At 32.1% G+C, this 60,659-nt stretch overlaps 1 protein-coding gene across 1 annotated transcript; it reads right to left on the reverse strand.

Moving 5' to 3' along the window:
* Window positions 1-11,930: 11,930 nt before the first annotated feature.
* Window positions 11,931-44,733, reverse strand: MS3_00004410 (uncharacterized protein). The gene is made up of 3 exons (XM_051212325.1): window positions 43,099-44,733; window positions 21,059-21,267; window positions 11,931-12,078 (listed from the first exon to the last, which is right to left on the reverse strand). The coding sequence occupies exon 1, from the start codon at window positions 44,663-44,665 to the stop codon at window positions 43,472-43,474; it is 1,194 nt and encodes a 397-aa protein (XP_051072495.1). The 5' UTR covers window positions 44,666-44,733; the 3' UTR covers window positions 11,931-12,078; window positions 21,059-21,267; window positions 43,099-43,471.
* Between the last annotated feature and the right edge of the window lie 15,926 nt (window positions 44,734-60,659).

The raw sequence follows: 60,659 nt of genomic DNA on the forward strand, positions 1-60,659 counted from the left end.
CGGACAGTCCATTCTATTCATTCTACTTGAGTCACATTTTGACCTTGTTATTTATTCGCTTATCAATCTTGACTGTTTTTATATGAGCGCGTAGGTGTGTGTACATTTCCTATCCCATTACTCATCACATGTCTGTAACTTACTTTTATGTAACTATAAATATTGATTAACGCTCGGTTAAATGGGAGTTGGCTTACGCGCCATCTCCACTCTGCGTCGTTTCTCTTCTCTCTATTCCATTCGCTTTATATACGAAATATGTGTATTCACAAGTCCGTTCTCGTTATTCGACTAATTTAATTCCGTTATTGACTAACGCGATTTAAGTTGCTGATTATATACAAGGATAGGCGACATATATACTTCAACAGCAATCATCATTACGATCACCTTGGAGTCAGATCTCGGGCCATTAAAGTAGAGAGCCCTTTCAACAACATCCTTTGGTCTAAATGACGACAAATAAAACGGCTCACTTAAAAGCACTTCTAGACATTTTTTTTACATGACACAATATTTACCACAATGAATAATTTCAACTTTATCTAATAACTATCATTATCAATTATACCATTATTGACTAATCATAATAATCTATATCAAGTGTAAAGTAAGGATATTTGAAATCCCTTAATAGTAATATTTTCAATGAATGACCGTTTCATTATTTATTTCATAGGTCATTTAATTCCCTCAGTAAATTTGATTCATATTTTCAACATAGTTACTAATGTTAAATAGTTATATTGACCTTAAAAAAAAAAACTATACCTAAAGTGTATATTTTATAACAAAGAAACGATCGTGTTTATGTCATAATTATTCTCTTTATTTTTTTATTTTTTTAAAACAAATAAAGTTTTCATGTTTCACTATGAGGGACAAACGGAAATCAATCTAGGCAACTATATTTTCATTTATTCATTCATAATAGTCAATAATTGAATTGATATTTTAATTCTTTTTTTTTTGTTTTGTTTTACTAAGTCATATAATGTTAGGAATCTGTTTAACTAAAAATGATTATTCTATATGTATTGGGTATTGTTATCCTATAAAATGAATATAAATATTCTTTTAAAATGAATGATTTATAATAGTAGTAGTGTTAAAATTGAAAATTGAATAATTATGTAGATCAGTTCATTGGTTTGTGTTGTTATTTCAAACGGACATGATAATGTTAATATAATAATAAAAAAAATTTTTTTGTTATTTAAAAATGTGGAACATTTAATTTGAACATTGAAAATGAGAATTAAATGATGAATTTATATGTTACAAATGTTAAATTTTTGCTTGTTTGGTTTTGAGGTCTGTAAACTTGTAACGATAATTATAAATTAATATAGATAGTAAGCAGATTTATAGAATGATTAACTAGTGATTACAAGAGGTGGAGTTTTTAAATCATTACTGTTGCATTTTCTTCTTCTTCTTCTTCTTCTTCTTCTTCTTGTCTTTCTCCTCGTGATCGACTGGACCATGGAGATTTCAACATCTGAGGGGAAGCATGGTATACAGTGGACAGTTAGGATGCAGATGGACGATCTACACTTCACACATGATCTGGATCTTCTATCGCACACACAACAACAAAACGCAGGAGAAAACGATCAGTGTAGTAGTAGTAGTCTCAGAAGCAGTAGGTCTCAACATACACAAAGGAATAAGCAAGATTATCCCATAAAACACAGCATGCAACAATCGAATCACAATTGACGGAGAAGATTTGGAAGATGTGAAATCATTTACATATGTGAGCAGCATGATTGATGAACATGGTGGATCTGATACAGATGTGAATGCGCGGATCGGCAAAGCAAGAGCAGCATATTTACAACTGAGGAACATCTGGAACTCAAAGCAATTGTATATCAAACAACACCAAAATCAGGATTCTCAATACAAATGTCAAAGCAGTTCTACTGTCTACTGGGGTGAAAACCTACAGCACTACGAAAGCCATCATCCAGAAGATACAAGTGTTTGTTAACAGTTGTCTACGCAAAATACTTCGGATCGGTTGGCCGGACACTATTAGCAACAACCTATTGTGGGAGAGAACAAACCAGATTCCAGTGGAGGAAAAAATCAGGAAGAAGCTATGGAAGTGGATAGGACACATATTGAGGAAAGCACCGAACTGTGTCACCAGACCAGCGCTCACATGGAATCCTGAAGGCCAAATGAAAAGAGGAAGATCAAAGAACACATTACGCCGAGCAATGGAGATAGACATGAGCGGTATGAACAAAAATTGTATGGAACTGGAAAGGAAGGCTCGGGACAGTGTGGGTTTGAGAATGCTGGTCGGTGGCCTATGCTCCATTGCGAGTAACAGGCGTAAGTAAGTAAACTAAGTTACATTTTCTTCAAGGACAGAAATTTTTTACTCTTCCTTTTAGTTATGTTTAATTTATCCGAAGTCTCTGAAACACTTCCAGTGAGAAGCACCATGATAATTACTTTTATATAGTTGTTGAAAATAAGTTTTTCCTAAAGGTGAATTATGTAAAGAGTGATGTAAACTTGAAAAATTTCTCACATGAAATATTCTTGATTACTTACTTACGCCTATCACCTAACGTGGAGGAGCATAGGCTACCCCAAGCATTATACATCCAACTCTGTCATGGACAATCCTTTCCAGTTCTTTCCAGTTGTTATTCATCCTTTTTATGTTTGCTTTCAATTACCGACGAAGTGTGTTTTTCGGCCTTCCTCTTTTCCGTCACCCTTCACGATTCCTAGTCAGGGATTACCTCGTGATACAGTTTGATGGTTTTCGTAATGTATGTTTTATCCAACAACTCCATCGTCCTTTCTTTATTTCCTCTTCAGGTGAAAGCTGGTTTGTTTTGATTTAGACCATTCCATACCTAACAACGTGGTTTTATGGTAATTTTCCATAATTTATAAATGATTATCATTCCCAGATAATAAAACTTAACCAACGGCTGATGTTATATACATTTTGCACAAGTACGCTCCAGCTTGGTTAAATATCTCTACAACTTATTATTATAATAATTCTATGAACACATAAATATTGATAAAAAAAGGACACCAAATATATATGCGGCACACAAGTCAGTTGACTTATGTGTTAATTGTGATACTGCCTGGTTGCTCAAACCGAAGCATGTGGTTTCTTTAGAGAGCCACACCCGGAGCATTCGACCTAAAGGTCTGATCCCCAAGTCAGTGGAGCAACGTCAGGAGATGCAGTCCCACGGTAGCGGGTGACCAACAATTAATTCATACACCATTGGTTTAGAATCAGGTTTTTTAGCCCCCCCACCCTAGATGAATCCTACATATCCATCAATACGGTTAAAGAGCCGGACATCGCTCCTCGTCCTCTCAATTTAGTAGACAGCACCGCCGCCGTGAGAATTACTAGGACATCCCTGGCAGTGGCTGTATACATGTGACCATGTGTGAGGCTTTTGAGAGGGAACGCGGACTCTTTCCACCCTTGGCCATACCAGGGCATTTCGGGGCAGTGTCTCTACAACAGTGATCAACGAATCTGCACTACTGATATGAGTGAAGACACGAAACTGGTGAAACGCTGGTATAAAACGGTTGCCTGCTTAATTTTATAACTAGGTGCAAAGGTCAATTAACACCAAAACCTCTTCTTAATTCCCCTGCGAAGAAGTGTTTATTTGCTTATCATTTAGAGATGAATCAAACAGCATGATTTTAAGATAGAGGCTAGAAGCAACTATTGAGAACACATATCATGTTTCTTTGCTAATCGTGATTAAAAAAACTATGTTCGTGGTTCCATATAGGCCAATCCACATGTTGTGTGGACATATACATAGACAGGTTTAATAGAATAATCCAATCAAGGATTATGGAATATGTGCCTAGATGGATTTAGAATCAGTTTGTGTAAAACGTCCAGATAAACGTGTAAGTTTAAAAAAGATGTTAAAAGATAGAGATGAAGGATTCGTTTATGACTTATGTCCTCGAAGTGCAAAGATAGAGATATATTGAAACGAACATCAAATTGACATTGGTACAGAAGCAATATGCAGCAACCTTGAATTCGCCCTAGTGATGTTTAAGCTATTTAATGACCAAGTTCATTACGATAATTTCATATTCTTTCAATATTATTTCAATTTTTACTCTCTTGTATTTACAGTTACCACTTTATGTTTATTCGAAATTTCATTTAATTGACCTTTATTAATCTTCATATAAAATACCTCGACAAGTGCATGTATAGTGTATGCTACTGATGTTGACAGATATAAGTGGTATGTAGTTGCAATAGGAATTGAAAAACCTGGTAGTAGAATATTGCAATGAAGAGAACAGGAAGAAAATCTGAGAGCAATCAAAATAACAACAGAACTAGACAAATAATGGAGCGTGTTAAGGACAGCGCAAAGAATATGTGCAAATGATGTATTTACTGTGCGATTTTCATATTCCGTTTGGTTATCCCCACCAAGTCTTCATTCCCCACATATGTGTGACCAGATTGTTCGAAATTTGTAGCACGAATAAATCTCATTCACTAACCAAACTACACGATGACCAAAATAACCATTAACGGCTGGTTTCAATATAAAATTCTTCGGTATTGAAATGGTAAATGATAGTGTATTTCAAACATGTTAATCTCGTAGCAGTAACCAAAGATGGCACTACAAAGTTAACGAAGTCTAAAAAGTCAAAAATCCTGTTGGCAATCAGTTGTTTATAGGGTTCGCACTGAAGTGAGACCCCTAAGCTTGTCGCTTCTACTTTATATTGAGTCGAATATTCACATTTCAAAGACAATCTAAAGTATATTTCTGATAATTTCTGAGTTACTGTTTCCCCATTCGATTACTACTAATTTCCTTTATTTTTTATGTTTAGATCAAATAACCTTTGTTTAGAAACTAGAATGTGAAGCTTCGTTCACCTCAAAACTACACAAGAAAAATACTAATTTAATTATTGTATTTTTAGTTCTAGCCTAAATATGTGTTTAGCAGTTAATATAGTTGTAACACACAATATGCTGTGTTCTAGTTTGTAATTAATGTTGAAGACGTTCTTGATTATCGATAATATTTCTGTCTGTTTGAGATTACTAACTCAGTTAATCAATATATCATTATCATTGCTGATGAGAACGTACATAATGATCAAAGATAGATAATAAGATATCCATGTGTATTACTTAGTATAGAGATAAGAAAAACAGAGTTTATCCTAATTGAATCTAAATATTTTCTATAACATAATTAATATATCCAGTACTTTACTATAAAACTAATGAAAATAACTTTTCTAGTTTCATTAATGTATAAATACAATGTAAATCATTGACACCACATACTTTGAATGTAAAAAAAACCCTCATTATATCATTTTAGATATTATTTCAACTTTATTACTTATCATCTATGTTATTATATCATCATTTTATATTTCATAATGGTAGTTTAATATATTCATCATATTTAAACAAGCAAAAAACCTATGAATAAGGTATCCGTTTCGAAATTCATTCGTTTTATTTATAAGTGTGTTATACCATATGATACAATATTCAACGAGTAATTTTCAACAGGTTCAATTGTATATTTATCATTCATTGTGTACATTGTATATGTATATACATATAGGAGTACTTTCATACTATCATTAACTAATCACTAAGTGTCGATTTGCGATAGTTTTTTTCTTATATTTCTACCTTAATGTAATTTGCGTCACGATAATCGTGAAATGAACATTTATTTTTTTGTATTTTGTATTTTTTTATTATTTTATTTTTTTTTGCAGAATGTTTCTATTTTTAAAATTATTCTCTGAATTGATAATTTATCTCTAGTTGGTTAACGAAAATAAGTTATTATCAATATAGTACAATCTGAAATGTAATCCATGGTGTAATACTCCCATGAGGTCAACGCCATATATCTTTGTATATATAAGGTAGCAACAAAGGTTGGGATATATATATATATATATAACAATGAATATTTACCTAATATATCCCATAGAAATAAATGAATAGTTTTGTAGAGAAAAAAGTGTATATATATATATATATATTCACTTGTATATGTAGGTATATGTAACAAGTTTATAAAACTATCTAAAGTTGATTAATGTTAAATTATATAAAAAAAACGTTACAGTTAAGAATAAATAACTAAAAAATATCAGGTAGAATAAAAGTGATAACTGGGATGAATGAAAAAAAGTATAATTTTTGAATATATATATATTTTTCAATATTATTCATTTACTTTAATTTGGTTATATGGTATTTCTTGAAACCAGATGACTCAGTAACTAAGTGGATAATGTGATGACGTTTAAAGTGAATGATACTGGGTTCGAGTCACAGAGTGAACATCAAATCTGAGATGCAGGTACATCCAGCTGACGAGTCCGAAATAGGATGAAACGTGCATTCTAGATTTCACTGCTAGTCATTATCCATCTTTGCTTATAACACTGTATTTGAAAACAAAAAAATACAGAAAATGTATGCTTGTATATTATTGTCATGTAGTTACTTTCTTTTATGTCCCGATAAGCATAATGAATGGTAACTTTTTGAATCCATATTGGACCAATAATATGCGTAGATTTTTATCATAATTATCATAAGTGTTAAATAACTAAACTATACATATTCATGTCCTTCTTATTATGAACTTTATTTTGACCTATGAACTATTATTATACGACTTACCATTCTTGAATTATTCCCTGTCTGTTATTCACCACCTCCCTCATTCACAGCCACATTTGGCTAAATATTGTACAAATGTTGCTACATATTTTATGGTACGTTGTGGTCTGTCTGATTGATATATAAACCGAGTATGTTTGAAATAAATGATTCATATTGAGGAAGCTGAGATTGGTGTTCTGGACTTAACTAGCTGGTCTAGACAGGAAGTGAGACCAATCGGGACTCTAGAGTGCTCGTACGGGTTTATTGAGTCATTGGTCCGACCGATAATTCACAGTTCTCTAATTGGCGTTATCATTACGTTATACATTAGCAGGACACTCAGGCCATAAGTTGCAACACTTTCACAGAGAACAACTTTCTACATGAGTAATTAAATGATCTTTTTTTGGTTTAGTACGACTACAAACTCTTATACGTATGTAAATTGTTTTGTTTTTCCATTTTAGTTAGATAATATGCTAAATATGAATTTAATCGATGCTTTAATTTTGCTCAAGTGTTTAGTAAAATGAATATAAATTATCAGGTATAATACAACGGCTCGAGTGTAGTGCTGATTTACATTGATTTATAACCAATATCATATTTGTTCAGTCTTTAGAACGAATCAATTACTGTCAATCAAGTTACAATGTGGCCACTAGTCCGAGTGATCGGATATTGTATACACCGCGATTTTGTATTGTGTGTTTGGATGAAGTTAATAAGTAGTTTATCATACGGCACATCATATGGTTCACAGGTGAGAGTGATAAGGTAAGTTAACGGGCAGTCACGACTCACTGGATTGTCTGGGACAAACATTTATTTCATATGTCACAGTTTTATAAGATACGTTCCATATTACTTGAAAAGTGAGTACGTTCTAATGCTAGTCGAAACTGTTACATCAGTAATGCCCATATAACATGTAAAATAGGCAATTAAGCACGACTCAGAGTTAGTATCTTTATCATGTGCAGTTGGGAAATTGAATTTACCAACCAGTTAGTCAGTTATACGCAACGTAGAACTTAGCATATATGTCTATTTGTTCAGTTTACCATATCATATAGGGATAGCGGGATAAATCTATCATAGAATATCTCAGAGTAGTAGATATATTAACGGTATGAAGAATAGTAGAAAGTGTTAAACTTAGAAGAGATGATTCAGAGAAAAAGTGTGGGTTCTTAGAATGGAAAAACTAAGATAGCTTAGAAATTATGGATTTAATTGGAGGCCAATAACGAATGCATCTACGGCATTAAAAACGATTACGAGCAGAGATTTCACAATTCTTCCCACACAAATAAATGATCGGAATTCTGTTAAATATCCTATTACTTTGATGACAATCAATAAGCTGAGAGGCTGAAAGCAATCTATCAGTTTAAATCGATTCAGGTAGAATAAAATTAGTATCCACTGATCATTAGTCATTTATTCCGTGTTTTTTTTATAGCATCAGCAAATCAATAGCTTTGTCAGTTTAGGATATCTGGTACCACAGATAAAACTTTTCATTTTAGATATGCCAGTTACAGGTACCAGACATAAGACAATGTACACAGTTCTGTTAATTTACTGTGTATTCTAATATCGATTCAAAGCCTAACTTTACTCATAATTGTCATCTGTGCTAACCAGCAAACACATGACCAACATAAATCCATCTCTTCAACCACCTGAATTTGAGTATATCACAGAAAAGTGAATTTGATTTAAGCTAAATTTGATCTATACTCACTGTCCAAACTTCAAAATCATATTTTTAGTGAAAAACTGCAAGTCATGTTTAAATGGCAGCTATTCGATGATTCAATGGTGTAAAATGTTTTCAGATCAAACGATGTTACGCTATAATTTACTAGACTGTCTAAATTAAATATGCTATTTATTTAGTGTGACCGCAGATTTTTTATTGACATTCAAATTTTAGGCAACATTTGTTTGTGCACACAATGCAATCAAGTACTCAACTGATAAAAATATGAATGACTTATGATACTGGCGTTTTTTCAATCATCCAGAATATTTAATCACATTTTACGACGGAGTAGATAAGCGACTTAAGACCTCTATATCTGAAGGGGAAGATAAGAATACAAAGGACAGCTTGCATGTAACTAGACGATTTGGACATCTTACATCACCTAACCATCCTAACCCATACAAGCAAACAAATACGCGTCAAATCAAGAGGGCCTAGTCGAACAACACCACTTGAATCACTAAACCTCAACATACACATCAGAAATACCAACATACTCAAATACAACACACACAACATCAACATAACCACACACGATGGAGAAACTATGAACGAGGTGGAATCCTTCATCTATCTGAACAGCAGCATCATCAATGAACAAGGAGGATCTGATGAAGGCTGAAAAAACAGGGATAGAATTCACATAGTTGAACAACATATGGAACTCAAAACAACAGTCTGCATGTCAACGTACAAAATTCACAATCTTCAATACGAATCTCAAAACAGTTCCACTGTACGGAGATGGAACGTTGACAACTACCACAACCATCATCGAAACATTCAAGTGTTTCTAAACAATTGTCTACACAAGATGCTCATTGTCCATTGACCGAATACCATCAGCAACAACATACTGTAAGAATGAGCAAATCGACTTTTGATTGAACAGGAAATTAATGAAAGGCGATGGAGTTGGTGAATAGGACATACATTGCGGAAACTATCAAACTGTATCACGAGTTATATTCTAATTTTGAATCGTGAAGGGAAACGGAAAAGTGGGAGACCAAAGTACAGATATGAAAAGGATGAATAACAACTGAAAAGAACTCGAAAATATCGTCTACATTAGAGTTGGATGGGTAATACTGTTGAGTAGCCTATGCTTCTTCACGAGGGATATGTAAGTAAGTAAGTAAGGTAAATGACTTAATAGACTGGTTGTGTCTGTTCAGTGTAGATGTTTTATTTTATGATACTATCAATTTGAATTCATACAGTGAATGGTTGAATAATTAAGACCATTTTAATTTATCCCGATCTAACTATTAATTAGTATAAATGAATCGTATAAAATCAGTATATTCAAATATCATTTTGATTTATTTTTTATTGTATAATTAATTCACAACCGTCGTTTTTTTGTTGTTTTAATGCATTCTTTGTTCTATTTACGTTTTTCAGTACCCGGAACGAGTTTTCCGTAGTTGTAACAGTTTTTTTATATTTTATTTTCTCGAATAATTTCAAAATTAATTTTACTTAAACATTTTTTTCTCTTTATAGAATAAATTATTTTTACGTCTTTTATTCATATTCTTATTATATAATTTCTGAACTAAGGGTTAGAAGCAATCAGATAAGGATTTTGTAATGGTTATTGTAATGAAGATGATAAGTGGCTAGTCTCGTTTTTTGAAATATGTGTATCCTGTGCAAGATAGCTTGATATAGTCATTTTGATGAGTTTTTTTGTAAAACAGATGAACTTTGGCTAGTATTAAAACTCAAAGTACATCTTTTGTCCTAATTGGGAATATTCAACTACATCATCCTATGTTGATGTTTACAATACGGCTGAAAAACCTAGTTCTTTTAAATATTCACTTTATTGTTCACTAAACTATTGAGTCCATGAAGTCACTCATAACTATTCTATTTATATCACTGTCAGAAAGGGTTTTTATTATCATACTGGTGAGAAACTTAGCTGAATTTTGATCGGTCTATGTTGGAATATGTACATCTTGTGGAATTAGTAAAATTTTTATTAGCTGAATCATTGATCTAAAAAGTACTGGATTCACGTCCAGGTAGAAATATCAATAGTGAAATGTAATTACATTCAGTTGATGAGCCCTAAATAGGATGAAACGTGAAACATGAATCCCATTGTTACCCCTATCGAAATTTATTCAATCAGATAGTAAATTTTAATGTTTTTATTTTATGATAAAGTTTTATTATGAATTTATAAAAAAGTAACTGTATAACCATAAAAATGAATTTAGTTACCTAAATAAAACTATTTGTATTTATTAATTTAGTTGATATAATGGGAAAAGAAAGATTTATCGATAATAAACAATAATATGCCAAGTCTGAGTATCATTTCTAGCTTTGTAAACTTTAATGTTAATAATAATGATGATGATGTAAATCTGAATTGTTCTTCTTCCTCTCTCTTTCATTCCCATTAGCTTCTTAGTACTTAATTACTTACCTACGCATGTTACTCCTCGTGAAAGGGCATAGGACGTCCACCAATACTCGCCATCCAAAGCTGTCCTGAAGAATCCTTTCTAGCTCTTTCCACTCGTTATTCATCCTTTTCATATCTGCTTCTATTTCTCGACGTAGTATGTTCTTAGCACATGCATCGTGATACAGTTTGATGATTTGCGTAATGTATGTTCTATCCACTAACTCCATTGTCTTTTCCAACTTTTCTCTTGAACTGGAAGTTTGTTTGTTCTCTCTTACAGAAAGCTGTTACTGATGGTATCTGGTCAATGGATTTTGAGTATCTATTTTTAAATACTTGTACCTTCTTGATGATGGTTGTAGTAGTTCTCCAATTACTTAATTAGTTAACCTTTATTCATTTTTAATGAAATAATAGTCTTGCCATGTTAATTTGCTCATTTATTCCTTATCTTCTTTTAGATGCTGAAGTAAAAAAAATTATTTTATACTATTTTAATACGCGAATTGATTCATTTTTCTGGAATTTCATTGTTTATACATAACCTTTCCCAATAATTCTGATATCGTTATTACTTTCACTAGATTTAGATTTATCTTGATAACTGTATGTTGTTGTATTAATATGGTCCGGCAACCTGAACTAATGAATATACAACTAGATTCTACCTTTACTCTATGAATGAGTAATTGATTAAACAATTCAAAGTGTATTAGGCAATACATATTAATTTTCTAATCAGTTTAGGTTGTGTTTTTTTCACTGTATCATTCTTGTTTTATTTATCGAAATTGAAGAAGCGTAGACTATGATGAATTATATCATTCAATGTTTGAACTTATTGTACGACCCACATTTGTAACTGTTGATCATATCGTCATTCTCTATAGTTTTATATGCTGTTTCAAAACATAATTAAGTAATTAATAAATGATATGTTTTGCAATTCAATACATTCTTTCTAAAGTTAAATATAAATGATAATTAATGGATAGATATTATCATTGTATTGATTTGGTTCAGCAAAATCGAATGATTAGTATGTGAACTATTCAATTCTTCGTTATTGTCAATGATACATTAAAATGGCTTTACAACATTGTTTACTGGATTTATTGAATTAATTTTGTTTGATGTTTGCCCAGTTCGTTCATAGCTGTATAACTAAATGAATCAAAAATAAACCATTTCCATAAGCCTGAAAATGTCAATCGTTGTTTTTTAATGTTCAATAATATACTGGGGTATGATTCGGAGAAGTATTTTAAAACAAAATAATAGAACTAATTAATATACATAATGATTAATGATGATAAACTGAGACTAACTAGTTTTTATCAAATTACTTATCAAGAGAAGTAATAACTTTGAAATGTATCGCATGAGATTACCTACAATGATAATTAATTATATTACAAATGTCATCAAGGTAGAAAATTTCTCACTTTTTTGGTTAGTTTAACATCGGTTATTACGTATAATAGCAATTATACACATTTAGGTTATTTAAATGTGTTTTACGCCATCACGATTAATCATTGTCATATGATTTTGATTATATGTATGAATGTTTTGATAAAAATTATTTTAAGTGGATTGGTTTTATTGTTTTGGAGAATTCTTTGATTTTGATAATGGGACCTTGAATTGAAATCTCATTAATCTTGTATTAAAAATAAACATAATTTTGATAGATCTCTAGCTGCTGTGCTTAACTACTTAATTACGATTGTTACCCTTCGTGAAAAAGCATAGGCTACACAACAGAATTACCCCTCCAATTCTGTCTTGGACAGTACTTTCCAGTTGCTATTCATCCTCTTGACGTCTGTTTACAATCCTCGACGCAGTGTATTCATTGCTCTTCTACTTTTCCATCTCCCTTCATGATTCGAAATTAGAATATAACTCGTGATACAGTTTGATAGTCTCCGTAATGTATGTCCTATTCACCAACTCCATCGCCTTTCATTAATTTCCTGTTCAATCAAAAGTCGATTTGCTCATTCTTACAGTATGTTGTTGCTGATGGTATTCGGTCAATGGACAATGAGCATCTTGTGTATACAATTGTTTAGAAACACTTGAATGTTTCGATGATGGTTGTTCAACTATAGGAATTCTATCCTTGTTTTCTCAATCTTCACCTTTACGTCTTCATCAGATCCTCCTTGTTCGTGGATGATGATGCTGCTGTTCAGATAGATGAAGGAATCCACCTCGTTCATAGTTTCTCCATCGTGTGTGGTTATGTTGATGTTGTGTGTGTTGTATTTGAGTATGTTGGTATTTCTGTTGTGTATGTTGAGGCTTAGTGATTCAAGTGGTGTTGTTCGACTAGGTCTCTTTATTTGACGAGTATTTGTTTGCTTGTATGGGTTAGGATGGTTAGGTGATCTAAGATGTTCAAGCCGTCTATTCGCATAACATTTTTCCCACATCACATAAATCAACAAACCAGGATTCAACCTCCTATTTATCACATATCGATCATACAGAAATGTGGGTTGGAGACACTTGAAATATAATAAACCTCTCAAAGGAAAAATACTATCGCTTCAAATATCAACCAAAATAAAGCTCTATCTCATCAAGAATTTAAAAAAAACATTTCAAACATGAATGGTATTGGATGAATGATTGTGAACAGAATACTTTTGATAATTCCATCTCTTTTGTTAAACTATTTTGGATCATCGTTACACATTTTGTCAGTCCTCCATTCCAACAATCATATTGAATACTTGTCGTACAACACATGGCTACACATACATGCTAACTCACAGTAATATTTCTTCGTCCGTATATGTTTATTACCATTGATCGTTTGAAATGCTCTTTTCCACAATTCATTTCACTTCATTATTTTTAGCTAACTATGGATAGTTATAAAACAGATAATTAAAATTACCTAAGTTTTAAGAGAAAATATATTCTGATGACATGTTTGAATAGAAAGTTATTTTTGGTAGTATTGGATTTTCCTACCTTCTTCGTTTAACTGTAGAGCTTTCATTGTCATACTGGAAAACATTTTCAGTGCCTATTTGATGTCGAACATATAGAACAATACAAATTGATTTTGTAAAAATTTATATGAATCACTATTCGTCTTAAAAGTGTCAATTATAAATAATGAGCTTTTATTGTAGACCTTATTGTTGAAATGCAACATTATCATTGCGAGAATAAATAATTACAACATTTATTCAAGATACTCTTCTGTATGTGTGAAATTCTCATCTAATATATTAAACATGAAATAAAAATATTGATGATCCATATTTCATTTGTTTCTTCCTGTACTATATCCTTATTGCAATCTTTCTTTTATATATTACCACCTCTGCATTAACTATGTTTATGAATTCGGTGTCCATCTTGTTGTGCTAATGAGGTATGACAACTTGGACCGATGCATATATGTGCCTGTTCCTACGTTGTAGCTGACTGACTGACTGATATCATGATGAGAAATTGAACCATTTTGTCTTGAATATGAACTAGTTAGTTATCTGATTACTTTTACATATGATTAATTATTCATTTTTAGACAGACAATATTGAACTATGCAATGAATAAAATCCATGCATATACAATATTTCTTTTATTAAATGTAACTATAAATTCATCAAATTGATAAATATCTGTCATTTCGTTTTCAGTTTGAACTAGTTGCTATGGGTTAGCGATTATTGTAAGTTCGTTAGAAGAAAAAAACTCATTTAAACAGTTGACGACCACCTTATTTAATCTATGATTTGTGAATTTTTCATTTTAAAAGCATATTGATTCAGTCCACTATATATATAAGCATATGTTAACTTAGTTCGTAGATACAATTTACTTGTACAGTTGTATATATAAATTTTGACAATGAGAAAATTTTAAGGAGTCTACAAATCGAATTTATTATCACTATACGTTGTTATTATCCATTTTTGTAACGAATAATTGAAAAAAAAATTTATGACATAACATTACAACTTATTGAACAATTTAAATGATGATTAATGAATATTCTACACAAACAAGAATATATTACAATCAGCTGTTTTAAGTGATATTATGGTTTCACTGATTGAAATCATGAGTCAATTGAAGATAGACCACCATGAAAAACCTGGAAGTACTGGATGGCCGTTTTGTCCTAGTGGTCTAGTTGGTTAAGCGTCTGGCGCGGGACTGATAGTTCCTGGGTCCTAATTTCGTGGGGTGCAGGATCGTGGATGCGCACTGCTGAGGAGTCCCATACTAGGACGAAACGGCCGTCCAGTGTTTCCAGGTTTTCCATGATGGTCTAACTTCAATTGACTCATGATTTCAATCTGTGAAATTTCTAAAATCTCCACAAAATCCATTCTGATAATAATCAACTGATCACTAGTGACTGACTTCAGGAGATACTCCTGGAGTTCTAGTGAGAAGCCGTTACCAGTGGAGTTCTGCCGGGTCTGTTGTGAGAAATCAACCCACTGAAGACAATGGTGTACGGTGGTGCAATTTCGTGGACGAACCAGCCGTCCAGTGCTTCCAGGTTTTTCATGGTGGTCTAGTTTCAATTGACTCATGATTTCAATCAGTGAAATTTCTAAAATTTCCACAAAACCCGTTCTGATAATATTATAGTTTTAAATCTGTTTTATTTGTTGAATAATAATAATAAAGCTTAATATTTACTAACCAGCGATTTTATCCTTTCCTATCAGATTCTTAATTTTCTTACCGATTATTCTTTTCTGTGAGAAATTGTCATTAAAATACAAACTGAAGTTGATTTTTGTCTATTTTTATAGTAACTAAATTGAATTTTACAAAAACTTATATGTGATTACAGTGTGAAAATTCAAATATCATTTTTTCTTATTACTATCAATAACTAATAGTTTTATATATCTTTAATTGTCTACGCAAGATACTCAAAATCCATTGGCCAGATACCATCAGTAATAGCCTTCTGTGAGAGAGAACAAACCTACTTCCAGTTGAAGAGGAAATTTGGAAAAGACGATGGAGTTAGTGGATAGGACATACATTACGCAAATCATCAAACTGTATCACGATGCATATGCTAACTTGTAATGGTGAAGAGAAGTGGGAATGAGGAAGATCGAAGATCACATTACGTCGAGAAATAGAAGCAGATATGAAGAGGATGAATAACAAGTGGAAAGAGCTAGAAAGGATTCTTCAGGACAGGGTTGGATGGCGAGTGTTGGTGAGCGGCCTATGCTCTTTCACGAGGTGTAACATGCGTAAGTAAGTAAGTAACCAACTGAATCGCAAACAATTACAATATTTTTCATTACTTATAATTGAATATACACTGTTTGTATTCATATAAAAAATTAACAGTTATAGTTGGGAAAATAGACAGTTAGTTTTTTCTTTAATTTATATCAATTTTATTGTTTTAATTAATTCATTCATACTTTATTTCACCTACGGGTATAATTTTTATTCTTAGAAAATTCCACAAAACGATTTCATCAAAGTTTTAGCATTAGATATAAAGGTATATAAAAGATGAAATTCAGTCTTTTTTAAAAACTGTTTGGTTCTAGAATTTAAATGAACATAATTATCGAAAAGGATATGAAGAAGTAATGAGTTCAGCAACAACAGCAACAACAACAACAACAATAAAAAGGATAATAAAACACCTTTCTGCCTAATATTAATGAGGGTAGCAATAAATTTTTTTCTTAAAAGTGATGAAAAACAATTGTGCAAAAGAAAGAGAATACAATTTGATTAATGATAACTGAACAAAGATTGGCCACATTAATTTCTGACTGTATCTAATTGGTAAATGTTTTTGTAAAAAGGGTATTAGTTACTTTCTGTTTAGACTATGTTTAACATTTAGCTTAACCAAATACGAGTATTTAAACTTGTGTTTGTTATAGGATAATCTTGTTTTCAATGGTTAAGATCATGAGTCAGTTGAAGCTAGACCATCATGGAAAACCTGGAAGCACTGGACTGTCTAGCTTCAACTGACCCATGATCTTAACCATTAAAATTACTATAATATCCACAAAACCCATCTGATATTAATCTTGTTTTGTTCAGGAAATTAATTTCATTTCCATTCAGTATATATATACATATATATATTAGTTAAAATTACAAGTGCTTACTTCCTGTTCTTACAAAACTTAACAGCTTATTACAATTCCTTGAAATAAAGTACACTTCCATGTGACCTATATATCAAGTAAAAAGTTAATTTTATGTCAAATTGACGTCATAATTAACATAAGCATTTGGCATATTTATTTAACAAATGTCAAAATAATTTAATTAAAACGGAAAAAATATTGGCACAATTATGATAGATTTTTGAGTAATTTGTATTATATACAGTTTAGGGAATTTCAGCCTTTTCATAATTGTTCTCGGTAGTGTTAAAAGAAAATTAATTAAGTCTACTCATATATTTAAAAAACAACTCCACCAAGAACCCCTCTGGGAGCTTACTCTCACCTTTCTTCTTTCCCCGGGTGATCGACTGGATCATGAAGACATCAACATCTGAGGGAAAGCATGAGATACAGTAGACAGTTAGGATGCAGATGGACGATCTACACTTCACACATGATCTGGATCTTCTATCGCACGCAACAAGAAAATGCAGAAGAAGACGATCAGTGTAGTAGTAGTAGTCTCAGAAGCAGTAGGTCTCAACATACACAAAGGAATAAGCAAGATTATCCCATAAAACACAGCATGCAACAATCGAATCACAATTGACGGAGAAGATTTGGAAGATGTGAAATCATTTACATATGTGAGCAGCATGATTGATGAACATGGTGGATCTGATACAGATGTGAATGCGCGGATCGGCAAAGCAAGAGCAGCATATTTACAACTGAGGAACATCTGGAACTCAAAGCAATTGTATATCAAACAACACCAAAATCAGGATTCTCAATACAAATGTCAAAGCAGTTCTACTGTCTACTGGGGTGAAAACCTACAGCACTACGAAAGCCATCATCCAGAAGATACAAGTGTTTGTTAACAGTTGTGTACGCAAAATACTTCGGATCTGTTGGCCGAACACTATTAGTAACAACCTATTGTGGGAGAGAACAAACCAGATTCCAGTGGAGGAAGAAATTAAGAAGAAGAGTCGGAAGTGGATAGGACACATATTGAGGAAAGCACCGAACTGTGTCACAAGACCAGCGTCCACATGGAGTCCAGAAGTCCAAATGAGAAGAGGAAGATCAAAGAACACATTACGTCGAGTAATGGACATGGACATGAGAGGTATGAACAAAAATTGTATGGAACTGGAAAGGAAGGCTCGGGACAGTGTGGGTTTGAGAATGCTGGTCGGTGGCCTATGCTCCATTGAGATTAACAGACGTAGGTAACTAAGTAAGTAATATATTTCGCAAAATTATTAAATGTAATTGATACTTTTTGAAAATACATAGACAAATGTACATTAATGATCAATATCTTTTGTAATTCATCCGAATAAATGTACTAGATGTTTCAATTAATTGTTTACAATCTTCTATGTACAAATATTTGAAGAATAACAGTGTTTGTAATGAATGAAACTATTGTTTAATGTTTTATTGAATAAAAAAGTCTAATTTGTTCCAATGTAAAACACTATCATTATACACATTGATTATGTTTAAATAGGTCCTAGTGATAATATGATAATTTACGAAGACTTTCTAAAAATTCAATACATAGTTCAGTTCTTTCATGGTTGATTATATATCTACTAGTCATTGGTAAGGGATCACTTTGAATGGATCCAAGTTGTTGAACAAAAATTCTTGATATAATAGTCTATTTCATTTAGTATTGCTGAGTTTATTGCAAATCTTACATACTATTTCCATAATCATCAGATAATTGAGGTTTAATAGTATTAGAAGAGGTTTTGTGGAGATTGTAGTAATTTCACTAGTCAAAATCATGAGTCAATTGAAGCTAGACCACCATGGAAAACCCGGAAGCACTAGACGGTCGTTTCGTTTTACTGTGGGAATCCTCAGCAGTGCACATCCACGACCCTGCCTCGCGGGACTCCAACCCAGCACCTGTCAGTCTCGCAGGCGAGCGCTTAGCCACTAGACCACTGAGATGGTATCAGACGGTGTTAATGTCTAACTTCAACTAATACACGAAATTAAGCGACATATCCACTATTGTCATCAGGGAGTTCCTATCTCACAACTAACCCGGTTGAACTCCACTGCTTCTAACTATAACTCCAGAATATACATCTTGAAGCCAGTCTCTAGTGAGCATATTTTGACTGGTATCAAAACGGTTTTTGTGGATATTATAGTAATTTCAATAGTTGAAATCGTGATTCAATTGTAGCTAGACCACAATGGAATACCTGGAAGAACTGGGTCGTGAGTACATACTGCTGAGGAGTCCCACAATAGGACGAAACGGACATCCAGTGCTTCCAGGTTTTTCATGATGGTCTAGCCTCAATTGACTCATGATTTCAACTATTGAAATCTAATAGTATTACTGAATAACTATCATTTATTATTTAACTAAGTCGGTCTTATTAAAACAAAACTATTCGCCAATAACAAATTCGTATGTAAATAAATATGCAGAAAACAAGTAGACGTTGAAATTTCTAATGATAGCTTTAAATAATTACTTTTAAAATGTACAATACATGTTTCTATTCAACTATGTTTATTATAGATTAGTTAATAGAATAAATATTGGGTCACCTTTCGTTTATCAGAAAATAGACCTCTCAAGGAGGTTGTCGAGAAACTCAATTTACTTTCTTATTATATATATATAATCATTGATCAGAATAACAATGAGCGAGAACTCTAACTTAATTGACCTATGTTTACTCGGAAGTCAGTGTCACTTCTTAAAACAGTTAGGACAATAAGACAGCTTTTCCACATCACATTAAACTGGTCAATAAGTAGAAGTACGTATTGAAAAAGCTCTTGTATGTGTCGGCATATTCAATTTTATTGGCACCCCTAATCACTACAAAATAAATTTGATTAAATGTTTCTCAAATAGATCAAAAATGATCTGCTATGATGATATCAAGAAGAAGGATATCAAGTTTTTCTATAATAGGTGGTCGGAATTAGGATACCCTCAAAGCTTTCTTTGGAGTTACTTAAAAATGAATGACGCTCACTTTTTCTAGGCTCATAATCCAGTAAAGATATAGCAATAGACGTCTCACGTAGTAAAATAATTAGTGTTGTTAGGAGGAAATTATATGAAACTAACCAATGTTTGTCATTAACTAATCGATCAATAGATTTGTAAATGCATCTGACTAAAGTTACTTGAGTGTTGTTTAATTTCGTATATTTTTTGAGCTTATTTCGCTTTGCAATTCAAGTCGTTAAACAATTGGACATAAACAGTCGAATATGAAGTATATTTAGTTACAAAATCTAAGGGATATTATTAAGCAACAATCCCACAGAGAAGGAATCTAGTTAATGTACCGTACAGTATATGGATTTGTCGGAAAAACCGACAAACGTGGGAATTACTTGCTTAGTTTATAACATCAAATGAACAATAAGTAAGACAGACAAAAAAATAAACAGGCGTATATGCAATGAATTATTAATTGGTTATAAGAACATAAGAACAATATGATTAACGGAATTAACAATTAAATGTTTAACATTCAAGAGACACTTGAGCGTTTTACTTCTTCAGACAGTAACAACTCTAGTAGTTGAAAGGACTCTATACCTTATTTAGACAAAATATAAGTAATCGCTTTTGGCAAGTATTTATTTAATTTGTTTTTGTCACCCTTATAACCATTAGTACACCCGTTATCTAACTATAAATTTATACGTTTTATTTATGATTATACATGCAATTCTTGTCGCTGTTACGGTTAGGCTATCTCAGAAATATAGAAATATTATTGTACAATACAGTAAAGCCTGTGGTGGATCCCAGCAAAAGAGCTTATTCAAAATATAACAATACGCAAGGTTATCAATAATATATCAGAACGAGTTATCATCACAACCCAATGTGTCTGTCCATAAGTAAAGCAAATGGTAACAAATTACAGTTACAATATAAATGGTATATTAAACAACAAGATAATAACAGTTATTATGAAACGAATGTTACTTGTAAGCTGATCTCTGAGATAACAACCACAAATGAGTTCACTTGATTTATGAAGATTCCTCTGCACGTGGTGACACCAACAGCGTAATGAGAAAGATTGAATCCAATAGTATTATTTAATAATGATCCAGGCCGAAGTTCCAACGTAGTGTGGGAAGGCCCAAAGGGACGTTATAACACTGTTGTCATCGTCATTCAAAGGCCGTGGCCTATAAATCAGAAGAACAGACGGAGGAAATAGTGTTTATATTTCAACCAACGCGGTAGTATAACAGTATATGTATGTAATCAAACAATAATAATCGTTTCTTTTTACCATTAATACAGAAAAACAATAAATATTGGATATAAATGTGGTTACATATATAAAGTGTGACAAATTAGAGAAAAAATGTGGTTTCTATTTTGTAGTTAGAATAATCACTGAATATACATTTCACCATAAGCCTAACGATACTGTGTTTATTTATCTTGCCATATACAACATTAGCCCTTATCCATTTGATTTGCCTTTATGTACAGTATAAACTTTAAAAATTAAGAAATTTAGTTTGTTCTTTCCAATTATGCCGATAAAACAATTTGACAAAAAAAATTCTTTTATGTCAACAGATGGTTTTCAAAGTAATTCATCTATTATTCTATAAACAAATTGTATTTAAACAGTGAAATTGGTTAAACAGGTACAACATTAAGCAAGAAAATAAGAAATCAATCTATTGTTTAATATTTTTTGAATACAGCGTTTTAGAAATCAAATTAGTAGTATATAATAATAATAATCTTGTATACGTTCACATTCAAACTTACTTATTAACTTACTTCTGTTAACCCTCACGGAAGTGCATAGGCCTCTCATCAACACTCTCCATCCAAGTTTGTCCTGGGCAATCTTTTTCAGCTCTTTCTAATTGTTATTCATTCTTTTCAAACAGTATAACTTATTACAAATTATTAATGATAAATGGAATTTATAGAAATCACTTACAATCATAAAGTGAATGTAGAAATTTAGAGGTTCTAAAATTATTATTGAAAGATATCAAATTGTTCATTGTATGAACTATTCACGCAACATTAATTCATGCTGACGTGACATGTCATAATGATAAAAATAATGAAATTATTTATAAACTATAATCATTTGAATAAGAATGAACGAAAATTTGAAGATGACTATATTGATTTGGAAAACGTTGATATCTAGTGATGAAAACCATATTGAAGTAACCAATTAAGATTCACTAGTATAGAGGTTGTGGAGATTATTAGGTTTTAGATTGAGATCATGAACCGACTGATGTTAGACCACCTTTGGAAACCTGGAAGCACTGGACGGCCGTTTCGTCCTATTGTTGAACTCGTCAGCAGTGCGCATTCACAATCCCGCTCGCGGGATTCAAACCCAGAGCCTTCAGTCTCGCGCGAACGCCAATCTACCTCAGTACAGTGGAAGTTGGTCGCGCAATTTCGTCGATTGGTTGATGTTAGACACTATCACCATTGGATGCCGGCTCAGTGGTCCAGTTGGTTAAGCGTTCGCGCGCTAGGCCGAAGGCCCTGGGTTCGAATCCCGCGAGCGGAATTGTGGTTACGCACTGTTGAAGAGTCCCACAATAGGACGAAACGGCCGTCCAGTGCTTCCAGGTTTCCAAAGGTGGTGGTCTAACATCAATCGGTTCATGATCTCAATCAAGAAAATTAAGATTCAGTTAAATGTTTAAGTTTTTCGTTTATGATACGAATATATACAGATCGGTTGGTCAAAACTAATATTTTGGCTGAAGCAGTTTCTTGTATTAATCATTTCAATAAGTGCCTTCTGTTTAATATTATGAAGCATAGATTCAGATATGAAGCATAGGATGCTCCAAGGGATAACCATGCTTTATTTATTCATACAATTTTATATCGAAAATACCAATGAAAGTTATAATTAAAATCTCTGTTTACTCTTGATTAATAGTCAAATATCTTACATTTTCATTCACTCATATGACTTCTTAGTGTATAAAAGCAGTAATAACATTATCGCTTCAGCATGTTCATTTGCGTTGTTTAGCGCTTTTGTCTTTTCAAAATTCAGACAACCATAGTCATATTTTATAATACCTAATGCAACATAAAACAAGGGCTTACTGACCGTCCAATTGAGCGCAGCGGTAATGATATATTTTATAAAATCAATTTCCTCAGAACGAATCCATAAATCTTGGTTGATAAAAAAAATAAATCGACATACAGCCGACTTTGTTTATTCAATATATTTTTTTATTATTAAAGTGGTTTAAAAACGAATTCGTGCTTGTGTACCTTCTTAAATAGATCTATATTTTCATGATGCACAACAATTCACACATCCATGTCTCGATAAGTTATAATGTTGATCGTGATCTAAAATGTCACAACAAAACTGATCCATAATATTACTTACTTACTTACTTACTTGCTTACGCCTGTTACCCCTCGTAAAAGAGCCCAGGTCGCCCACCAGTATTCTCCTTCCAACTTTCTCACAGATAATACTTTCCGGTTGCTAATCATCCTTTCGATATCTGATTCCCATTCTCGACTCAATGCGTTCTTTGGCCTTTCTTTTTTTTTCTTTTCAGAATTCCAAGTTGGCACTCGCCTCATGATGCAGTTTGAGGATTTCCACAATCTATTGATCTAATTCCCGGTCTCCCAATTTTGGGGAAAATTTGGCACATTTTGGGGAAGACGCTATAGTAAATTTTGGGGAATTGGCATAAAAACCTCAAAATTTCCTAAGACTTGGGGAAATCCCCAAAATTCCCCTTTAACCTTGGCCAAGGTCATTCGACTTAGGGGATTTCCCCAGAATTCCTGAGAATTTCCCCAAAGTTCCTCAAACATTGGTGAAGGTCATTTGACATCGGGAGTTTCCTCAAAATACCCCAAAGTTCCCCAAAATGGGCTGACAGATGATTATACAAAGTTAAATGCATAATTATAAAACTAAGCTTACGTTCCTTAATTCTGTTCAGTTTTCAATGTCTAATATTGTTCTCACGTAAACTGTTCTGATTATTCGACTATGTGATTTTCAGTTATATTCATTTTACTAGGCGCTCGTTTTATTACAACAAATGGGACTTATCATTTATATTCAAATGATTAAATTGAAACTAATTCTTACGTTTTTTTAATTTCTGTTTTTACTCTTACGTAATCAACTGTTATCATTATTCGTTTGTATAATTTCGTTTTTATTCTTGTATCCACTGCTTTACTGATTAATTACAATCTATCAAGAAAAAAACACTTTTTATAATGTTAGTTGATTAACCATCAGTTATTTAGTTTACACTTCATAATAAATTTCATTTTTTTATTTTTGTTTGGTTGCTGTTGTTTAATAAGATTTTCTCAACGGGTTAGTGTTACCGACCCCATGATCAAACCTCCTCTTTTACCCGAGTTTGGGATAGCTGCAGGCGGAGTCATTGTAAATTCTATGTATTAGTGTAAATTTTTGATGAGAAATTTACTTAGAAGACATACTTCTTCCCAGAAGTCACATGTGTAGTATTCTTAATTTCTGAATGGAAATAAATAAATAAATAAATCTTTGTGAAACTACAACTTTCAGTTACTTACTTACCTACGCCTGTTACTCCGTGCGAAGGAACATAGGCCACTCACCAACATTCTCCATCCAATCGTTATTCCTCCTTTTCATATCTGCTTCTATTTCTCGGCGTAGTATGTTCTTTGGTCTTCCTCATTTTCACTTCCCTTCACCATTACAAGTTAGCACATGCATCGTGATACAGTTTGATGATTTGCGTAATGTATGTCCTATCCATAAACTCCATCGTCTTTCCCTAATTTCTTCTTCAGCTGGAAGTTGGTTTGTTCTCTCCCACAGAAGGCTATTACTGATGGTATCTGGCCAATGGATGTTGAGTATCTTGCGCAGACAACCATTTATTAACACTTGTAAATTCTTGATGGTGGTTGTTGTAGTTCTTCAAGTTTCAGTTCTATACAGTAGAACTGCTTTGACGTTCGTATTGAATATTGTCACTTTGATATTGGTTGATAGACGGTTTTTTTAAGTTTCATATGTTCTTCAATCGTAGGATTGTGGTTCATGCTTTTCCAATCCCCGCCTTTACGTCTGCATTCGATCCTCCTTGTTCATCGATGATGCTTCCCAGGTATTTGAGGAATTCTACATCTTCCAGAGTTTCGCTATCAAGATTGGATTGCTGTTCTCCGCTTCGAATTTGAGGACCCTGGTTTTCCCCTTGTGTATGTTGAGGCCTACTGATGCTGAGACTGCTGTTGCTACTACATTAGTTGTCTTTGTCTGCATTTGTTGGTGTGTATGGGATAGGGAGGTTGATCGTATATGAAGTCCAAATTTTCTAATTGGTTCTGAGCCGTTTATTGTATTCCGTGTTTTCCTTCAGATGTCGAAGTCTTCATAATCCAGGCGACCACCAGAAGAGACTCCGGTCCTCGCTTGGAATGCATCTGCCAGCTGTCCTCCATGCACGACCTTGCACTGTAGTCCGTCGTATGAGTTCCGGATAATATTGACAATCTTCTCAGGAACTCCATAGTGTCGAAGAAGTTTCTATAACGTCCTCCTATCTACACTGTCAAATGCCTTTTCACAATCAATGATGTTGACGTAAAGTGACGAGTTCTACTCAACTGATTATTCGACGATGATCCGTAGTGTTGCATTTTGGTCTGCGCACGACCGATCCTTACGGAATCCATCTTGTTGATCTCGAAGTTGGGCGTCTACTGAGCCTTTCATCCGGTTCAGCAACACTCTGTTGAAGACTTTCCCTGGTATTGACAGTAGTGTAATGCCTCTGTAGTTTTCACATTTACTCAGATCTCCTTTCTTTGGAATCTTGACAAGGTGTCCTTCTTTCTAGTCCATCGGCACTTGTTCCTCCTCCCAAATCTTTTTGAATAGAAGGTAGTTATTTCGATGTCTGACTTCAGCTAGTATATTGTCGGATCCTGCTGCTTTCCCGTTCTTGATTTGTCTGATGGCCATTCTGATTTCTTCCGTCGTTGGTGGATTAACATCTATAGGAAGATCTGTGTGTGCTGCTTCGATGTCCACTAGATTCATTGGAGCCAGCCTATTCAGGAGTTCCTCGAAGTATTCTACCCATCTGTTCCGCTGTTGTTGAATTTCAGTGATTGGCTTGCCTTCTTTATCTTTGACCGGTCTCCCTGGTTTACTATATTTCTCTGCTAGTTTCTTCGTTGTATCGTAGAGCTGTTTCACATTTCCTTCTCTTGCAGCCTTTTCCGCCGTCATTGCTGGTTCTTCCACGTATTTCTTCTTGTCGGCTCTAATGCTCTTCTTCACTTGCTTCTTTGCTTCTATGTACTCAGCTTGTGCTTGAAATTTCTCTGCTCGTGTTCGGCTGTTGTTATTTGCTGTCTTCTTGTTCTTCCTTTCTTTGATCCTGTCCAGTGTTTCTATAGAGATCCCTCCTTATGATGTTGCTTCTTGAGGCCCAGGACCTCTTGACATGTTGAAGTTAATGGTTCTTTGATACCTTTCCAGTTGTCCTCCATCGTAGTTTCTTCTTCCTTCAGTAGGTCCTGTAAGACTTGAAACCTGTTGTTGAGAGATATGTTGAATTCATTGAGTTTGTCATTATCTCAAATGAAGACTATTGAATTTTTGTAGTGCTGTTTGTTGAGTTTTCTAGTTCTTCATTAGCTTCAGTTTTAAACTGGTCACAACTAGGTGGTGATCTGAAGCTATGTCAGCTCCTCTCCTGGTTCTCACATCTTCCATTGTCCTTCGGAACTTTTTATCGATGCAAATATGATCTATCTGGTTCTCTGTAGTGTGGTCCGGTGAGTGGGTAAAAATTAATTCTGGATGATGTTTAGTATTTTGTACATCTTTCTAGATCTGTTTATCATTCTTATGTTCACAACAAATTAATCATATGATGGAAATTAGACTACTAATCAGTCATCATTTCATGGTTTGAAATCCTAGCAATCATACAACATGGTGACTTGTATTATTATTATTTGAACACATGAATATTGGTACAAGAGAGCGCCAATATATATGCGCCACACAAAACAATGAGAATTCGAAGAGAAGTAGAAAGAAAAAAAAACTAAGGAGCGCAAAAGAAAAAGAGAACAATGACGAAGAGATTGGAGTAAGGTAGTGTGGTAGTAACGACGGAACGAAAAGGTACAATCAGAAGAAATCTTTCAGGTAAAGGAGACACAACCACTTTTTATGAAGAAAGTAAAGAAGGTTACAGCAGGATCGCCACTGGCTTCTATTCTGAGCCATATCTGATAACGTCTCTAGCCACTGTGTAGCACCATCTCTCAGACCCCAACCAGGGAGTCGTGAAGGACCAACACAAGCCAGTCCTTTGCAGCTTTCTTTCATACCACGACACCATGTCATGCACTGACCACCTCTCCGCTTCTTCCAACCAGTCCCAGAGTCGGCAAATAATGCACGACGTGGAATTCTCTGGGACGACATTCGTAGAACATGTCCAAGCCACCGAAGTCGGTGTTTCAAGATGGTGACACCAATTGCATTATCATCTCTGTGCCCGAACACACGATGCCGAACCTCTGCATTACTGACATGGTGTTGCCACTGAATGTCAGCAATCCTTCGGAGACAGCGATGATCGAACACAGAGAGTCGTCTAACGTCCTCAACTCGGAGAGGCCAGGTTTCACAAGCATAGAGCAAAACTGCTCTCACCGACGCGTTGTAGATCCGGCCTTTTACAGCCAGACTAACATCACGAAGGCGCCAAAGGTGGCCCAGATTGGCATAAGCCGCTCTGGCTTTCACTATTCGTGCATTGATCTCATCACTCACACCCCCACCAGCACTTATGCAGCTACCCAGATACACGAACTTCTCAACTACGTCTATCTGCTCACCATCCAGGGTGAGTACAGGATTGGAATCCTGCCAGTCTTGTAGAAGTACTTTGCATTTCGAAGGTGCAAAGCACATACCATACCTACGGACACTAATTGCCAACTGATTAAGTGCGGATTGCATGGCTAGGGCATTATCGCACAGTAAGACAATATCGTCCGCATACTCAAGGTCGAGAAGTCTTTCTCCAGGCAACAGATCCACACCACCATTACTTACATTCATCAGAGCAGTTTCCAGAATGTCATCGATGGCAAAGTTGAAGAGGAATGGTGAGATTGGGCAACCCTGCCTAACCCCACTGCTCGAATGGAACAATGGAGAGAGGTGGTTGTATGCCCTCACTCTGCCTGAGGTGTTTTTATATAGGGCTTTCAGGATGTTAATAAACTTCTCAGGCACACCCTTCTTCAATAGACAATCCCAGAGAACAGCCCTGTCCAACGAATCGAAGGCAGCCCTCATGTCAAGAAACACTACGATTGTTGGCCTTTGAAAAGTATGGCGGTGTTCTAACATTTGGCGGAGGGTGAAGATATGATCAATACATCCTCGACCAGAACGAAACCCAGCCTGCTCCTCGCGAGTCAATCTTTCTCGGGTTTTGAACAGCCTACGAAGAATGACGGAAGCCAATAGCTTGGACGCAATCGGAAGTAAACTTATCCCCCGATAGTTGTTACAGGAACGACGTGAACCCTTTTTAAAGATAGGGACAACTATCGACTCATTCCATGACGTTGGTACACACTCTAGTTCCCAAACCTTTGTAAGCAACGTCGTCAATTCCTTAGTCAAAAAGTCACCACCATCTTTAAAAAGAGCCGGAGGTAAGTCATCTGGGCCAGGTGATTTGTAACGCTTCAAGAGTTGGAGTTCCTTGCGGACTTCCTCCTCATTTGGTGGATCAGTCGTCACCGGCCATGGAGGGCAGGACAGTCTGACCGATGTTGCCGGTGACTTGAGAAGTCATCCTATATGGCTCGGAATGGAAACTAATTGAGGTTGTACTGTATTTTTTATTAAGGTCTTCGTGATTTTGAGATGACTTTAATTCGCTGATCTTGTCTGGATCGTTCATTTCACCACTTCTCATATTAAGTATTATTTCCGCTAATTTCTTCATTTACAATATGATCGATACGTTCGTATGGTGTATATTCTTAGTTCATTATTCCAGAAAATTTATGTACTTTAATTAAATAAAATAAAACAAAAAGTAGTTTTGCATAAATATTTTTGGCGAGATCATAATATATGAACGAACCAATCAGATTTAGGATACTAGGTCTTGGATTTTTGCGCGAAATTCAGTCACCCAAATAGAGTTTTGTCATTTTAGCTGATGTCAGTTCGTCATGAAAAACTGTAAATCTAATTTCTAGCCCTAACCATCAAATATGAATCACGTTGTTTATTCTTCAAACTGATTTATAAGCCTCATTTAGCCCTAGTAAGTAGGTAGACACTTTCAAGATCACTTTGGCGTCGCTCAAAAGTCATCCATAAATCATAGTCTCACCATATTTCCTTATTTCTGAGATTGTCTTTCATCACCTGAAGTAGGTTAAAGAACCACTAAAAAGTATCAGTCATTAAATATATATTTGGCTGAGTTATTTCTCTCTCAGCAGAACTTAACAATAGCACTAAACATGATCAAAACAATGAAAATTAAATCCGTTGAAAATTTAGATACTTTTGGACTGCAGAATTTGAAGTTGAAAGTGATGCAATAACTAACTAGTATTATCTAATGAGAGTAACTGTGTGTTACTAATTAATTAAAGCGACGAAATATAATTCATTGTGTTGTAAAGATCACTACCGAGGTTGGGCTTGATTTGACTTATTTTGATTATACTAAATATTTTGCCTGATTCATTTGTAATGTTTATACTTTAGTTAATTTAATTCGAGTATTTATTTATTATCTAACGGCACAACTTACACTAAGCCACAAAATGTCAGAAATTCAGTATTTTACTCATTCGGATTATACGAAAATGCGATTACATTTAATTATATATTTTAAGGTTTAAAATCTACTACCGTATGTCTTCAAATTATCTAAGAGAGGCAAACACGGTGGAATAGATGGTGGATACGAATAAGGATTCTTAAAATAACCAGATCTTTATAGCATTCAATTGTAGTGCAGCTGATATTCGTGGATAATCAACATACATTTTGATTACTACGATTTTTTTTCAACATAACTGAATTATTGACTTAAGTGAATCAAATTAATCTCATCTTCAAACAGTAAATGATATTGAGAATATGAATGATGGATTTTGAATAGTGAACAAGATGATACTTATTCAAAGTTCGTTATCAGACTGTGATTTGTGTAGCTAAAAATGGTTTATTTTTATTAACTAATTTAGTAATTATGTTTGTTAGTGGAATTATATTGATAATAAATAACTTAGTGTTATAGCAACTATCCTACAACCAATTTTGATTATGGTTAATTTTATTTAAGCCCTTTTATTAACTTAGCAGACAATGTAATGTATGTATGTACTCAAATCCTATAATTAGCTTTTGCTTTGCCTTGCTGCGCCCTTATGCGATTTCACCATAAATTTGCGTATGTATTAACTCGTACATGTTCATAGCTTTGTGATCTTCACTATCCGCTAATAAACTGCAGTTGCCGCTTCTCACTACATTCTGGTTTCAAACATAGTTAAAATTTATATAATAACGGTTACAAGAGTGAGTGATTAACGAAGCAAAGCCGCAACGGTTTTGCCTAATGTCGCTTTAAAAAAAATGAAATGTCTACGTCAGTTATCCAAAGACAAAACAACTTGGCTTACCCTTGATTTACACTATTTGTGTACAAAATACACTGCATAAAACATTCAATGCAATCTAATAGGAGAAAGATGTTTAACTATTTTTCAATCATTTCGTAAACTCTACTGTAATTTGGTTGCCTTAGAATATGATAAATAAACTTTCGTTTGTCTCATCTGTTCCACTTAGCATCACTGATTACAATTTGAAATTAAGGTATCCACGCTGCCTTATTCGGCGGATCCATTTAACCACTGTTTTATAACTATTCATAGTTAGTTAAAAATAATGAAGTGAAGTGAATTGTGGAAAAGAGCATTTCAAACGATCAATGGTAATAAACATATACGGACGAAGAAATATTACTGTGAGTTAGCATGTATGTGTAGCCATGTGTTGTACGACAAGCATTCAACATGATTGTTGGAATGGAGGACTGACAAACTGATTGTTGAATGAAAAGTGACTACTGCTCATTACAGCCAATACATTTCATTTCTTTATTAGGTATAAACGGTGTAATATGGTGTGATTATAGCATAGTATAAAATGTGTAACGATGATCCAAAATAGATAAAAAAAGAGATGAAATTATCGAAAGTATTCTGTTCACAATCAATCATCCAATACCATTCATGTTTGAAATGTTTTTTTTAAATTCTCGATGAGATAGAGCTTTATTTTGGTTGATATTTGAAGCGATAGTATTTTTCGTTTGAGAGGTTTATTATATTTCAAGTGTCTCCAACTCACATTTCTGTGTGATCGATATGTGATAAATAGGAGGTTAAATTCTGATTTGTTGGTTTTTGTGATGTAGGGAAAATTTTGTAATAATGGAATGGTATTTTTAACCACTATCTTGCAAAGTTTTGTGGAACTCCTTGTAAGACATTTCCACTGGAAATCCTTGACACACTCTGTAAAGTCGGAATTAATGTAATAAGCTGTCTTTTTCATAGTTCGAATCATCTGAAGTTCAAGATGGGTCATGTTAATATCGATTTCATTGCAATTCTAGATCTTAGGTTCAGTAAATAATGATACAGTAGGTTGAGGTTTCTCAACGCCTGAAAAAGGTTTATTTTCAATTGTACCGCAGTTTATTCCACTTCGGGATGAAAAGTATTGATGAATATTCTTGAATGTACTATATAATATATTGCATATTTTGTTTATTTATCCTTATAGACAAAGTTTATTTTTCTATAAAACGTGGGTTATTTATGATAAATAATAGAATTATTTATTTTATTAAAACCTTCACCCGATGCTTGAGATAGTTTGATTATTTATAAGTGCATGTAAGCGCTATTACTTTGAAAAGTACAACTTACTAAACAACTATCTTGAGTCAGTCAATAATGAGAAGAATGAATCAATGAATAAATCAGACCATAAAGCATATCAAACTTGTGATATGCTTTTATAACCATCTAACTCATTTCCCATGGAAGCTTATAACCAATAAAAGATAGTGATAAATTTAAAATAATACTGAGATATCTAACGAAGAAAGTAATAATTAAAAAATGAATTGAAATATATTTGCTGTTGTAAAAATGAAACAACTCATAAAAACAATAGAGTATTGGTTTGATTGATTTCTAGGTTTTGTTTCCTTTTGCTTTTGTACATCGGATCCAAATACATGTTCAACTATATGTCAGATGTTTTTTAGCTGATTAGCGGAAGATTTTCAGGTAATTCGAAAAATCACCAATAACACTGGATATTGATGTAGATAAAATTGATAGACACATTAATCTGCTAGATGTCAACACAGTGATTGAATGACTGTTTGAAAGTTTCGAGAATCAAAATTTCACGTTAGATTCCAGCAAAAATATTAAAATCATGAAATTTAATAGGTATCCCTAATTATTATCTTTTGGTAGATTGATATCAGCCTGAAGTCTAAATTATCCCTAATTTTATGTGACATGATGAAGGTGTGCTACTCTAAATGGAGGTTGTATTTTTACAGATGCATTATATGTTAATGTTACGCTGTACTGAAATCTTTTTTTCGATTAACTTATGATAAAAAGACTAGCAAATCAATATCCAACTTCTTTTATCTTGTTTGACAGTAATGAATAATGTTAAAGACATTCTCATTATTTAAAAAATTTATTTGTTCTTAAACACTATACGAAATATAAGCAATGATAGATGATGGCTAGCGGTGAAAGCCAGGATATGCGGTTCGTCATATTTGAGACTAGTCAGCTGGATGTACCTACATCTCAGAGTCGATATTCACTCTGGGACTCGAAGCCAGTACCGTCTGCTTCAAACGCCATTGCGTTATCTATTTAGCTACTGAGCCCTGATAGCTGCTGGCTTGTGCAGGTATATTCAGCTGACGACTTCTAAGTAGAACGAAACGCGTATGCTGGATTCCACTGCTAACCATTATCCATCTTTACTTATAATGCTTGCTATTTAATGCAATATCAAGGCGATCCGTAGAGGATGCACATATGCCAATAAGAGACTAATCATTTACAGTCCTAAACATCAATGGGAGTATTTTAACAAACAATACAAAATGAACTATACCAATTGTTCTATGAATTCTACTGAATAATTAAAAAATAATAAAGGATAAATGAATTCCTACAGAATAAATATAATTACAGAAGGATTTTAGAAATACAGGGTTAAATCATTTCGATAGAAATTAATAGTAAGTTAATTATTAATCTATCAACCTGAATTCTAAGTAGTAATTATCTCTTTTGAAAATTGTTTTATTATTACAAAAATAATCATAAGGTTCATTAACTTAATTGTATAAAGAATAATGTATAATAACTGTAAACTCTGTTTAATGTTTAAGAACATTGTTTTTTTCTTTCAATGAAATCAATCGAATCATCTCTAGTTCATATTGACTTTCATATTGAAATTTTAGTCACTTATAAAAACATTCTCATATGATAAAGGAATAAACTTTCATGGAGATTTAGTGAGAATTTGTGACGAACAGAGTCCAATGCGTGTCTGGTGGACACAGGCATCTACCTCAAACAATTGATGAATGATTGCACAAGTTCATGGGTTGATTGAAGTTAGACATTAACACTGTTAGATGCCGGCTTAGTGGTCTAGAGGTTAAGTGTTTGCATACGAGACCGAGGGATCTGGGTTCGAGTCCAGCGTGACAAGTCGTGGAGTCTTATACTTAGACGAAATAGATGTCCAATGACTCCAAGTTTTCATTGGCAGTCTAGCTTTGATCGATTCATGAACTCGACTACTGAAATTAATTTATTAATCTGAAAAGTCATTGAGCATTTGATTATTTCAAACCTGATAGCTTGTTCTACTGTCCTAGATAGAATCGCCTGTTCATCAAAGTTATTGACATCTCTTTGTCAATTACACGTCTAGATTTCAAAATTTAATTCATCGTAATCAGTCTAATTAGTTTGCTTTTTTCTAAGAAATGAAACGTCATTGATCAGAGATTGGGATATATTCCTTTGAATATTCAAGTTAAATCCATTAAAACATTTCAATTCTAATTATATTCATCTATAATATTTACGAATCTTATTGTTTCTAGGGTAAATTATAAATCACCAACTGGCTTTTTTTTCTTTCTAACGTGAAAATATAAAGAGTGTTTATCATAAAATGATAAAGTATAAAGTAGATCTAATAAACTTTAAGTTTTTTATCAATCAATGAACAAATTTGTTTAGAATGTTTCCATATTTAATGACAGTTTCTGACTGAAATGACTTCAAAAAAGTGTGTGTTCAACAGTTAAAAGTGTGCTATAAATCATTTATGATAAATGAATTATTATAGTGTACGTTTCTATATATATAAAACACATTAACATAATAGAATTGGATGGAACTAAAACAGAAGGCTCAGGACAGAGTGGGTTGGAGAATGCTGGTCTACGGCCTATGCTCCATTGGGAGTAACAGGCGTAAGTAAGTAAGTAACATAATAGATATTTGAATGATAACCACAATAATGATATAAACTAAATTGTGATGTTTATTTTTTAAAACATTTTTGACAGTTGTTCAAAATGTAAATCCTTTTTTTATTCTATATGTTGTCATATGATTTATTATTTTAATACTACTTATTAATATTACTTATATTCTTATCAATGACGTAGGTAATGAATATGAACAATCATTCGATATTCACGCTATAAGGAAGTAAAAAAAAGAAGCATTGAGTAGTTGATCATGATTCTATTGGAATTATGAGAAAATGAAATTTGTTAGTATCATTCCTAATATAACAAATATAGAATTATCAGAAGGGGTTTGTGGAGATTTTAGAAATTTTCACAGATTGATATCATGAGTAAGTTGAAGCTAGACCACCCTTCTGATAATAATCATCTGCTCACTAGTGACTGACTTCAAGAGATACTTTTGGAGTTCTAGTGGGAAGCCGTTACCAGTGGAGTACAACCAGTTCTGTTGTGAGATATCTCACTGAAGACAATGGTATATGGTGGCGCGACTTCGTGGATTGGTTGAAGTTAGACATTAATACCGTTGGATGCCGGCTCAGTGGTCTAATGGTTAAGTGCTCGCGCGCGAAGCCAGCAGGTCCTGGGTTCGAATCCCGCGGGGCGCGGGATCGTGGATGCGCACTGCTGAGGAGTCCCATACTAGGACGAAACGGCCGTCCAGTGCTTCCAGGTTTTCCATGGTGGTCTAGCTTAAAGTGACTCATGATTTCAATCTGTGAAAATATAGCATTATAATTAATATAACAGTTCATTGTTTGTTAAATAACAATTCACAATTAATCATTTGTTTTTATATATTTTTTTAATGTAATTAGTTATTTGGCTAGAAAAAAGAAAGGTGGTTCATTTCATGGTATGTTAGAACAATTATAGTAACAATAATAATACAATCCTGTCCAGGACACTATAAAGAGATATTGAAATGAAATTGAAACATGAAATACAGTAAACAATCATAACGAAATGATTTAAACTCGATAGAGTTGAAACAGAAATAATAGTTGATAAAATGAGATTACTTAAATTATAAATATCATTTCTAAGGTTTGATTTGATAATTTTGAATAAATTGAGCATTGGGTAGATTTTCCTAACATTTAAACTTGGATTAATATTGATATGTTTATTTGTTCTTGAAAGAAGTAGCTTACATTGAGTTACGAAACGTCAGCAAATCGAATTTTTCTATATCATTGGGATATTACGAATATCAGAAGGGGTTTTGTGGAGATTTTAGAAAGTCCACTGACTGAAATCATGAGCCAATTAAAGCTAGACCATGCTAGGTCCCGGGTTCGAATCTCGCGGGGTGCGGGATCGTGGATTCTCACTGCTGAGGAGCCCCGTACTAGGACGAAACGGCCTTCCAGTGCTTCCAGGTTTTCCATGGTGGTCTAGCTTCAATTGACTCATGATTTCAATCAGTGATATTACAAATATGTTAATTTATTTATTTACTTAAATTATGTTAAAATTGTATTTATGAAATGCATACTGACGAAATACTAAATGAATAAAGAAAAATAAATGCTTAAATAGCATTAAAACAAATAGCATTTAACAGTAATGCTGAACATTTTCTGAGATCAGAAATCAATCTAATAAGGAAAAAATAACTGTCGGGTACTTCCAGATTTTCATAGGTTATCTAAATTACGTCGGTTGATATAAATTAATGAAGTAGGACGAAAACATGGATAAATATTTACTTTTGATCAGTAAATTCGTTTTCAACAATAAACGGTCATTGTATATTATATTCGCAAACTTATTAGAAATATTATAGATCAAAAAATACAGTTTCATACCATTTAAGAAGTTTTGTAATCTTACAATATTTAAAACCTTGTCACTTGTAACAAGTTATAACTTATGACCTGTGTGCCCTGTTAATGTATAACGTAATGATACCGCCAATTAGAAAACTGAATTATCGATCGGACGAATGACTCAATAAACCCATACGAGCACTCTAGAGTCCTTATTGGTCCTGCTTCCTGCCTAGCCCAGCCAGTTAAGTCCAGAACATATGAATCATTTATTTCAAACATACTAGGTTTATATACCAATCAGACAGACAGACCGCACAATACCATAAAATGTGAAAGAAAATTTGTACAAGAATTAGCCAAATGTGGTTTTGAATGTGGAAGGTAGTAATTAATAGACCGGGCATAATTCAAGAATGGTAAATCGTAGAATAATGGTTCATAGGTCAAAATAAAGCTTATGATAAGAGGGACATGAATATAAACAGTTTAGTTACATAATAATTATGATAATTAGGATAAAAATATACGCATATTATTGGTGCATAAATTGATCCTAAAAGTTACCATTCATTATGCTTGTCGTGACATAACAAACAACGTATCCAATAAAGCGCTTTTTTAAACATTTAAACGGTTAATCAATTTATCAGTTTATATTACAATAAAAAACTACTCTTCTGATGTTTCAAACACTCAATAAAAGATATTCAACTGTTGAAAATTTGAATTTTTGCAGTTTTATTTGTGTAACCTTAAAATAAGAAATGAACAAGTTATCACACCTTATTGCATACAGGTACTTTTGTTAGAAACCGATGACACATGTCTATAAATCAGACTTTAATAAATTTGAACATATTCCATACACTTCAAAAATGAGGCACTTTTTTTAGACAAGTTTTTTAAAGATCAAAGGAAGATTAGGTAATAGTTTAAGGATGTATGAAAATTATCGGAATTTTTGTTATATATAATTTATAATATTTTCTCAGCAAAAGCCTTCGCTGGGAGAGAATAAACCAGCTTCCAGCTGAAGAAGAAATTAGGAATAGACGATGGAAATGGATAGAACATACATTACACAAATCATCAAACTACATCACGAGGCAAGCCCTAACTTATAATCGTGAAGGAAAGTGGAAATGAGGAAGACCAAAGAACACATTACGTCGAGAAATAGAAGCAGATATGAAAAAGATGAATAACAACTGGAAGAAGCTGGAAAGGATTGCCCAGGACAGGAATGGATGGAGAATGCTGGTGAGCGGCCTATGCTCCTTCACGAGGTGTAACAGGCGTAAGTACGTAAGTAATATATTCTAAAAGACTATTATAAATATTGTTGTATATATTCAGTAAATTATTACTAAACGAAACTTTTTATCTTTGAATAATCTTCATTTTTATTCGTGACTCAAATGATTTGGCTTTTTCAAAATTATACACACACGTTTGATACCATATGTAATAAACTTTAAAACATTCATTTGATCAATTTATTTCGGATATCTTCTTTATGGGAAAAAATAGGTAACGCTAAAAAACCATTGAAAATCAAAGAAGTTTGAATAGTTGTTTAGTCTTTAAGACACTTAACAAGCTTAATACATTTGGGTATTTTAGGTTTCAACTTGATAGACCATTCAATGAAATTGTAGTTACAATAGAACTATCCACAAATAATATCATCAAAAGAAAAAGTTGTTTGATTGATTGATTGGTCAGTTTAAACCATTTCATTTAAAAGTAATAAAATATAATTCGGTAAACATGCAAATTTATTTCTTCAAAGACATCACTAAACAAAAACTAAACTAACAACCATCTTTATCTTTTAATCTTCTAACAACAACAACAAAAGATCTCACTGTATAAAGAAATAAAACGGAGAAAAAAAACAAAAAAAGAAACAAATCAATCTTTCATGTTAATCTGATGTAAAAATAAATGATCTTTCTCTTTTTTCTTTTTTGATTTACTATTGATCATTACTCTGTGATGTGTTTTATCATCTTTGAAGATCAGGAACGTACAGATTAGAAACAAAAGTAGTTTGAAGTACTTTCTTTTCTTTTTAAAATATAAAAAATAGAATGAAAACAACTTTTTTTCCCTTAGATATCTTTTCTTCTAAAGTAAATACACTTACTGAATATAAGAAAAGTATATAAAGTAAACTAATTCAAAACAGCAGAATTACTTAAAAAATAAAGAAGGAAAGAAACTATTACAATCATATGGATAATCTAAAGGTAGACTGATTAATTTGATTTCATGGAATATGATAGATAACCTTAAAAACTTTATTCAGTTCAGTTTGATGACCTGTTTCCATCAAATGAGCGCGAATAGAACTTTTAATCATTATTATCTGTACATTGTTCAACCGCGATGGATAATATTCTGTTATACGAACTTGCCGAATTGTATGTCCTATATACCTTGCTTCGCAGGAGCTGTTGAATTGGTAAATACACATGGATGTGGTGAATTTAGACAATCGATCTTAATTAGCCGTTCTCAGTTTGGCTGCATCAAATATTTTCTGATTTAAGTTTATTTAAAATTGTTAGAACAAATGTATGAAAAATGTAGGAATTATGTAATGAATAGATGATATTCATGGAAATAGTATGGTGTAAATGACAATTCAAAATAAAGCACAGATATTTAGTTGAATAGATATATGAATTGAAAATAACCGATCATTAGTTGAGTATAATTTTATAGTCTAATATATAGTCTACATGATTAAAGAATAATTACAATGTAAATGGTTGAAAGATATGGGTTTTGTAGATGGTTTGCCAGCCTGTCAGATTGAAACCAAATTATTGAACCTAATCATTTTCTGCCATACCTTTGAAGTCACTATAGCAAAACATAGTTAAAGATAGGATTGGAAGCAAATTCAGGTGGGGAAGACTAATTTATTGTTTAATGCGAAATTACAGAGTGACTTCATGGCAATATCCAGATAATCCTCACAGAATGCACATATGTCAATAAGAAACTAATCAATTTCAGTCCTAAACATCAATGGGAAGATTCAAGTAAACAATATCAAATAAATTTAAACTCACCCCATTGGACAAGCGGGTAGCTATCAGGACTCAGTAGCTAAGTGGATAACACGATGGGTTCGAGTCCCTAGGTGAATATCAACTCTGCGATGCAGGTAAATCCAGCTGACAATTCTGAAATAGGATGAAACGCGTATTCTGGATTCAACTGCTTAACACTATCCATCTTTGTTAAATTTGACTGACTAATTATTTTTCATTCAATTGTATAATGAATATGATCAACATAAACAATATGTGGCCACATTTTCAAACACTAACAGATAATAAATCAAACACTAAAGTAAAGGATTTGACATTTAGCTATCATGATTATTGTCGTTTTGTAATAAAATCCTGCTATGAATTTTATGTTAAAGAACATTCATAAAAATAAATTTTTTTATTTGTAAAGACTATTTGAATGGAATAAATAAACTATAAAGAACATTGGAAATCCAATATTAAGTATTATTCATAACTAATATATTTTAGTAACCACCCACTCTTAACGTCATACCTATCCGTAAATCAAAAAGTCGAATTTTTAATTAACTATCTAATTGTCTTTTTTCTACCATAAAGAAATATCTCTCGTTTTCCCGAGTAATTATATAAATGGAAGAAAAAATAAGGTAAGGCACACGAAAGGAAACGAAATGACAAAAAAAGAACATTTTGAATAAAGTAGAACTTTGTTCATAGTTGGTTTTGTTTTGTAAATGAACACCATTTTATTATGTTTTTAGCAAGATTCAATAAATATTGAGTAGCTTAATATATAAATAATAAATGATAGTAGATAAAATTTGGCATTTTAGTGGATCCATTAAAACTTCAGATGTGATCTATTGAATTACAATATCTTGATGTGGGTTTTATTATTATTATTATTATTATTATTATAAGCTTTGTTCAGTATTATATTTTTGGTACAATCCTCAGCACAAAGTATTTCAACAAGTTTCCGTTTCTTACTTCTTGGTCGATCTTGACGATAAATATTGAGTGATCGCTAGTTAGATGTTAGCAGTCCAGTAAATGAACATCTAAATAATGTATATTCTTTTCTCTGCATATTGCCAGCGACCACATTAATCTCTTATTGGGCTTTTTGTAACTTTGACAACGAAAGGTTGTACACTTTTCAGAAATGCACCAGGATAGGTTATGCGATTAATAGACATAATGATATATTAAAACAAACAATAATAGATAACTTGTTGAAATATCTAGATGGAAGGAACAGGTAGCCCAGATGCTTAAGCAGGCCGCCTATATAATATAGATGCAATCCATGTAAGGCCTGTAAATTATTATATGTATATATCCAGTATGCTTTGTATTTTAACCTCTACACGAGTCAATTTCTGTTCGAGAAGTATATTATTTTCATCTTTTCTCTGTTTAACTAAGTTTACATAAAGGAAAAGCCAATTGATCCTTAAATTAAATCGAATAATTTTACAGAACAACTTTTTTCAATTAGACCATAGAAATATTCGTTTGGTTTGTTTAACAATATCCCTAGCCTTATTCAAGTCTATTTAATTGGATTTTTTGTTACAACATTTGTATATCAAAATGAATGTTTTTAGGGGATGCTGCTTCTTTTAAAACTGAAAGTTCAATTAAGTCGTTTTCATAATTGATTCTACATAAAATAAGCACATTTTTATACTGACTTTGAAATTAATCTGTTGTGATAATCTTTTTAAGGTTCACTAATCTACTTCAATGTTTCTGATAACTTTTATTAAACTTCACTATCAGGCATTTATAATTCTAACAAGTTGATATTATTTACTAAACTAATTCTACATAAAGACAACTCCAAGAATGCCAGAAAACTTCTAGACGTTTAGAATATAAATCAAAAAGAATCCAAAGAATTTTTGTGATGTCATCGCCTTCAAAGATAATTAATCACAAATCAATTTAAGATTCATTTGAGACTACCGGAATAACATTAAAGAAATTCAACCTTTGTTTAAGAGAATTAATGATGAAGAAATGGCTACATGTAGTAACATAAAACTTTGATAAATATTTTTGTGTACTGGTTCAATAGAGAAGTTTGTAGATGTTACGATACAGGAAAATTATTACAAAACGTCATTTGACGAAGTCAACCAACTTTTTTTCATTTTAAAGTCTGTTTAAATCAGGCTTTCGTTGTATTTACTAATCAACGAAATCGACAATACAATCTACTTAAAGTATCTAACGGAACTTAATGAAGTTATTGTGTAAACAAGAACCAAATAAATAAATTGAATTGATTTATCACGGTCAAAATCATAACTAACAATCTAAGAACTAGTTTTGTTTTATCTGTTATAATTCAATTTTTTTCATTGTTTAAAAATATTTTTTTTCTAACCAGTAACTAGGTTGTGATTTATCAAATTGTATTCTAGTTATTTTGTTATAAATCACTGCTAAATCATTTGATTTTATAAACTTTCCTATAGAAATAGTAAATTGAACATAGAAGTCAATTGTTAATAATATACAGTATGTAATACCTAAACATCACAATTGTTTGATCACTGGGTGGCGATCAATGTCATGCGTGTCTAGTCCTTATTAGTGCAGATCGAATGCTATCGAACATGTTGCAATGTGGCCACCAGTCTAGGTGACTCGACACTGCGGGCACTATATATTGAGATTAGATAGTGGTTGGAGGTAGTCGACAGGAAAACCCTGGACCCGGGTTTCGTGCTACTTGGCACTCGCATGACGTTGATCGCCAGCCAGTGATCAATCAATTGTGATTACATCTCAGTCCTACAGAAGGACGGTCACGGCTCGGATAGCTCAGTGCTAACGTCTCTGACTGTGAAGCTTGGTGACACGAGATCGAATTCGCCAGGGAGCACCAGTTCCCTCAAGATTACAGATACACCTTGCTGACGAGTGTCAAGTAGCACGAAACCCAGGTCCAGGGTTTCCTGTCGACTACCTCCGACCACCATCTAATCTCAATACCTAAACATGAATACGATCTACAGATAAGGTCAAAATATGATTTCAGTTATCTACATAAATCAAATTGACATTAACAACATCATACATGTGTACAGTTTTTCTTATTATTAAACATAAAAAGTTTTCATAATAGAAAAATAGACGAATATTACATGTTCATTACTTATTATAAAATTCACTGAATTTATATCATACACTTATTCTTCAATGATTCATAACCTACCATAGAAACAATACAGGATTCATTCATTTCTTTCTTAACATTTATTTTATTTATATATAAATATATGTAACAAATATTTTACAGTTCAGAAATACATAGGAAATAGGTTATATCTGTTTTAGTCATTTTCTGTTGTTGTTTTTTCACTGACTACTCATACAATTTATAAATCTACATATATATATATATATATATATATATATATATATATCATATGACTTACAAAATCATTATATTTGTTACATATTTCAAGCCTTTCTTTAAAAAAAGTTATCTATTCACTGTAAGTTGCTCACTTGCTTTATTATATTCTCTAATCATTGAAAGTTACATTTAATGATATACCAAAATAAAATGTATAATTCCATTCATATTATTCCATTGTTTATTAATCAGCAACAATAAACAAAAAGGTATATGAATGTAAGTATATTTTATATCAACATCATCATCATCATTTGAATGTTTGACTGATTTCTATTGTACAATACATATATATGTATATATTTACAATTATCTTTATTGAATTCCTAATTTAATTGATAGTCAAGAAACAAAATATAGAATCATGATTGTTGTTTGTTTTTTTTAAAAATTTAAAATATCACCTCTGATTGATTAGTTAACACTTGTCTTGTTTGTCTTCTTGCATATCTCCATAATCTTACAGATTCTTGACGAAAACGTCTACTCATTATTAAATAAATAATCACATTAGCACATGAATCTAAAACAACTAAACTTTTTAATGCATTTGTTACTAAATCAAATTGTACACGATCAAATTTATATTCAAATGTTACACAAAAAAATACTGGTGCTTCAAATAATATAAAGATAACTGTTAATAATGTAATCATACGTGTAGCTCTAGCCTGATTATGTAATCGGCGTTCATTTAATTTATATTCTAATAAAATTTGTTGCTGTCTTGTATGTGTATAATCATGTTTTGTTGCACATGAATAACTACGATTAATACTTACAATATTATTATTATTCGCAGTATTATTAGTATTAATAATACTATTGTGCTCAGTCTTATTATTATTATTTGTTTCCAAACGTCTTGTCATTCTATCTGATACATGATGATGATTTAAATTTGGTAATTTATGACGAAATAATGCAATCAACATTATTACCGTTGTCAATACTACAATCAATATTGGTATAGCTGATTGAAATGTAAAAAATAAATCTTTTACAATACGCCATTCTGAACTTGGTATTAATATAATTTTATTATTTTGATTTAAACAAATATCAATATGCATTTCAAATAATCTTAATGCACTTAATATAAATCCTGTTAAAATACAACTAATAGTAAATATAGCCATCCATTTTGGTTGAAATAAATGTGAATATGTTTTACGTGATATCATTGGTTTTGTTATAGCTACACAACGTGCTAATGAAATTAATGTAATAGTCCAATTTCTTGAACATAATGCACCACCAATTAATATAAAACATGTAATATGTACAATTGTTTTATATAAATTTTGTTCATCATTTGGAAAATTTGTTGTATAAAATAATGATATTAAAAATATCATAGAATTTAATAATACTTCAAATATTGTTAATGTAATTAAATTAATACGCATTGAACCTAAACGTATTGCTTGTGGTCGTGTTAATACAGTTAATGATAAACAACTAATAATTAATGCGATAGGACTTAGAACAACTAAAAATATATAAATTGGTGGTGTATAAACTAATTCACTTTGATTATATGCAATGTATATAGTACAATTATCATTATAAGATACAAAATTCATTTTTTTAAATTTTGTTTTGCTTAAAATAATGAATAAAAAAAAAGAAGAGAACTAAATGGATTTAAATGAAATTTTGTTATAATGATATAGAATAGTTTTAAAGTTTTATGATGATGTAAATGGATTCATCTCATTGAAAAGCATTCCAGTGCATTGGTTTATTTGTTTGTTTGTACTAATGATAACATCTTGAAATGAACCAATAGAATTCCGACAAAATGATAATTTTCTCATTGGTCAATATTTTTCATAACATGAACCAATAGTGAATTAGTTCATAATGTGACATAATGATTGTGTGAAAATTTATTTAAATTGTGCGAACTTATTGATTTAGTTAAAATGTTCTATTGTCATATTTTAGTATGAGGAAACTGGTAAAATTTCAGTTAAATTTATATTTATTGCTAATTTGAATCTTTTCATTGATGTTCAGGATTGTAAATGATCAATCTCTGTTGACATATTTGCATCATGTATGGATTGCCTCAATATTGTTTCAAGTCATAGACATTATAAGCAAAGATGGATGTTGATTAGCAGTGGAAACCACGTTACGCGTTTCATCTTATTTGGCACTCATCAGCTGTATGAACCTGCATCCTAGGGTTGATGTTCACTCTGAGACTCAAACTCGAATGATACTAGTTAATTACAGTCATAAGCATCAGTGGTAGATTTAAAAAACCAATACAGAAATGAATTAAAACTACATCCCACTTCACAAGCTAGTGATTATCTGGACTCAGTAGCTAATTAGATAACGCGATGGCATTCGAAGGGTATAGTACTGTGTTCGAGTCCCGGACTGAACACCAATTCTAGGATGCATGCACATCCAGCTGACGAGTCTTAGATAGGACGAAATATGCGCTGTGGATTCCACTGCTAGTTTTCATTTATTTCTTCTCAATGTTAATGTCATTAAAAACTTGTAAAATCCTACTTTTTCCGATTATTGATGGGTTGAAGTTTTTGTCAGAAAATCCCCTCGGAACGTAAACATTTAAGATAATTAGTAATCATGATTGATGATCTGTTAAAAGACACAAAATGTTTAACATTCTAATAGCGAAATGTCAACTCTTTAAAACTGTAGAAAGCTAATAACAGAAGCCAATACATTACACTTTCATCTATAAATAGTTCAGTTCAACTGAGTCTTTCTTTTGTAACTGTTTACTGCATACAATTCTTTTTTATTTGATGAATTAGTGTTTGCTATAGAATAATTAAATAGTCGGTTATATTTTTTTTTTAAAATATTCTATTCATTGTAAAAGATTTAAATATTTGCGTATATAACTGAGAGGATTTTTATGTTTATAAGATGAAAAATAAGAAACAAACATTCTTATGTCTTAGTTACAATCGGTAAACTACACCGCAAAAATATTACTTCTCACTTTGGGCTGAAACTTATATAGTTCAGATGTAAAAGGCGAAATACAGCAATATTAACATAATTTATGAATAATAGTACAAAGGCACTTAAAGACAGTTACTGATTCTATGGTTTAATTTATAGAATATATACAGGCAAAGATGGAAGGTGACTAGCAGTGGAGTCCAGGACACACGTTTCGTCATATTTAGGACTCAGCTGGATGTATCTGCATCCTGGAGTGAGCATCAACCCTGAGATGCAGGTAAATCCTGCCCACGAGTCACAAATAGGCCGAAACGCGTGTCCTTAACTCCAATACAAGCCACCATCCATCTCTGCTTATAATGCTTGTGACCTAGGACAATATCGAAGCAATCTGTAGAAGTTGCACATTTACGAACTATAGATTGGTTATTTGCAGTCCTAAATATCAGTGGGAAGATTTAGACAGATAATACATAATGAATAAAATATATATGTTTGAAATAATTAGCCGGCATTATTTTGTGAAAAAAACTAGTGTTAAATATTTCAAGATCTTCATTTATTCACTTGAATTAAGCTGATGATTATATTCAAAACGATTTCATAAATGGTTTGTGGTATTCATTAAGCCACAGTAGAGAAGAAACATTATCACTGCCATTAACTAATGATCGCTTTATATTACAGATTATTTGAAGCCAAAATAAGCGGCATAAACGCAACATGCTTGGGGAAAAATATATAGATCTTTTGTATAATCTTATTCAATACACTGTGTTCGAACCCTTAATTCAGTTATATGAATACAAGATGAAAATGTTTAAAATGTAAACATCCGAAAATCCGAATGAAATATAAGATATAAAGATATTTTATTCCGATTGTTTAGATGGAATGTTAACTATTAATGTTGGTTAAGAACATTTTGTTTTAACAAATAATTTACCTTGAAGAATTTTCAAATTATAAATTGAATGAATCTAAACAGAAATTGAAGCATAACAAGTAATTAAAAATTATAATATGCAAAGTGAAAAAATCATTAATCTGAAATATGCAATCAAATGGTTCGTTATTTTAATGGTTGATTTCATGAGTTAATTGAAGCTAGACTATACCATGGAAAACCTGAAAGTACTGAACAGCCGTTTCGTTCTATTGTGGTACTCCTCAGTATTCAAGTTTTCTTAGTGCAAAAATTTATGGATATTGATATCGTAATCTCGGTTACTATGTTAAATCCATATAACTTATCCTAGCTCCTGAACAGGCTAATTTATTCGTTTTTCTTGAGTCACGTTTTGACCTTGTTAATTATTCACTTATCAACCTTGACTGTTTTTATATGAGCGTATGTGTAAGTACATCTCATCCTACTCGTTACATGTTTTTAACTTGTTTTTGTGTGGCTATATATATTGATTAACGCTTGATTAAATGGAGTTGGCTTACCCATCAACTCTAATACGCATCCTTTTATTTTACTTCTCTTTCTCTTCTTCTCTTCATTTGCTGCGATACTCTGATTGTCTGTTCCGATCAAACGAATGTACAAAATATACGCATTCAACCATCCATTCTCGTATTTGACTTATTTAATTCTGTTAATCACTAACTCGGATTAAGTCGATAATTATAAATGAGCATATGTATATGTTTCAATAACAATCAATCATACAATCTAGTTGATAATAGATATCGGTCTATTAAAATATCTCATTTATTTTAAATAAGCTTCTTATCACTGGGTTGTTTTTTCATTCTTAATCATCATTATACAAAGAGCCTTCAGTCTTCAGTAATAGGGATAAGAGGTCTATCGACCTATATTAATCCTTGCAGTTTGTAATACTGTGGAGGTCCAATCTCGTTTTGAATAAACTAACAGAAGGTGCCGATATTACGTGTTCCGGTAGAGAACTCCAGTAATTCACTACTTGGTGCGAGAAACGAAACTCCAAACGTAAACGATTTGATCTCGGTTTTTGAACTTTCTTTTCAAATAATCAGTCCTAGACGGAAGTAAAAGATAAGACATGTTAATACCAAGGTCATCGTTCAGTATACGATAAGCCAATATTAGATCACCCCATACTCTACGGTAAGATAACGGAAATAAGTTGAGGTGTCTCAGTCTATCTTCATAAGATAGGTCAGACAGACATTGTACCATCTTAGTACCTCGTCGTCGGACTCTTTACAGCATCTCTGCTTCATACTTGAAACAAGGAACCAGAACTATCAGTAACAAATATTAAAACCGTAAATTTATTTAAAAACCATAAATTCAATTGAAATAAACTACATGATGATAAAAGATCTAGTAATATTGTTTAATGATATGACAGGATATAAAGGTGAAAAAAATTACATTCCTTTATTCATTGTAATTCTTGATTAATATTACTTCCGTTTTGTTGAATTCAATATGATAATTATTTCATGTAGAAGTTGTTTTTGATTTCTAATATGGTATCTTATTCAGTATAATATTGATTTATATTAGGAACATGTTTTATCCAAGATATGATATTCTGATATTCAATTATGAAGAACTATGCTCAACGCGATATACAAAGATGGGAATTTAAAATACTTTTGTTTATGTAACGTTTTATTTAATTAATAATCATATGTGTACACAAATTAACACATAAATGAGCATAGTTTCGACTAGAGTCATCGTTCTATTTTAGAGTGAATAATTCTTCACTTGTATCAGCCTTGATGTACCAATGCTATTAATATTATTTTGTCATTCTGTCTATTCTTACTTGAGCTCTATATGTCAACTTGATGAAGATAGTGTTTTACTTGACTACATGGTCAATTTCTATGTATATTTGTCTACATCACTAAACGTTCCTCGTAAACAGAAAATTTACCTCTAATTAACAAATAAAATATAAGTAAAATATATTATTTATAAATAATACACTCTTTCGACCTTTTAAACAAATACTCAGCAATTGTACTCATCAACAATCTTGTATGATATAAATGAACCTTCAAGTCAATACTCAAGAATCCTTGTAGAACAGTTGAAACTAAGTAGGCAATTAAATTGTTTATCTCTCTTGTTTAACCCAATAAATATCAAATATACTAGTTTGTATCATGAATCCAAACCCCTTTACCGTTAGCATGTATTAGAAAAGCCTTCTTGCAATTGTTACTTACTTCCCAATTTCTTTCACTAATGTTGTTTAAAAACAGTGTACATTTTAATATTAAAATAAATTCATTTTAATTTATAATATGTCATTGAACAATATTAAAGAAATTTATCAAGATAAGCGGTCGCACAAGTTGATCGACACATAATAATAAATCCTGGGTTCGAGTCCCACGTTCTGGATCGTGGATGCGCACTACTGAGGAGCCCCATACTGGGACGAAACTACCGTCCATGGTGGTTTAGCTTCAATCAGCTCATTAAACTAATAATCTCTCCACAAAACCCTCTTCTCATAGAATATAATAATTTTAGTTAGCTATTTGGAACTACTACATTGAAAAAGCACAATGAAACATTAAAAGTGATGAATTAATAACATTTTAGAGTTAAGTGTTACTTTCCCTCCACCAGCTTAAGTACCTTACATGAAAAACTCCAAATATCTTTTTTGCTTGGTCAAAATATCTTCACACACGAGAAATGTCGCTTAGAAAATATATGATCCAGTTGATGAGGAAGTTAGTGTTGAACACATGTGTTGTTAGTGTTTTCATAAAATTGAAAACAAATGATTTATATTAGATCAATGACCTAATTAAATATTGATCGGACATTATTTTTATTGTGTTCTTGATATGTAGGCATATTAAACATCGAACAATGTTTAAAACTTAAGCTTCCTGATCCAATGGATACAGAATGATGCTCAAAATTAAGTTATCTAGTTCTGTATAGTGAAATAAATCATGTAGACTTTGATGAATTCATCATGTAGAGTCTGTGTTCGAAAGGTATGTTCATTCTTAATCAAACTTTGTTTTATTTAACAATAAACGGGTTCAAGAATCAACTAACTACTTACTTACTGTTGATATGACTGAATATTTATCACTTTGTAAGTTTACATCTAAAACAATAAACCGTAGTGTTAACTTCTCTCTTATATTTTTAGAACCAGATTTAAATAATTTTTCTAACTGAACATGATTTCTAACATGAATGGTGGTTAGTGGTGTAATCTAGAACGTCTAATTCGTTCTATTTAAAGCTCATCTGGTGAATGTATCTGCGTTCCAGAGTTGATGTTTACTCCAATATTTAAGCGCAGAATCTTCCACTTAAAACATAATTGCGTTATTCACTTTGCTGTTGAGTCCAAAAAGCCACTCACTTGTACAACAGGTATGGCAACCAAGATTGATCAAATTTTAGTGGAAAATGTTAACAACGGGATAATCCAAACCATTTTCAATCGAATTAGATCCATCATTTAATGTTGGATGATGTTATATCTGAAATGTTATTTCCCATTTCATAGTTTATCTACAAGAAAAAGCTGATACATCCTTTTTAAATACTATACATAATACTATGGTGAACGAAGACTTGGTAAGGAAGACCAATTTATTGTTTAATTCAAAATTACAGAATGTCTTCGTAAAATATGAAAACCATACATAAAATTAATAATTTGCACATCTTTCATCAGTTGTCTCTTGCAAACTTCATCGTCGCTTTATTCCTACTGTCGTTATAATTACTCTCTTATTGCCTTCAATTCAATCTTCTCAAAATCCTACTACCAGACATTCCACTTCTGAATGATGTCAGATACCCCCTTACTATAACTACTATAATAATGTAACGCTAATTACTATTTATTTATATTCAACTCTGAGTCACGCTCGTTTTAGGATAAGGCAACTACTAAAATTACCGACATGTTCAAATAGAAAGTAGATGAAATAAAGTTGGAACTTTCAGCTTAATTATTGTACACTGATTACTTGAATCAACAATTCACCTCTCTATCAAAACCTTGACAATATACTTTCTTTAATAATCATCAGAACGTAACGACAACAACAACAACAACAAAAAAGCCATAAGGTAAATCTGTCATAAAATTTTGTTAATCAAAATATTCAACACCTATACCTTAACGCAGATTATGTTTACATAATTTAAGAATTATGTATATAAATTATTTTTACTTAATAAGATTTAATGTTGTTTACTTCAGAAGTTTTATTACTTTTCTTTTCGTTTATTGTATAATTAATTCTTTTTTTTCTTTCTTTTCTTCATGTTTTGCTTAGGTATAATAACTTAGTTTCTTCCATTGAATGTATCACTTGCATATGTGATATTCTTTTAATCATTTATGAAAATTGTTTTATTCATCAAAATATATTTGATAATTTATATTATCTAATATAGATTAGGTTTACATCGAACAGAATATTTCATGAGTTTATCTTATATTAATAATAGAATCTATGCTCATTATTGACCACAGATGCTGGGATCACCGGGTAAGTAGTAGTGAGGTTAGATGCAGAGTATTAGGGAATGATGGTAAATCGGTCGATGAGGTTGTCAATCTTCATCGACTGAGATGGTTGGGCCACATGTTACGTATGCCTGAACACCGATTACCACGACGGGCAATGTTGACTAGTGTTGGGGATGGTTGGAAGAAAGTTAGGGGCGGACAAACCAAAACGTGGTATCAGTGATTGAAGTCACTAATATCTAGTCTAAGCCTTGGTGGTAGATGCAGACTACTCGGTTGGGGTCCGAGTGACTATCGTAACCAATGGTTGGAGATTCTTGGTGGCATGGCTCAGAATCGGTCACAATGGCGTAGGTATACAATCTTTCTTTTATAAATTACCACCATTTAATTAACTACTTCTATGAATCCGGTGTTCATCTTGCTGTGTTAATTCGGTATGATAACTTGAACCGATGCAAATATATGCCTGATCCTACGTTGTAGCTGACTGATTGACTATTTATTAGATGAATTACCATAAGTAATATATAAATTATGAAGTTAGATCAGCTTTCATTATAACTAAAACTTACTAGTGATCTATTGATTGTAAATGGTGCTACATATAAAGGTGATTGTTGTTGATAACCTGAAATGATAATATGTATTTTTGTAATCAGTGTATAGACATTGTCTATCATGAAGGTTCTGGATTTGGAATTGTGTATTATAGTGGGTTATTTTGTTTTTGATGTTTTCTTATTATATTTCTACAAAAATAACTGCTTAATTCTTCATTGTTTTTACCTGGCTCTCTAATAGATACCATTTTGTGACTAAAGTTCACTTGGAAACATTATTATCACCTTATAATCTAATATACGAAATGTTCAAATACTTGTTTATCTTATTGTGTATAGTTGTTTTTTATCTCCATAACCATTAAATATCATTCATTTAAACCATGAATTCCTACGAATAAACAAACGGAATATAGAAAAGGTAGTACATTTTAACTTATTCAAATGTTTTACCTGTAAATCATGTTTAAAAACAAGCTATAACTAAAAAGGAAGTTTTTGATACAACATTCAAATAACTTCACTTCTTCCAGAGTTTACTTTATCGATTTGAAAAAAACAATCTAACTAACTAATATGTCTCCATGTAATGAAATAATTTAGGTAACCAAAGAATAAAGCTATTTTTTAAGAGGTCTATTTAGATTTGTACACTCAGAAATCATTCTGAATTATTTTCTATGAGTGAATATGTAAACAAAACAATGATATAAGTAATATATAAGTCAAATGGAGAAGCATGAATAAACATTCATTCATACAAAAATCATCCAGTATTTTATTTATTTATTTGGTTATTATATACAAAGAAATAAATTTATAGAAAGAAACACTTCGAATATTATCAAAAGAATCGAATTTTAAAAATGTTAGTTGAACCGTTTAGTTTATTCAATCCTAACTGACATACTCTTTTTTAAGGATCACTGATAGACATTGTTCAATGAATAAACTATCTTTTGTTATTATGTAAATTTTTCTTTTTCAATAAACAAAACTTCATTTGAATCATTTTCGTATTGTTTATTTGAATCTTCGTATTGATGTTTAGGAATACAATTGATCAGTCTCTTATTGTATAGAATCACATATTCATTCATTCTAATCCTAATTTCCATAATTCTTTTTTATATTGTATATATATATACTGTGATTATGGTAATTAATTGTTATCGTTGTTCGACATAAGAAAAATACATTTTTGGGAATATATAATTCGACGTCAGGGTCAAATTGAAATTGGATGATGTTAGACACTATCATCATTGCATGCTGGCTCAGTGGTCCAGTTGGTTAAGCGTTCGCGCACGAGACCGAAGGCCCTGGGTTCGAATCCCGCGGGTGGGATCGTGGATGCTGAGGAGTCCTACAATAGGACGAAACGGTCGTCCAATGCTTCCAGGTTTCCAAAGGTGGTGGTCTAACATCAATCGGTTCATGATCTCAATGAAATAATAAACTATGATTATTTACTTATTTGTTATTTTCTAAACTCAGTTGTCTTTGATCATCTAAAGAATAATTTATGTAATTTATAAACCAATTGGAAATGGTATTGTAATGAACGAGAACACAAGTGGAGACAATCAAGTGTATTTGAATGCAAAATTACAGAATTTCTTAATAAAATCTGAGTACCATACAGTAAATACTTCATTTGCAAAATATTAGTCACTCAACTCAGACTTTAATATTTCTTCGTTTTCACACCAATCATTCTCTATTCTCGTTCTTTCTTCTTTGATCTTCTTAACCTTCTGCCGCTAAGTGTTTCACATTCGATTGACGATACATACTACTTATATCTACCGACATCAGTAGCACACACCTCAGTATATGTAACTATAAGAAACTATTTATCTTTAGATATTAGTTGAAAAAATCATAATTTCTTGCTAATTAAGTCCCCACTCTTTAACACTACTCTACGATTGTAATTGGTCTTGAGTGCTGTTAGAGGTATGAGAGCGGTTGTTCAAGCCAGTATAGCTCGATTGCTTCATCATTATAGTGAAGCCCGACCACCACGTCAAGGTAACAACAACGGTCGGGACGATTGTAATTAGCATTAACGTAATAACGAATTAAAGTACTCGTAAGTTGTAGTAGTGTTTAAAAGGTATTAAATTGATTAAGGTTGAGTACTTCTCCGTACGATGGACATTTTATTAATAAACACTATTCGTTTATATGAGAACTATATAATTATTTTATTAAATTTCAAGAAACGCCTATGAGTTCTGCTAATATTTAGTGACAAACGTCGTTAATATATGGTTGATTATGAAATGTATGTTTTGTAAACTCCTCTCATTTTTTGATCTATTGAAAACAAATAACGATCAAATAGACTATGCATTAAATTGATGTCGAATTCGTTGACAGTGTTACAATTAACTTAGTCATAGTTAGTTGAGGATTGGTATTGACGTATGTTATGTCCTGTTTTAGCTAAGTTGTTATGTCTTGAGATACTAATCGATATCACGTGCTATTTGGCTCACGATTTTGATAAATTCATCTATATCGACAGTGAGACCAGCGACTTTCTAAGCAGCATTTTACGCATTGAACACTGAATCACAATCAAGGCTTTAACGCCTATTGATCCTCTGACGCCTTTAACACGGTAGACAATCAAAAGATGAGGGAAGGAAACAGATTAGTTCTCTATGGTACTTATTCAATTATGACCCAAAAAGCATACAATAATATACCTGAAATGGCTGACCACACAGAACAAATAAGAAATCACAATTTAAATACAGTCATACCATAATTGGTATTGAGCGAAAATGAAGTATATAGTTAATTATCAATAACTAATTTGCGGTAAAATATATATCTACAGGTAATAGATTCACTGAAAGCCTAAAATACAAGGAATACAGAAATGCAACAATACGGTTATCTACTAATTAAGCAATAAAAATATGAATGATAGCGATTCGAGAAATCTTTTCAAAAGCTTCAGCTTTCTCATTATTTGTCCAGCCGTAGCAATATGAATAGTAACATATTCGACATCAGCGTTATAATTTCACGTATAAAACGAAAAGCTGACTCATTGAAAATGAAATTAACTGCAGTTTTTTAATCGATTAGTGATAAACAGTGGAATATAAATCTAATTCACCAATTAACTACGGAAATATATGTCTGAGACTCTCACTGCTTTCCTATTCTCAAGTCGTGAATGAGAAGGATATTATCTTAGGCAAGAACGTTTTTCAGTCGTAACAATCATCCTCAATAAAAAAATGTCAATCCCTCCTCTTTCTAGACCGATCAAAATAAATGGCAATACGGAATATTGGGTGAATAAATAGTTAAGGTGAAGAGTTTTTTTAATAATCTAGTATTAAAGGGTCGAAAACTTTATAACATCTATCATAAGCATTCTTTAAAATTAGTTTATTTTTAGCCACTGCGTTGGTTGATGGTTTTGAAGTCAATTCCCCATCATAACTTACGAAACATCATGAAAAAGAAATAGGTTAATCACACGAGCTTACAAAGTAATCACGCTTACATCCTACATATATGTATGGGAAAATAAGATATACATATGGTATACAACTAATTGAGAAACTGGGTGTTTTCATAAAGTGTGTGAATAACTCTTTGCCCGAAATATCGATATGTCCCTACTCAAATAATCTTAGTAACACTTTACACTTAGCGAATGAAGTATAAACCAAATACAGTTCATCTTTCATTGAAGACTCATTAACTAATGAATAATTTCCTCAAACAGAAAGAAATATTCTTATACTCAATTATTATAACTATCTGATGCAAATGAACTATAAGCTAATTAATCTTTTAAAATGTATGAATCATCAAATAAAAAGACCCAGATAAATCACTGTATATATATTCAATATATTGCTTAGTCTCTTATATGTTTACAATGTACAAACTGTATGAGCAAATCAACTGTTATTGTCATGATTGAAGAAGAAGGAATTCTTTTGAGTTTTCCCTAATTTTTCAAGGCAGTAAATATAATTCCTCATTATTTTTATCAGAATACATCGTATACATATATTGTTATCCTTTTTAGGGGCTGGCACTATGACAAACCCACACAGATTATTCTAATCTCTGAACAGACCAATCTATTGGTTCTTCTCAAGCCACATTTTTACCCTGTCACTTATTCGCTTATCAATCTTGACTGTTTTAATGTAAGCGTATATGTGTTTATTTCTTATCTTACTCATCATATGTCTCTAACTTATTTTTTGTCTGACTATAAATATCGATTCACGCTTGGTTAAATTGAGTTGGCTTATTCGCCTTCTCCATTGCACGTCATTTTGTTTAGCTTCACTATCCAATCAACGTTCATAATAAGTATACGTATTCAGAAATCCATTCTCGTATATGACTTATTTAATTCCGTCAATCACTAATCCGAGTTAAATCGATAATTATATGCAAGGATTGACAACATGTATATTTCGATCATGATAAACACATGATCAAATCGGAGTGAGATATTCCTAGACCACTAAACCATATCATGAGTCCAAATACATTGATATATCTATAGTCCAAAGAAAATAAGTATTTCCTCTATAAATATTTTCTAATTAAGCTGTCATTTTCGACTTCATTATAAAACGTTAGATTACGATAGTTATGTTCAACTCTCTACCACTCTTTCAATTCATTCTATCATATATCTTAATTAGTTGACAAAATATAAAGATTAAAAACATTATAGTTAAATATTTCTCATTAAGATTACAGTTAATACAAACAAATGAAAATAAGCACTTTTTTGAAAAAAAAACCTTGGATCAGATTGCCAGGTGAAACGTTAGATTCCCTTCAAATTTATTCGTTAAGATTTTACAAATACATTCCTCTTCTTTAATGTCTCACATCAACTCGGAGCTCAAATACTGTGAAACTATTCGGTCAAAAAACAAACAAACAAACATGTACTTGTGGTTTTTTAATAAGTGAACTTAAAATACTTTGCCAATTCTCCATATAACTTATAACATTCCTTTTTCGAAATCATTAAAACAATTAATTCTTAATGAATATCTATCTAAGTATGTTTTCAATTGAAGATGTTTCGAATAACATATTACATACTGGTATAAATGACTTCATAATTCAATAATGTTCACTGCTTTGATTGAAATATAATGGAATAATTTGAATTCATATTTCTTTTTTTTTAAAGTTCATATCAGCCAGTTTGAATGGTGCACGTGGTTTCAGAAAAAACTGTTTCAGTATTCATATTCGGTGGTAGCATACAATTTTCATTCAGGCAGTGACTCGAGAACGTTTAGATACAGTCAAATTTCCACCATAAGTGAGCTGCTGTATAAGTCGAAAAATAAGGATAGACAGAGTGGGAATAAAAGAGAGAGAATAAATGACGTAGTAAATAATAAAAATAATAATTTGAAACGTTTGATTGTTAGTTGAAGCAAGAAAAGTATTTTCCGTGATTATCGACAGTTCATCATATTTGTGTGTGGGCTGTGATACTGCCCGGGTGCCCAAACTGAAGCAGATGGTTTTCTTAGGGGACCACACCCGGAGCCTTTGACCTAAAGGTCTAACCCACAAGGCAGTGGAGGATCGTGAGGAGATGCATTTCCATGGTAATCGGTGACCAACGATTGGTTCATACACCATTTGTTCACTCAGGATACTGGAGCCCATGTGCACCATTGGTTTGGAACCCGGTTAAAGCGCCAGACATTCGCTTTTCGTCCTCTCATTTTCGTAAACAACACCCTCGCCACGAGAAGGCAGTGAGTAGGACTTCCCTGGCAGAGGCTGTATACACGTGGCCGTGTGAGAGCATTTCGAGAGGGAGGGCGGACTCATCCCACTCTCGGCCATACCAGGGCATTTGGGGACTTCTTTTCAGAGTTATCTTGTATGATTACTTCATTCGGTATTCTTTACCAAGAGTTCCGTTTTTTCTCTTTTTTGATTATTTCGAAGTGAATTACCCAATAAATGAACATAGGGCAATTAATTTTCTCCAAATTGAAAACAAAAATATTATTTCTTCTTTTTAATATCTGTAAGCCTATCCATCTGATATTGAAAGATGCAAATGCAATAGTCATGATGGATGATAAATTCGAACATAGTGTAATTTAATGAAAACGTTGTAAAAATAACGCGATATTTTATTATATTAAAGTGACTTATAGTAGTCACTATGTATCTGAACCAAACTAAAGTTAAAGATATTAAAAGACCATATTCAGTGTACAGAATAATCTTCACTGACAGAGCTTGTTTGATCCATCTTTTAGTTTAGTTGATTTTGTCGAAAAGGCAACAACTACAGATTAATTAAAATAGTTCTGATAAAAATAAGACGAAATAGAAATTGATATTTCGGGTTATTGAGCATTGAAGTAGAAATTCCCCTTTTTTATATTCTGATTCCTGCTGAAATGTGGTCAGAAAATGTTTTTTAACTATCTATCTTATTGTTGACTTAATAAAGACGAACTATACAAATGCTATTTTGTTGTAATTTTTATAACATAAAGGGTGGTATTCGTTTCTAATTGCTTAGAGTTTGGTTAGAGTTTGTCTTCTAATATTTCGCCATTCAGTGAACTAAGAGATTCTGCATAAAGAAATTGCATATGTAGTAGATTCATGTAATACCAGTATAATTCTGTTTTAATTCGCATATTAGAATTCACTCAATCATATCAGCTTTATTACACGATCAATAAATTGGTATGTTTTAAAGGTATTCAAAAGAGAGAAATGATAAACAAATAAATTCGCCCCGTATAGGTTATAACTTACATTTACAAGGGGGTATTTAAGAGATTCATAATTATTAAAAAGAAATACTTATACATCAAATGGAATTTATTAACTGTGTAGTCAGTGGTGTTTACTGATGACAGGCGTAAAGTGTATAAAATCATATGAACTGTAAAAACCTATTACAAACAAATATCCTATAAATTATGTCAGTAATAATTTTTCTATGCTTAGTAAACACTTTTATGTACGATGTATTATTTACGATCATAGATATCATAATTTTTTTGGTAAATTTTATGTATACCATCAATAGGTAACTTTTCAATGACAGTTTTTGCTGATTGCTTAATTAGTTTATGCTAAACACTTATATACATATTGAACATTTAAAAAACCTTACAATTATAGTTTTATCTTTCTCTATCCTTGGTACCAAACAGATATCATCAATTCGAGAAAAACTAGTGTAACACCGTCAACAGTTGTGGAATGTTTCATATTAAAAGACAGAAGGATAATTGTTGCATATATATATATATATATATATATATAATAGTGAAATTTTAATATATACAAAGTTTAAGAAGTAAGAAAATCTGGTAAATATTTCTGTTTTATTTACACATACTAGAAAGCATGTCATCTACGCAACTCTAATGAGTTCCTTTTTTTTTTCTATAATCTCCAATATTCGTCAATATCTACTATATATCAAAACTACAGGTCGATAAGATAAATTTTTTTTTCTTAAATTGATTGATTGGTGGAGATTTTTCACATCAAGAAGTGATACTGTCTAGACAATTATTAAATAAAACTGAGTATAGAACACTTGACAGGTGATACTCCTTAATAACCTTGGCGATAATTAAATTCAGTGTATTCTTTTAAAGTTTTCAAGTTGTTTTCCACTACTTAATATCTTCAATATCACTATGTTTAAATTGTTGAGAGAATTCATTTACACCAATTATTGTTGATTCAGAATACATTAAATAATTTAGAAATTATTTATAAATAGTAGAATTATTAGAGTATAAAAGGAATTAAGATTGATTTTTTTCATTGATCATACTCAAACATGAAAGTAAGTCGAGTTGTAAATATTTAATTCAAGGTCATAGAGGTGTAAAAAAGAAATAAGGTGATATGATGAGCAGTTACGAATAAAATAATGAGAATATAAGACATAAGTAAAGGGAGGATGCAGTAATAATAATTGTAATAGTTAAGGCCAAGGTAACGATAACGATAAGACGTACTTCTTTTGTACGCGTAGTTCTGGTTTAAGCACATGGATGGTAAGAGCTTCGGCGATTTTTAAGAGTTGGATACGAAGAAATCTGGGTAGATTTGAACGAATCATATAAACAAACTTAAAATCAGATTGTGGATCTGTAGGATGGCTACAGTCGATTAGGTGTTCAAGCATAGAACTCCTAACTACTTTCCTTTCACCCTTATAGAACTAAGCTGGGATATGTTCCCGTATCCGAGTTGAAAGCGAGCGCTGGCTACGGCCAATGTACCTTGCTCCACAAGAGCAGGTGAACCGGTAGATGCACATAGAGGCGACTAGACGCGGAAGCTTGTCTTTTATGGACACAGAAAATAAGTTCCTACTAGTGAAGGTTATTCGCAGTTTAGCCGCGTTAAATGTTCTTCTAATCGTTGTTGTTAGACGATTTTTGATTACGTCTGATGTTCGATCACCTTTAAATTCCAGACTTATATAAAGGTTTTTCTTCGGGACGGAACAACTAGATTATTCGTAAATGCTCATCATATCACCTTATCTATTTTTACAC

The sequence above is a fragment of the Schistosoma haematobium genome, chromosome ZW (genome assembly GCF_000699445.3).
Source record: "Schistosoma haematobium chromosome ZW, whole genome shotgun sequence".
Lineage (NCBI taxonomy): Eukaryota > Metazoa > Platyhelminthes > Trematoda > Strigeidida > Schistosomatidae > Schistosoma > Schistosoma haematobium.

Excerpts from the sequence above, each read along its gene's own strand:
- MS3_00004410 (XM_051212325.1), bottom strand. The coding sequence starts at position 44,665 with ATGAATTTTGTATCTTATAATGATAATTGTACTATATACATTGCATAT.